This window comes from Ciconia boyciana, chromosome 3, assembly GCF_034638445.1.
Source record: "Ciconia boyciana chromosome 3, ASM3463844v1, whole genome shotgun sequence".
Taxonomy (NCBI): Eukaryota; Metazoa; Chordata; class Aves; order Ciconiiformes; family Ciconiidae; genus Ciconia; species Ciconia boyciana.
The window spans coordinates 21,382,430-21,446,232 of NC_132936.1; the positions used below are offsets into that span (position 1 = coordinate 21,382,430).

Consider the following 63,803-nt stretch of genomic DNA (forward strand, 5'->3'; position numbering starts at 1 on the left):
AAACTTCCGTGAGAGCTGAATGTCAGTGCTGGTGGATGTCTGTATAGTTCAACTTTCAGTCTTAGCTCTTTAAAACCACTTCTGACTCTTTTTTATCAGTTAAGTAGGGCAGAGGAGATGCTTTTAAAATTCTCTTCTTAAAGTTCTAATCCTGAGAATTTTTCTGTTTTTCATCTCCTTCCAGCTAATTGACAATTATTTTGCCAAAGAGCACATGTACACACAGGCAAACACACCCACACGTGCACAGACAAGGACACAGAGATCAGCTTTAACACTTCACAGTCATTTGTCTTTTCAAAGTAATTTTCTGTAAAACAAACAAACAAAAACCCATACAACTGGTAAGCATAGCTTTCCTTATTACTGACATTTAAATAGTTCAGATAGGGCCCTTAAATCAAAATGTCTCCTTCTCAGTAGCTATTTGGAAAAAAAAAGAAAAGAAAAAAGAAAAAAGGAGAGTTTAAATCCTGTTCGCATATCTGTACCTACAGTGGCAGAATAATTATTAAATATAAAAAAGATGGTGGCAGTGGTATTTATCTCCACGCAGTGTGAATTTGGGGCAGGGATTTAACACCATATTATTAGAGAATGCTGACAGGGCAGTGTTAATTCATCACCTGTACCGTTCTCCTGCAGCAGGTTGGCTATTAAACACGCTGCTCACAGAAGTGGGTCAGACATGCAAATTAGCTCCGTACAGGTGCTACATTGTTCCCTTCCTCCAGCTCACCTCATGGGGACATGCTTTGTACTCCATACAGGGCCGTCTAAGGATTTAATCCCATAAAGAGTCCACTTATTACCACCACTTTTTTTTTTTTTTTTTTTTTTTGGAAAGGGAGGATAATGCAACAAACCCGATCAGGCATAGCATGCTTATGGGAAAATGATAAAAAGATACGTTTAAAATAGGTGGCACATAAGCAATTAATTTCATATATTAATCGGAACAGAATTAAAATCATGTACATGATCAAGGCTAAGACACCTTCTTATACTGCTAACTCAGCTGCACTGGGTATCAGCACACCATGGCACAACTGTAACAGCATCAAGCCTGGTCTCCTGATTAGTGCAATCTCCTGGGATGTGCTGGGTATATCTGTGAGTCCTTTCAAAGTCTTGTTTTCTCCAACCTAGGGTAAGGGTCTATTTGCAAAGGAAAAGGCAGGTCCTAGTCATTCATTCAAGAAAACTCACGTCAGGGACAGAATCTAGGTTTTGGGTCTTGGGTGCAAAAATGCATTTGCCTTCAGCCAGGAACTGAAGTTTCAGGGTTGCTTAGACATGCTTCATGCTCGGCATTTCCAAACTGTCTAATTTTAGACAGTTGTCTGTGTGTGTGTGTGTGTGTATTTGGTGAGGAGAGCTGAATGTCTTTCTGATGCAAGTCATTCACTGTAGAGGAAGCCTAGGTGCTCATTTGCTGTACTTGATCTAGCCCTTGGGCTCCTATGTACTTTCATAAACATTGTCTGAAGAAAATAAATCAAAGTGAAAAAAAGTGTTTCTGTAAAAATGATCAATAATAAATATAGGTTCACTATGGGAATAAGCACAGGAAATTCCAAAAGGTTGCAAAAAGTTTTGTTTTGTGTGAAAGGCAAATTAGGAGATCAAACTTTATTCAACAAATGACTTACCCTTGAATGGCCTAGAGCTTTGCAAGAAATCAATTTTAAAACAACTTTTTTTTGCTCTTTTGGACAATACTTGAAAGAATGTTGCAGACAACATACTCGGGAGAATGAGGGCAGAGAGGTGAAACAAAGACACTTGATTCAGGACAGGAGAGGAAAGGTAAATCCAGGCTGTAGCTAGCATTAAATTACTGTTCCAGCACTCTTCCTATTGTGCTTTATTAATACTACTAATGTTTTAGGTATCGTTTCAAAAACTGGAGTTGATGCAGAGCCCAGAAAACTGTTTTGTTTTTTTTTTTTTTTTTAATATATATATATGTGTCTAATTTGTTTTATTTTCCTCATGGATATCAGAATAGCATACTCATGAATATTAGGTGATTTTGTAGACAAGAAGTGGGATGTGTGCAAGAATATAAGAATACAGTTCAGTGTGTGATGGATAGGAGGAATAAAGAGTAGACTAGATATTGCTGGAGGCAGGAAAGCAGTTTGGGTGTCAACAGCAGGGAAACAGAGACAGATTTCCACATGTTCAACAGTCCCATGTACATAGGTGAACTGGATGGTGTTGAAGGATTATATTTCACATATTTAATAAACTTTCAGCTTTGTCATCACAAATTCTTATTAACAATGTAAGTATGTCTCAGTGACACTTTTCAAAGTATTAAGCCCATTGCTGCTCCTAAATTTCTAGTTTGCTGAAAATCTAATTCCTCCCTGCTGTTAAAACTGAAGCTGTATTTTTTCCTATTCTAAAAAACAAAAAAAATCTCATTTGTAGCTTTGCTAGTGAAAAAAGACTGCTGTAATTACTTATAAAAATAGTGATGTAAAAGAGTCCTGCTGCTAGTTCAGACTGGGCTAGCAGTCTCCAAAATGTCTCCAGAGCCTGCAGGAGAAGAAATATTTTGTAGACATATAATTAATCATTATTCATTTTGTTAAATAAATTTCAGTCTTGCCTATTAGGTTTTTGTAGTGACAGGCTAATTAGATAACAAATTCTCTTAAACAAAAATTTCTACCTATTTAAAATGCATCAGAAATTAACTTCAGCTGCAAACAGTTTTCACAGGAGGTGTCTCAGCTGTTAAATGTCATGCAGTCTTTGTTTTAACAGGGAGAAACCTCAGGTTGAAAAGATAAAGAAGATTCCATAAAGTAACCACAAAACCCACATTTGTTCTAGAAAACTAAAATATTAATAGGGCTCTAGCATTTGCATGCATTTTGAAACTGCTTTTGCTTGGGATCTGCTTTTAAGCTGGGACTTCCCTTCTTGTCCCCCTCTTGAGCTCTGCTGCAGATGCTGCACAGCAATACCCATATCAGACCATGTCCTCTGTTGATGGGGAACATGAACCCCAGCCGTGGGCCCATGTCCCAGCCCAGCCTTGTCCCAACCCCAGTCCCCAGGGAGGTGCCCAATGCCGGGGCCTGGGGCTGCCCCTGTGCCCCCTGGCTGCCCTGCTCCTGGCTGGGGTGGTGGGACGGACCCTGGCTGCCAGGCCCTGCTCTGCTGCCCCGGGGAGCCTCCACTGCCCCCTGCAACCGACCTCAAGGAGCCTCCAGGCCCTACAGTGCCCTGGCATAATTCATTAATCTGTGTTTTATATGTCTACATTTGTGATGCTGTGAGTTAACGGAGTATTAACTTCATCCTCATGTAGACAGCTAAAGTAAATCAGAAGTGTATCAGAAGAGCTGTACCCCAAAAGAGCCCATTTTCTCCAGAACCCCATAAAGAGAGCCTAACTTCAGCTACAGGCAGAAATCTAAAATCAAGTGGTGTAGGTCCCATTCTCCACGTTTATCTGGTATGTGGAATAGCAACATGTAGTAAAGTATACCCTAGCATGCAAGATTGTGTTGCCAGAATGCAACACCTGTGAATTAAGCAAGCCGACAGATCAGATTCATAGAAAGGGAACTGTCTAACTAAAATCATTGAAATCTTAAAGGTTACATACATACATGTGTGTATATATATATATGGAAGTTTTGGTTCTAGTATTGTAATACAAATTTGGAAGAAGAGTAGATGTTACACCATTTGTGAAAAACATCATAGCATCTTTTATAAGCATGAGTAATGAAAATCTCAACTTCATGTGTCATCATTTTTCTCATTTGTCTTAAGCCAAATTACTTATGATTTTGGTTGTATGTGCTATGCCTTCAACTTCAAGAAATCAAGGGCCATGTCTGCTCCAGGAAGATTTCTAAAGTTTCTGTGGAGAGAGGGACATACCTTATATGAGTTGCTTAAATTCGTGCTTCCTATTGTTGCCAGCTTTTTTCACTGAAGGTATATATAATCATTTGGGTTTATGTTTAACATAAAGACAATTGACACCAGAATTCACAATAATCCAAGAACAAGTGTAAAAATACCACAAGAGAAAAACACAAGATCACTCTGTATAATATGCTCACTTGAATACTCCCGTGGTACTTACTTCAACTAAACAGACAGGTTCCTTCATTTTAAAAGTGTAATACATACCAGATATCACAAGTTCAGAAACAGGTCAAAGAGAACAGCACTGCTTTACACGGTAACAATCCAAAGGCAGAATTTCTGTCCCATAGAAGAAAATGGCAGAATTTTAGAGTGTGATGACTTGTTCTTGTTCCATGAGAAATAACTTCATTTAATGAGTTTATTTGAATAATATGTCAGAGGGATATAATGAGAAAATTCATTCAAAACCAGTAAAAAATAGGTCAGAGCTGATTATGAATAGCATCATTCTAAAACATAACAATTATTTAAACTCCTTCTGGTAAAATCTTATGTTACTGTCATTGTCACTTTGTCATATTTCTTATATTTTAGTTGAAATGAAGATTGACATTTGAATTTATATGGTAGAAGTAAGCATCAGCAGTTATTCAGAGATATAGTCAGCAGGCTCTTTGTAGCCAGCAACAGCTTGGCTATCTTACCACCAACTCTGCCTCCAAAGCTCACAAATTTTTGGGGTGGTCAACAGCTTACCTACTTGGTATTCAGAGACCATTTGTGGCAGATCAGAATCCCCAATGTAAGTTTTGACATGGCAGAATCAAAAAACTAAGGATATTGCTAGAGCTTTTCTAGCTGGAAAATGACCTAAAGCAGCTGAGAGCTTTGTCTTTTTCCTAAAATTAATAACGGAAGGCAGAAAAATCCTGCAAATTTGCTCACAGAATGGAAAATGGTAAAAGAAAAAAAGTTATGAATGCTGATATTTTGTTTTTGTCAAAGAAGTTAGTGTTCTTTAAACACTTTCCAGCTGACATCTTGGTTATTTGTCATCTTAGTGAAAAATGTCAGCAATTCCCTGAAGCATTGTGGAATACAGAAACTTTGAACCATAGCTCTGAATCTCTCCATTTACACAAAGGATCATGGGATTTTAATGACCCAAGTGGGTCGGTACCTTTGATTTATAGCTCACCTAGTGGGGCACTAACCTCAGCCCATGCTTGTTTACCTTTACTACTATTGGGCTATACAGAGAGTGGTAGTGCCCATTATTCTTCATTTTAGGAGCTCAAAAAGGAAAGGAAATACAAAACTTATTTCAGTCACGTCAACAATTATTGAAGATGTGAAACCCAGCACTTGCAATGTATAGTGCTCAACCAAGCTGAACAACAGATAAATGCTGGGAAGAAATAACTCGGAAAATTTCAGTTCATTTTGGGCATTGGCTGAAGTCTCTCTTGGCACCTTCATGGGACTGATCCAATATTAACATTTCTTGTGTTCTTCAAAAGATAATGTTCATCCTTTCCCTTGTGGCCAAATCTAATTCAGCAATCAAAGCAGTGAAGTGATAATTAATTACAATTAATATAGTAACCCCAAGAAACCATGAGTGGAAATAAAGGATAAGCACTCTACAGTTTTATGATAAAAAGGCAGAGAAAGAGCATGCAGGCCATGTATATGATAAGAAAGTAGGTGCATGAAACACCCAAAAGGAGAATGGGAAGAGCATGATAATCCCGACGGAGCACTGGCTGCCTACCCTTTTTCAAGCACTGCACAGGCAGCTTGACAACATGGCTCTGCAAAGACATGGTGTCTAAAATCATAGCTCTTACTCTGCACCATGCGACAGAGTGCAAACATCACCCTGGGGGAATGGTCAGCACACACACCTTTGGCTTTTCACTGGCCTTTCCGCACGAGTTCAGCTCTGTGATTTGGACTTGTTTCCCTTGAAGTGCTTGCCTCTGAGTTAACCCTGGGTTAACAAGGTCTCCTTGGAGGCTGGCTGTCTATGCTGTATGCAGAGACTTGGGATTCACATTTACATAGGCTCCAGCACGTGGGCTTACAGGTATTCCAGAAGCCCATCACAACAAATTTATTTTACTGTGCCAAATGCCAGAGTATCTTTTGCCTTTTTCACTCTACTGTGTTGTCTATCTGATGCAAACAGAAGTATGATCAAGTACAAAGAGGCACATGGTGATCAAGCAACAAAGCTTTCCTGGAGGGGGGAATTTGTGCCCCTGCAGTGATGGGTATGCAATGCATCTTCAGCTGCCATCTGTATCCTAACAAAATTCGTTTGCTACCTTGGGAGTGGGCAGACATCCATCAGCTCGGCAGATGTGTATGCTTCCAGTGCCATGTAGCACACCATGTAAAATAAAGGTGACCTTCCAACCTGGGAAGTCTGATTGTCAGTTCATCCTGAATTTCAGTATTCAAGGGGTGTAATCATGTGACTGACAGACTTCCGCAGAGAGGCACACCAAGTTCATTTGCAGCTTGTGAGCCAGGATAGGAAGAATAATAGTGAGAATGCTAATTCCTCATTAGCTTTCCACCAAAAGCCCTAAAGAAGATTTTAAAAATTGACAATACTGGTAACTTAGCTTTGTCATTGTCAATGCTCTTAATTTACTATAAATGTACAAAACTTTTCTTACGTATGCTGAAATGCCAAAAGCAATCGCCATGATTACTCATAGAAATCATAGTACAGTTTTAACATTTTTCATTGAAACAATCTAATAGAAAGGGACCTGTCAGAAAATAATATGTTAGATGCTAAACATTGTAAAAAGCATCTCTTATTCTGCTTTAATTCAAGCACTTCATTTTGCTTTACACATCTCAGTCATTAGTGGAATAAAATTGTGGTTTGAGTTTAGTATACAGTTAATTTGAAGAAGTACTGCATTCTTTTGCTTCAATCTACTCTCTTTACCTTCCCCTGAATACAGCTCAGTTAAATACAGTTTCTCAGTTAAATATTTACAAGGACATAAATCCATCCACAGGAAAATAAAAAATTCAGAATGTCAAAAGATTATTTTTTTAAATACTTGCATAGCACACAATCTAGGGCTCCTGTAGCAAATTTTTCCCAAATAAAGGCAGCTTTTTTCTTACAGTTGTGACAAAAGTGTCAGAAGTCATGTTTTTTGTCACCTCAAACCAGCTGATTTTCTCACCCCTGCAGGGTGCAGCGCTGAGAGTACCGAGTGACTTTGCAGCCTAAAGCACCTGCTGTGATGAGTCACTACTTAGAGCATTCTGCATTTTGCAGCACAGCAAAGAAAGTTTGTCCAATATTATAATTCCAGCAAAGTTTAAAGAAGTATCATTTTCAGGATTTATGTTCCTTTGACATAGCACTAAAAGCATGCAAAAAGGTAAGAACATTTATCCAAAGGTTACAATCTGTCACTGTCATAAAATTCAGAACAAAAATTAAAGCCAATTAAAATTAGGAGGCCAATGACAATGTTTGGGGTTGAATGACTGTGAGGAATCCTGAGACTAAATTCTTTTGTGCTGGGTTAAAATGCACTTTAAAAGATAGCTCTTTCTAATAATATTTAAAGACAACTACATACAGAAAAAAGGAATTCATGTAGGTTAAGCTGCATACTCAGTTGAACTGTATTAAATACCAACATTTTCACCAAAATTAAATTCTGGCATACTTTTGTTTTCCTTAACTATGGATACTGGCTTTGAAAATCAGAGCTCACAGTTTCCAAGTTCCCATTGGGAAAATGCACAATAAATTCAAAAGATCTTTGTAAGAGTAGTTAGATAGTGTTGTCCAGAGTTGTACAGATAACTGCTATTTCATGAGAGATGATTCAGTGTCACAAATGTTATTGCCATGGTTATTCCTCCTAATCTGTGACTGGTACCCCCTGCTCCTGACCCCTGGTAATATGGTGCCGTGGTTTAGCCCCAGCCAGCAGCTAAGCCCCACACAGCCGCTCGCTCACTCCCCCCCGGTGGGATGGGGGAGAAAATCGGAAGAGCAAAAGTAAGAAAACTCGAGGGTTGAGATAAAACCAGTTTAATAATTGGAACAAAATAATAGTAATAATAATAATGAATTGTAATGAGAAGGAAAACAACAAGAGAGAGAGAGGGACAAAACCCAAGGCGGGGCGGGGGGGGAAGATACAACCGCTCACCACCCGCCGACCGATGCTCAGCCAGTCCCCGAGCAGCGACCACTACCCCCCGGCCAACTCCCCCAATTTATATACTGGGCATGACATCATATGGTATGGAATAGCCCTTTGGCCAGTTTGGGTCAACTATCCTGGCTGTGCCCCCTCCCATTTCTTGTGCATCTGGCAGAGCATGGGGAGCTGAAAAAGTCCTTGACCAGTGTAAACACGGCTTGGCAACAGCCAAACCATCAGCGTGTTATCAATATTATTCTCACACTAAAATCCAAAACACAGCACTATACCAGCTACTAGGAAAAGAATTAACTCTATCCCAGCCGAAACCAGGACATATGGTTAGCATAAGTAACGCCATTTTATAAGGAAAACGGCCATTCTCTGTGACTGAGCTGGTCATGTATCAGTCCCCTTTCCCCTCCTTATCAGGCCCTGAAGGTCCTGTGCACCAGGCAGGTTTCTTCTCCCCCTCCCTATTGACCTCAAAGTTCTTGGGTGTCAGGCTGGCTTCTTCCCTCCTTACCAGCCTTGAAGGCCCCAGGCACCTGGCCAACCAGGTGGTGATGACCCTGTCACAGAACAGGGAAGCTTAACAGCACACAGAGCACTGTCTATAAAGTTTAGCAGTTACAACTCCTAAGTAGGACTTGGACTGGAACTGCTGCTGGACAGCAAAACCTGTGATCCCCTGCTGGTCAGGGACACTTCCACCATTGTTTCCTCCGAGGACTGAGTGAGCGACTCGTATTCTTTTACCTGTTTTTGAGTCTAGATTAGGATTGTTATATTGATATGGCAAGCCAAGTATTAGGCTTGCCTAATACAGATCTTGCCTAATACAGATACAGATCAGGTCTGCGGAGGGTCCAGGTGATCAGGAACCATAAACTAAGCTGTGCTATAAAATTCTGTGCTACACTACTTATAAAATTGTGCTACACTGATTCTGCTTATAAAAATCCTGTGCTGCCCTGATCATAAAATTCTATGCTATGCTAATCACAACATTCTGTTAAAAAAATAAAGCTTTCACTGTAACTACAACTCAGTGCTGTCATCATTCTGCCGAGGATCCCCAGAAGAATCTGTTTGTCTCTGTAGTGTCAAAGTGACATGATCTTATCTACAAACTTCAATAACTTTATTCTTTTAGATTGGAATGGGTCAGAAAGTAATTGTGAAAGCATGGTCTGAGATGGATACCCAAGGTCTAATCTGTTTAATCCCAAATTTGTATTCTGTCAGCATTACTCAGGTAAAAGTGTAAAACCAGCAACAAGTAGACAGAATCTAATTTAAAAATACATATAAAAAGAAACTTCTTCCCTTCTTTGAACTCAAAAACTTCACTGCATGTTTGCAATGCCATTTCAGTTTAATTCAGTGCATTCAATGAAAATTGAAAATATGTTGAATGTTCTGTGTTGCATTCTACAATAAGCAAATGTAAAACTTTACAAAGTCTAATCATTGTACTCTGAAAAGAAGAAATACCTCAAAAGGTCAAAAGCTGGGAACTTTATGTCCGCTACTAGTTGACTATGCAGAGAAAAAAAATCAAGGGCAGAAATTCTACACTGAAGAAAATAAATGTTTGCATATTCAGACAAATAAGATAAAAAGTCGGTTAAACTCACAACTGGCGTAGTACTTTCCAACTCAATATTGTAAAAAAGATTATCATGATGACCCTTAAAATTATGGAAACTAAAGAGTCTTTAGGAAGTGTTCCAGCATCTGCAACAACAACAAGTATGCCATACATACAACAACACAGTAACTATACTGACTATACAATAATTTCAAATTTGAAAATAAAGGTGCATTGTGTTTCCTTAGAAAGATCAAAGAGCCTGACTACTACAGAAGTAGATCACAATTGTCTCACCATTATTTTGTAATTTTTCCCATCGTATTTGCTATATTCACATCTTTTCTCTTCTCTTCTGTCTAAACTGTAATTGAATGAGGAACTGGTGCAGATCCTGCTCTAATTGGACAGGGGCCTCTTGTCTCTATCCCAGTGCAAATCAGTATTAGATACAGAAAGTACCTCCTCTGAATGAATCATATTTATATAACAATTGAGATAACAGGTTCTGCCTTGGACTCACGCAGGAACCCAGGTAGAAGAATGAGAAAAAAACTCAAAGCACAAATACACAGTGATGCTCAGTAGTGCCCTCAGATTGGGCTAGTGACAAAATCTGCCGCCTCTCTAGATTACTTTTTCACAAGAGCAGCTGTTGGGCTTGCATGCCCCATGTCAGAGAGCATTCTTGCTGAGGGATCTTGAGGTGTGCCCAGGTCTCTGCTGCCTTTGCCCATTTCATCCATGTTTGTGGTAACATCAAAAAACAAGGAAGGAAAAGAGACATTACAGATTCAAGGCAAAGCTTACAGCAAGGTGGTTAAAGCTTATAGGAAGCCTGAACTCAATTTTGCATGGAATATGTAGAAATAAAAGCACACATTCCAGTAGCAGGCTTTGGGAGTGCAACTTCAGGTGGGTTACAGTGCAGCTGTAGCCTGTCAGCTTAGGAGGAACCTTCTGGTGTGCCTGGTGCACCTGGGGAAACAAAAATCACAATGGAACCTGGCCTACTGCTATTGCAAGGAAGGGGGAGAGGTGTCTCAAATACTTATTCAGGTTTTATTCAATGCGGAAAGCAAACTTGTGGTTTCAGGACTTCATTCCTTACAATGAGGTTATAGAGTAGTGAAATGTAATTTTAAAGCTGTTTGGCAGCTGAGTTTCTTATATACTACTTTTCTAACATATATATTTAGAATGAGAGAAACAAAAAGCGAGAGCATGCACACCAACATACTGCCACTTTTGTTGACAATTTTATCTGAGATTTCAACTAGACTAGGTAAATAAACATCAGTTGATGGAAAGTATTTGTGAGCACCTTTTCCCAAAACAGACCATTTGCAACACATATTCACAAGAAAGCATAAAGTCCATACCCAGAACAACAGACTACAGGGTCTTACCATCACTCTTTTTTTTTTTTAACCAAATGAATCAAAATGTCTCATTTTCATTCAGATTTACACTGAAAATATTTTATGTGAAACAACATCCTTATTTCTTGGCAGCTAGATCTTATTTCAGTAGTAGAGAGGGAACTACCTCTTAATTTTCAGTTTGTTTGGTCTGCAGATAAACCTGAAACGTCACTGATGGCTCTCGTCTTCTCTCAAGTTATTTGGTCTTTGGGATTAACAGTTAAGGATAATTCCTTAGTGGGAGTTGTCTTCTGATCAAGCCAATGGGAGCTAAATTGTTTGGGGTTTTTTTCATATATACCATACAAACTCATTAAACTAGCTATGGAAAAAAATTATGGTCAGTTCTCAAGTTGTAATATTAAAATGCCATCAATCAAATTTAAACATCATCTGAAGAGAAAACCAGATACAATATAATCTCAAAGCTAAAAGTTGTCATGAAGGCACAAGAGGAAAGCTACTGAATTAACAACAGTAAATGCAGTATCACCAGTTGACCAATTATTACCAACAGCTGAATTAAACTGCGTGGGAGGAAAAACAAGTTTTTCCAGAGCAAGGTTTCCAGAATACTGAGACTAATGGGCTTCAGAAAAAATAGAGAATTTACAAGTGAAATCACTTCCTAGTGAGTTGGACTTCATATCCTTAAAAAGTAAGAGAGGGACTGAATATATATTAATATTTATGTTGAAACAGACAGGTAATTGTTAACACTGAGGGAAACAGTGTGATTAAAAGAATTTCTTCCCAGTTTGAAATTACATTTGCTGCGGTATGCAGTGTTGGAGGTAATATTAACCTGCTCACCAAGACTACAGAAATTAAGATGAGACTTCTTCATGCTTACTTATACTTATCTTTAATTTTAAACCTATTCACTTGTTCATGTTAATTCCTTTGGACTACATTGTGACAGCTTTAATGATAGAATTAAATCTCTACTCTATTTACTAGGTAAGAGCACAATATTGTTCATTTTTTGCCCACAACATGGATAGGAAGAAGACTGAGGGCACTCACACAATAGGCTCTTATCCCTTTAATGCATAATGTATTCTTATTGTAGTGGCACTCAAAGGTCCCATTAAAGTTTCAGAAATTTAACACACTGCATAGAGATTTCATGGATTTATCTTGTAATTTAAAAAGTAAAGTCCAAACTGTATTACTCATTGAATTAGACAGAAGTTTCCCATGAGCACTTTAAATAATCCTTATCCATCAATCATGTAAACACAGGCTAGTTTGCTGGTTGAAAGTATTTTTAATACAGCTTTTTCAAGTTTTTAATGTATTTTATATATATATATATTTAAATTGTGGCTAAATACTTCTAGATTCCTTTTTAATTTGAGATCACAGCAAAGAAAATAGGATATATAAAAGAAAGCTTATTTCTATTGTCCTGAGGGTAGGAGCATGTAATTATTTAATCATATGACACACTTCAACCTAAAAAGTTTCTGCCCATTGGCTAAGCCTTCATAAATGATTAGTTTTAGCCTACTTCATCTGGGAGGCAAAACATACACATTTAAAATATCTTCACTGTGGGTCAACATGACAGTCTTTTTTTTGTGGTTAGAGTATGCAGAGATGGAAAGTTGGAACTTTTCTGTTCATATTTTTTTTTTAACTCCTAACACTTATACAAACCATGGACCAAAGTGGTAAGGGCTGACCAGCTTTGATTTGAGGCAACTCAACAAATTCACTTCCTGAATAAAGTTACCCTATGCAAGTTTCCAAATCAAAAACATGATCCAACCTTAGAAAAGAAAGCCTTGAGCCTACTGATGAATTCCATCAATAAAAACAGGATTGAAGGTTATATAGATTTGCAGTATTGAATAGTTAGCATTAGTAGAGCTCTTCAAAATTTTAAGAGCACTTTAGTTTTGAAGATTGAAATGCTCATAATAATGTGAAGTGCTCTCATAATTTTAAATCACTCTATACTGCAGATCCCCAAATTCTTATTACTGATAAATTTCAGCTGCTCACTTATTATAATCAACGTGTTGGTTTAGAAAAGTGTTGCACTGCCTTTTTTACCAAAGCTCAAAAACTCACTCTAAATATACAGTGAAATTAGCTGGGCCTTATGAATTATGTCCTTAAAAATGCAAAAACAACAGACCAACAAACGAAGCCACCCAATGACCTTGATAAAAACTTATTATATCAGCTGAAGTAAAAACACAGAAAAGTTGTTTTATATACATTTGTCATGCTTGTTTTTTAATATGGAAATTAAACAAACCAGAACACAGTTGACTGTTGGTAACATTCTCCTTTTACTTGTTAATACAAATATTTTTGGGAGCAACCTATTGTCAAGTAGCTAATTAACTACTTCTTTCTCAATGGAAACAGTATGAGAAATGAGTGAGAAATGCACATGAACATGTCAAAACCCATATTTTACACAGAAACCATGTAAAACATTGCTAGAAACCTGTTCCTTTTCTCCATACTGAATCACAAAATCAAAGAATCATTGAGGTTAGAGGGGACTTTTTGAGATCAACTAGTCAAACCTCCTTGTTTAAGCAGGCTCAGCTACAACAGGTTGCCAAGGACCGTGTCCAGTCAGGTTTTGAATACCTCCAAGAATGGAGACTCCAAAACCTCTCTGGGAAAACCGTTCCAATGGTTGACCACAGTCAAAAAGTATTTTTGGTGTTTCATGTTTTTTAGTTTGTGCCCATTGCCTCTTTTCCTTGTCAGTGGGCACTACTGAGAAGAATCTTTCTCTCTTATCTTAATTCCAGTTCAGCTCAATTGTCTATCCCACCATGTTTCTGTGATCCCAGTGAGGTCATAGCCTTGTAACTGCACACAGACTTCTCATTCCTCCTGGTTGTTCCCCAGGAATGCATATCTGGGTTACAGTTCACATAATGATAACAATGAAATTTGGGCTTAGCTTTAATTCTTCAGTATGTATGCCTAATACACCACTTTTTTAGAAGGTTTCATCTTCAAACATTGCCCCTTGCCCATGGTACTCAGCTTAGGGGTTCCCTGTGGATGAATACTGCGGTAAAGAATAGCTGCAATTCGATCTTTGAATCTAAGAAGAGGGATGATGTCTTTTAAAAGTTTGTCAGTATAAATTATAACTAATATGTAATGGCTGACACTCTGCAGTGGCTTAAAGAGTTGTTGACTGATTAATGCCACAATTTCAAATTGACCAATCAGTTTAAAATGCAGTTATGGCAGAGATACTCTAAAGCAAGTCTCATTATTTCTATAAGAGAATACAAGGGAGACCCAGGTAATCACTTGCCAAATTTTGCCAGTCATTTATCAATGGACATTTTCTTCCATAGCTTTAAGCTGTAAGAGGAATCAATGTGTGTCACATAGCAGAAACTGTTAATGACTGACTCCAGAGATCCAACAAACCAAACCTTAGCATAACACGCAAGGATGGGTCCATGGAGATGACAAACTCCTTAGCCACTGAGGTCTAAAAGAAGGTGCTAACCTTATATGCTAGACATTCAGCAGTGGCCTGGGTGGCTGTACCTGCACCCATTTTCTTGAGTGGTCAGAAAGCCAATGAAGCTCTAAAAAACACATTTGACTTGGTCTGGGGAAACGATCACTTGGCACAGTAGCACTGACTGTAAGCACTTTCTGTTTCCTCCCTTGAAATATAAAACTTACTTTATACTTGGAACTGCCTTACATTCATGCCAGTGCAGTGTCCTCATGTAGTCTGTCTTTGTTGTGCTCAGCTAGATTCTTTAAGCTAATCTGAAGGCAGGTTTTTGTCTCTGGATTTAGAGTGGTAAATAAATGTGACCATGGTTGAATGGGTAAAGGAATACACTAAATAAAGATAAGAAACACCTACAAATAAGGGTTTTTTTTCTATTTTTCTGATATTTTACAAGATGAAACTCTGAATGACTAGCACCATTCCTTTTCAGTTTTATGCCAGAAAGAGTTAACCCTGAGGATTTTCATTTGCATTTGCTACACTGAGGGAGAGGTAGGTCATTCTGGCAACATTCGTTGTCGAGAAGGTACTTCTGCTGGTGTGCCTGCCCAGAGGGATGCCAAGTGCTGCTGTGTTAGTGCAGTCTCCCACTGTCCTTCACTCCTGCGCCTTTGGTGATCTCACATGGCCTCACTTAAGCTTTCATTTGAGGGATGAGGTCTCACTTGAGGAATATGCTCACGTGGTCCTGAAAAACAGCTGGAAAACTGACTGGATATACATCATATCATTGAAGACGTGTTTGTTTGCAAGAAGGTAACTTTATTGCTGGGGAATCATCATCCTGTGTTTTCTTTGTGTAATGTGATTCTGTGTGTAATTAATAATAAGGGACAGTGTAATCCCACATGTCATAACCAAGGTATTTGCTGAAACAGGAAACAAGAAACATGCCATCAGTGAGATTCAGTCTACTTATGATTGCGTGGCATATGGCACTGAATATGCAAGATTTGAGAACTCTAAACTTTCTGTGTTTCCCTTGGGCACTTTGGTAAAGTAGATATCCATCCACTTGAGTTTCGATTGCAGGTTTTCATGGACCTTTTGACAGATCTGGGCACTCTTTCCCCAGAATAGGTATTGCTCAGCATCAGTGGGCAACTACATTCATACTCTCCACCTAAACCTTAAGACCCAATGCAGTTTCCATGCATGCTGAAAAGCTGAAAAACAAGAAAATGCATAATTTATGCTAGCCCTAAAAGGGTTAACACTTTTGGAATGTAATAGGTGGAACTTAGTTAAGATTCAGATGCTGAATTTAGATACTAACTAGGAGAAACTGAGACAGATTTGATCCCCCCTTCATATGCACTGTCAGGAAATACTTAGTGGTTCATATATGGTAGGAATGGAAAAAGAAAAACTTACTTCTGTGTCTGTATTATTTATTCGATACCTTCATTTACTTTACAGAATCTGACTGTATCTTGATGCCCATGACTGTGTAGAGGTTTTTTACGTATTTTAACAGCTCTTCAATAAATCTCAGTTTTATGATTTTTACAGCATTGTAAAACAGAACAGAGAAATTTTTAATGGACAGTAGGTTCACAAGCATTACCAATGCACGTTCTTCCATCTTCTGCCAGCTTGTAAGGATAGGTACAGAGACATTTGTAGCTGCCTTTAGTGTTAATGCATTTAGCAGAAGGAGAGCACGGTGGATTAATTTCATTTTCACATTCATTGATGTCTGCAAAATGAATACACACTGATCAATAATCATTACAAATTACAGAGAGGGATTACTACCTTCTCATATACACCTTCTACAAGTATTCATAAATGAAATGTATTGTACACTTTCAATGACACATAGATACTGCCAAATATCCTCATTGTTACTCTTTAAAGCACAAAGTTGGGTTTGTGTTGTTTTGTTTTATTTTGATTTTTGTTTTTTTGTTTGTTTGTTTTTAAGCTGGAAATGACGAAATAAGAAAATGTTCTTTTCGTAATCCACCAACAGCTACAAATAGCAATTGGCCGAATTTTCAAAAATGCAGACTGTAAACTTGAGAGCTCTTCTTGCATGTGCTTATGTCCTAAGACTTTGAGTTCCTCTATAAACTTTTTTCATAATGAGTTCTATAGAGGTAGTGAAAATAATAACACTGACACAGTTCTATACACTTCTAGGCATGATTTTGAGGAGCCAAGGATTCAGGTTAACTTTGGATACAAAATTTGTAACAGTGATCTGTGATATCACTGCAAAGATGGTTGTTTCTAGATGCTGTACAAATTCTGTAAAATGACAATGTCCTGACACAATGATGAGCAGATGAACAATTATCCATTGGAAAATGTACATAAACATATTATTCCTAAGACCATTCAAGACCTTTCACTCACATTCTGATTATGTGATGAAATGGGAGTCAGTGTGGCATGCAAGAAAGAAAGTACTCAATGAGGGAAAGAATGGAGTCTTTTCCATATTTCTGCATCTTTCTTCTTTCTGTATAATATTTACTTGCAGGACTTGATTCAGTTACCTGAAGATAGTTTCCCATTAGTCCTGTATAATATTTGCCAGCTTGTTCAATGTCTCTGATCCATGGTCCTGGGAAGCACTGCAAGCCCATATGTGGGCAACTAGCTGAGCCTTCAGTATCTTCTCTTTTTGCTTATATTCCTTTCCTTCCCTACCACAATGTTGGATTTGCTACTTCAGGCTAAGTAGCTCTTTTTGATCAGTATTAGAAACTGACCCTGCAGGAATTAGCTTAGCATTCTTGCTCAGATCACTTAAGGAATTTTGTCATTGGAAATAGGATCAAGCCTGATTCTCTCTTAAATTTTAATACAAAGCAGTAGCTGTGTCCAAAGCTAGCCACCGAGACAGTCAAAAGACTAATCATGCAAGGAATAACCTTAAACTTCAGAACCCTTAAGAAACACTAACTCTCATAACACCTCTCTGAAGCAGGAAAATAATCTGCTGTTCAGGATGAAGATTCCTGAATAAACATTACTCCCTTCAGGACTACATTTTGGGTTAACTCCCACTGGCTTCATCATCATCTGAGAAGGAAAACCTGCACAGGCTTTGCCTGCACTGTAATTCAAATGTGCTATTTCAGCTTTTGTAGATCTATAGTCATGCTATCTGTTAACTAGCTAACTCTTTTTTCCATCACTAAATAGTGCATGTCAGATCTTACCAGCCCACCCTACTACTCAAAGAGAGCAATACTTTATTAAAGCAAAGTAACCAGAATTATCTATCAAGAGTAAGATAACACTTAATATAAAGGAAGGTAGCATAGTCTAGCACTAAATGACTTCCTCAATCAATAGAAATTATTTCTGTCAAAGCCAAAGTTAGTAAGCAGGAATTAACAGCTCTCAGATTCCTATGCTTTTGCCAGCAGGCCACTCTGTCTTTTCCAGAGCAGCATATAATTTTGAAACCATCTGCAGAAATGCTAAGCTCTATCGTCCTCATTATATTGCTTGACTTATTCCTAATTTGCTGAACATTTAAAAGAATGAGAACACATTGCACAGACATGCATGGAACAAAGTGCTTTCTACTGTAAAACTCAAGTAGCATCTGCATAAGTGGGTTTTGATGGTTTTCTTTTAATAAAGGCATTGCTTATTTAATATATGCAGCAGCTTGTTTTCCTATAGCAGATATACAGTCTTTTGTTTACATTACTGAACACATTAAAAGAAACTAGGACAAGGAATGATTCATTCATATAACTTATTTATTCAGTTTGCTGCCAGAACATTAATCTATTGAAAAGATTTTATTATAATTCATTTAACAGCTTTATTTCTTTATATGGTATTTATGTGGGTGGAATTCAGTGGATAAATAGGATTTGAATAAAGGAAAGAGCTGCAAATTTCATTTGACTTTTTCCATACCAGGTATACAATTAGAATGAATAGCTTTCTACTCTGCTGTCACAGAAATACTGATAAGCAGACTTCATTGCAGATCAGCTGCAGCACTTGCATTCAAATTAATTTACCACCATCCATAACATATTCCTAAATATGGCCTCTTCAGGTTTCATTTTCTCTCATGTTCTTATAAAGCTGAGCAGTCTCAAGAAATATATATATAAATAAATATATAAAAATAAATATATATATACACACACACCATTATAAGCACACACATTTGAAATGTGAACAGAGAGAATTCATCCTTCCTAGCTATGTAAAGTGAAGGTCTTGTAATTAAATATTTGCCACATTCTCTTTCTTCCTATCCTGTTCTATTCTATTCAACAGTAAAAATAAGACAGAAGGAAGAGAGGAGATAAAAGAATAATTAAAATAACAGAAAAGTATTCCCCTGAAAATGTGTGTGAAATGTTGAAAGACAGTATCTTTTTACTGATTTTTCACCTGCTCTACTTTTGGACCTGCAGAAGTAATTCACTTCTGGCAAATCTTTTCACAGCTATTTGGGGGAGGGAGGTTGGAACTGAAGTGATAATTAATTTGCTTAATTTCACTTATTGACTTCACAGTATTTTTTTCTTTGTCTCTTTTGCTTAACTTATTAGGATGATACATGAACTACTGGTGCTGAGATGATTTTGTATCTAGAGCATCTATTGAAACAATGCTAGGAAAATGATAACTGTCTGTCTTGCTGTTGCATTGAATGTCGGAAGAAGCAATGTATAATTTTGATTTGCTGCTTTTTTCCTACTGGTTGTTAATTGACTCGTTTTTGGTTAATTAGGTAATTTTTAGTGACATTTTCCTATAATCAGCCTGAGTGCTGAATCAGGATGGGTAGAGATTGAGATAGCAATTCTGGAGCAAGGAGAGTTTCGCATTATCATGTTATAGTACCTTCAAACCCAGAAGGCTGACTACAAGAGATCATAGGAGACAGTGCACTTCTGATGAGCTGTGCTAGACTTTAGCTTTTAGAAAATTCAGAAACAAGAAAAAAAATAGATACCTGTACAAACGGGAGCCTCAAAGTTCCATCCTTTACTTGTGCAGGTTAATTGCTCTTCGCCTTCTAATTGAAATCCATATTGACATGAATAAGTCACTGTAGATTTTCCAGATTCTGAACAGTATACAAAATCACCATTTGCCACACTCTTTGGTGTTCCACATATTTCCTCTACAAATAAAAAGACTGTATTACAAGCTCTTAAAAAATTACCATCTTAACCTTGAAAATGGGCATTATTCTCCATTACTGCTATAAACTAACTTCAGTGAAATTACTCACATGTTTTAAGGTGATCAAGAATTTAACTTTCATTTCTGGACAAGAATTTATATGGAATATCTCAGGTTTGACTTATAATCCTTGTAAAATTAGTGTTATCTTCTAATAGTATGTTCTGCAGAGTTCTTAGTTAATATTTTCTATCTGTCTAAGAACTCCTGCCCCAACTGCCATAATGTCTGAACGTATCACAAGCCATTCATGTTATCAGAGTGAAGTTGGCAAATGCTCTTTTTTACAGAGGAAGTTGAGAAAGAAGGAGAGAAAGACCTAGATCCCATTTCTAAGTGGTAGAAATACTAAAGATCTGCATCAGACCAGTAACTCAAGACCTGGCACAACCAAGGTCAGTGCTCTAACTGCTGATTATTCTCCCCTCCTGTCAGAAAAGACTGGTAATTACCAGATTACCTTCCTGATAGAATTCTTGCCAAGCTTCTAAATTCATTCCAGGTATATTGGCACAATGCTTAAAATCCTGTGGAAACTTTCCAAGTTGAAAGGCATCTGCTGGCACTTCAGAAATCCCTGTATTGTCACAAATCACGCGGGACAATGAGTGTTTTTTTAGTTCATGCTTTTGAGCTTCTGTGAAAACATTATCATTTTCCCACCAAAATCTGGAAAGATTGATAGAAACATTTTGAAAAGATCAAATTCAGAGAGCTGCTTATTCTTAATTTCACAGTATCCTATGTAAAAGACCAAAAATAAGAATTACAGCAAAATGTAGGTGGATACAACAATAATAAAAGTAAACACCATGATCTGCCAACTTACATACCCAGCTTGAAAGTCACAAAAAGGTAGTGTAAGTCTGACATACTGGTCAACTCAGATGATGTGCTAAAGTCAGCTGGTTAAAACTATTAATTATTCACCTTTGCAGAATTGCTTTTCATTCATGATACAGGGCCACAAAAAAAGTTACAATCCTAAGAGAAAAACTTGGAACTAATTCGTTTGAACTGGATGCTTAATCTTATGCACACCAGCATTCACTGTGCACTCAAAAATTGTTTTAAGCATAAATTACAGGAGAATTACAGGAGTAGCAATAATAGATTTTCCCATATCATAGCTTTTGAACTCTGCTTGCCATTACTGAATGGTTGCTATGAAAACAGGTATTGCTGAACACTCCTGTCTTTAATATGGATTTCTTAATTTGCTAAGAAAGCTGTAGATATGCAGATTAATTATAGTAGGAAATTGTGACAGTAATTGTGCTTTTGACCATACAAAAAGGTAAGCTAAGAGGACTGGCTGGAACAGAGAGGAGCTGCTTTTTCCATTTTGGCAGATCAGGAGTGCGGTGTCAGAACAGAAGAAACAGTTGGTGCTACAAAGTTGTATGTATTAAATTATATATATATTATATATAATATATATGTGTGCATACACACATACATATGTGTTTAAAGATAAAAAGGAAGGGAAAGAAAACACTGGGGGAAAAAAAAGATAAAAGTTTTGTACATAAAGACATGTAATGAATGGCAAAAAAATATTTCTGGAGAGTTTCATAGCACATCTGCATTAGTACATTAAACAGTGTTAAGCACTGCTAAACTGCTAAGGTAGTTCCCTGTGGTACTCAGGCCAATTAGGATTTTCCCAAATGCTAGGCAGGATTTCTGGTAAAGTGTCCTAGGACCATTAGCAGCAGAGTATGGATGTGATCACACTGTACAAATTAACCTCGGGTTTAACACAGGACTTGGGCATCTGTAATACTGGGGGAACAAGGCTGGGGTTTCTAGAAAAGTCTGTGGTTTTGGTGTTTACATTTTTCTGATCGGAAGGGAACAGCAATGTTGGCTGTGGATCCTGTGCAAACCTGGCATGTGTGCAGCACGTTATGTTTTTTATGAACCCCCTGAAAAGGTACCAGGCAAATGAGAAGTCTGATAGTCCTGTTTGTGTTCTGGGGAACATGAGGGCTGCTAGTGTGCCCTGGGGGGCTTTTCAGGGCAAATTGGACCCTGCCGCCAACAGAAGTGTACTGGTTAAGTAAGGTAAGTGCATGTGAAATTTTGGAAAACTGGCTTTATAGGCAAATAGTTACCTACTGCAGGACAATTTGGGGAGAAGCCTGTCCCACTTTGCCTGTCTTGGAGGGTGAGGCAATCTACAGGACCAGGGATGGAGTGAATGTCCCACACCTCAGCTGCACTGTGTCAAGAAGTGCAGGAGAGATGGAGGGGCTGGAGAAAGAAAAAAAGAAATATACCTTCCTCCTACCCTTCACCTGCACACTGTCCCCAGACTTCTGAGCATCCTGAAACCTCACTGACCATTCCCAGGCCCCTTCCTATAACCAAAGCCATCAGAAACTTTGCTCCGCTCAGCTCTCCTACACCTGTCATTTCCCCTTTCATGTACATTAAAAACTATTCTACTTCCATCACAAAATTCAGTTTTATCTACACTGCTGAGATGGCTTGAACAGAAAATTATTTTTTAATCTACCCAGCAGATAGATAGGTGTTTACTCTAACAAAGGATGCTCCAACAGATCTGTATCAGGTGACCAAAACTTTACAGGTGAATTTTACAGGGTTAGAGTAAAAAAAGAAAGAAAGAAAAGGAAAAAAAAAAAAAAAAAAAGAGGCACAAGCTCTCCTATGCAAAGAATTACAAAGTCAGCTTCAGAATTTTTGCCCAACTATTGCAAATCCTGAGATCACAAAAAGATTCAGAGTAGGAAGAGACAGAAAAAGAAAGTCAAGGCTGATGGAACAGAAACAATTTGTTCCAGGTGATTTGGCTGAGGTTAAGACAGTGCCTGAGTTTAGTACATTGGAAAAAGAAATCCCTTCATGTTTTGTCAGATTACTGACAAAAGATTTTAAGGCTATCAGGATGAAGTTCAATCAGTCAAAAATTCCACTTAGTCCTGATTTCCAAACTTAAACAAGTATGTTAGAAGAGATGTTTTGAAATCCCTACTTACTGACATGTCAATTAGGGTACCTAGTAAGCTTGTAGTGTTACTAGTGCAGATACCCGTTACTCTATCTGACAAGGCACTGCAATGAATGTTAGATTTTTCCATTCTTATACTTACTGTATGACAACTATAACATGTTTTTACTTACTTCTAACTTCTCTTAGATAGTTCCTTATCATAGTATTAATGACAATACCATTTCACATTTAAGTTAGCTGACACAAACTTTGTGGCAGAAACTTGAGGAATTCTTTTATTATTAGAACTCTCTTTTTCTCAGTTTGAAGTTAATGTTAAATTATGCTTAAGTTTAATTAATGCTAGTAGTATCATGAGACATTGAATAATAAGAAGTATCATAAGGCACTGAGTAATGGAAACAAGGCTGGAAGGGCCTCCATAGATTATTCTTCCCCAGATAGGGTCAAGTATGCCTATATGATTCAGAAGACTTTCAACCATGTTTTTAACATAGCTGAGTGGAATGTTTGTTGTCTATACAGTTTATGCTAATAAGATACCACCTTTATGATTAACATCGCTTTTTCCTGTGAGCTAATTAATTAACATTTCTTAAAGTTCAGATTTAAATTCTGCCTTGGATGCTTATTTACATAATGGTTTCTTTCCACAACAGTGACTTATGAGAGGAGCTTAAAGGTGAGCGTAAGGACCAGATGTACGTAAAACACCACTGCTAGCATGGTGTGAGCAGTTTAAAATTAGTCTTCTCATGAGATTCAAAATTATTGCCACAAGTTCATGGCAGAAATTAAAAAAAGGGTGGTTTTATAATTGCTTCAGGAGCAGAAGCAAGCTATAAACTGCATCTGGCACCCCTTTGTGACCTGAAGCTGCATTTCTCCTGTCTTCCTGGTGTGGAGCGTTGAACTGGCACAAGATCCTGGTGGTGGCTGTGCAGGGTTGGGGAAGGGTCATACTATGCTGTGTCCGATGAGGCAATTCTGGGAGCACTCTGCAGTCCCAGTTCACATAAGGCTAGGTACATGGTGTTTTTATTATCCCCTCTAGGAAGCCTGAATTACAGCTTTCTGCCCATCCCTTCTGACTTTGCTGTGGTTGCCATGGAAGATGCTGAGGTTCTTCCAGTTAAGGACCCTGAGCCTAGTGCAGCCCTCAGGGACCAGATAGCTAAAGCCTGCACACTACTACATCCATCCACACAGAAGTTAGCTGCCCCTGGCACAATTAACTTCTGGTGGCAGCTAGCATTTCCACCAGGAGTGCAAAGTTGGGCATCTCAATACCACAGAAACAATCTTTATGTCATCTGGAATTGAAACTATATACAGATCAAAGAAGAATAAACAAAAGCTCACCCAACGAAACTGAAGGACCAAAGTTAAAAACATGGAAGTGGCAGGGACTAATTTGTTTAAAGCCTGTTTAAGTATCATGATGTCTTATGTTCTGGCAAGTATCCTCACATACCTGTAAAATCTCCATTGCTTCTGTATATTACACAAATGATTCAACAGCATGAATAAACTCACCGGTCACCATCCCTTAGTGCTTTCATTTGCTTTCCAATTATACACGCAAACAGGGGACCGGTTCTAGCACCTGGAAGAAAGTCTTCTACCAGACCACCAAGCCAAACATCAATATTGCTAGGATTATGGTACAATTCCATGATTTTTTCAGTGACACTGTGATTGGTTATTACTGTATACAGGTCAGTTTGAGTTTCCAGTTTTGGTAAGCCACAGAATTCTCGCCAGTCATTATAACCTGTAAATATTATGTTAAAAGGAAGATTAGACTTGGCTGTTAGGCATGATATATGAAATTAATAAATTTATAAGCACTGGATTCTGACAATCTTAATCATAGTCATAGACAGTTATGTCTTGAAATAGGCCTATTATTATTGGTTAAATTGATCAGGGAAATGATGGCAGGATCTGAAACTATCACATATGTGATTGCTACATAATTTTCATGAAGGAAAACAAAGGTTCAAAACAATTCTCCCATATTTAAGCAACGGAAACATGATAATAGATAATAGGATCATGCACTGTGTCTTGAGATTTCCAGACTAGAAATACAGGAGTTAGGTGAAGAGTGGGCAAGAAGTAACCCGAATGAAGTTAGTAACTAAAGCACTTTACTAAGGAGAGTGTTCTAGGGCACATGTCTGGCTCTCTGGAAAATATATTTCTTTTACATTCTATTACGTCACTGGAATTACCTCCGCCCCCCTTACCCCCCACATCTCCCAAAAAACTTTAATTTCTGGTCTGGAAGATCAAACTTCCATTTCTACCCTTGTGTAGCCAAGAGTTTTAAACTCCGGGCAGGAGTCAGACTTAATTTCTACTGTCCAGGGCCAACAACTTGTGTATTCCTAGCTGTAGAGTTGCACAGGAGAAATGGAGAGGATTGTCACCCACAGACGTAATGCCCTTTGACAATCAGGCAGTCCTACCTCCATGGGTGGGACATGGGCTCAGAGCATAGAAGGGCAGCCAGGTTTGTTCCTTATTCATGCAGACGAGTGGTCTGATCAGGCAGGGGGTCAGGACACAGTTTTAGAAACGAAAGAGGCTCTGTCTACCATGCTGAGGGTTGCTGCCTTTGCTCTCAGAAGCGGTGGCATGCTTGTAAGAGGTTTTTATACAGGCCTGGGAACCTACTGTATATTTTAACAACTGATGCAATCAAATTGAACTAAGCTTCAGACGTTTTTCTCTAAGCTGGTACACCCATGGCCTGATGGGATAAGGCTCCTTGACTGTTAGTTCAGTCTTACCCTTGGCTGACTGGAGTAAGAAACCTAGTGCAAAAACCAGGCACAAACATAATATTTCTCAAAATGAGGTGTACACCTAAATAAGCCATCTACACCACTCCTGGAGACATCTCAACACTTTCTATGGTCAGTAGAGCCGATGAAGTTGTGTTTAAGTCGACCTGTCCCACAGGCTGGGGGCAGCCTGCCGATGGCAAGTAGCTGCTGCAGGCAGAAACCCCACTCCTCTAGAGCTGGTTCCAGCAAGAACAAGCCTCAGGTACCTACATCAAGCACACCCAGATCCACTCACTAGTACTGTCCTTCCAGATTCCAGACTTAACAGGTTATTTTAATTTCAAATGCTGGGGAATATTTTGTTTCCATCAAAGTTAAAAATATTAGCCACTTACATTTTAAAAGAGACTTAAGTTATTCTTCTGATTACTAAAGCTATTATTTAAAAGCTTATGATTACATCCCAAATATAAACAGTTATAGTTCAGTTACCAGTTGGGAGAAAATTCAAGAAAAATCAATAGACCTGGAAGTCCGTGATCACGGCCACGCTGTAAATTTAACGACGCTAAATCAAGTGAACCATTATTGGACAACACAAACAGTTTTTCTGTTAATTCCTCATTCAGTAGTTGATCTTGCACCTGCAGTTTTGCTGAATGTGCTAGAAGACCCCTTAGTAAAGGATCCAAGCCTCCTTTAAACACAAAAATAATATAACGTTACAGTGTATATATAAACCATTATAACTTTCTTAACAAATGTGAATGCATGTATGCTTCTATGTTTCTAAACATTGGCCACAGGCTTTTACATTCAAACATATGTAAAAATGTGCTGCAGGTTGAAATAGAAGTAATAGGGCTATGAAAAGGCTCCATCTGCTTCTTCAGGTGTAAGGAAATTTGCAACCTGATAATACATTCATCCACAAAAAACCAGATATGAAATATCTTCATCATCAGTCATCAATCATCAAGCTATTGTCAATCTGCCAGACTGGTTTAATCTGGAGAATAACTTTTGTCTGATTCAGAAAACTATTTAACTCAGAAGAATTGTTCCAGTTCATGTTAATGCTCTGGAACCAGTTTAACAACTTAAATCAGTGATGCAATTAAATAAGTGTTCCTTTTCCTAATTCAAGATAAGTGACTTTGAAAAAGGATACAATATTCTGGAAAAAAAACCCCAAATGGTTTAAATAAAAACATACCTTCTTTAATGAGCCTCCAGGGACTAAAGAAAACTTCATGCAAATGAAGATTTGGGAGTTCTGGATCATCTAAATACTGTGCATTCAATCGCCTTACTATTGGTTGGATTGTTGCATGACCAAAACGAAAAGCAGCTGTTGAAAATATGTTAGAAACCGTAGGATTCATTGTGGGATCATAACCTGTATAAAGGCCAATATACAGATTAAAAGCATCTGGACCAATGATTTTGGGAATGTAATCTCTTAAAGTAATAATCTGAAAGAAAAGAAAAAGAAACATTTATCATTCAATGTTTTTATAGATGAATAGTAATGATTTCCACATGCTAAATGCCTTTTTCTTCACTTATCTATCCCAAGCATTTGGCATGGCTAAGAGCATTATTAGCTGGTAAACAATATCGTTCTTATTCTTGAAGTAAGGAGACAAATGACTGGAGAGAATCAGTGGCATGGCTCAGTACAGTATGACAGCCAGGCCCCTGTTAGCTCCTACCCTAAATGCTAGACCAAAGCCTCCTGAGTAGAGATTACCACTGTTGCTCACTTCCAATCCATGGGGGTAATCCAGCTCACAAGAAGTGTGGCTGAGATTTAAAGCTCTGTGATGGTGTAAATGATAATGTCCTTAAAAATGGCAATGAAAGCGTGAATTACTATAAAATCTGTCAAGAATGGTTGTTGATATGAATAGATTCTATTTTCAGACATATATTTGTGGCACAAATCCTCTTTACTGAGTATTTGAAATGACCAGGCTTTAAAATAGTGATGCTCAGAATGCCTTGGTAGACATTTTATGCGAAACTCAAGCCAATTTATAGACTCCTAAAAAACACACTTCAAAATGAAAATGCTGATAAACACCTTCTGTCAAATGCTTTTATAATGTAATAGCATTACAGTCACATGAAAAAAGCATATGAGTAATCCTGACCAAAAAAAAAGGGGAAAACGATCCAATGTACCAAATAAAATGAAAGTGCATTATAGGTTAAGGATTATGCTGAACTCAATAAAGCATAATAGGATGAATATGAAGCATAATGAACTAAATATAATACCTTATAGATTCAATATAGTGTGTAATAAAATATACAGACAAATGTACTTTGAGCTTGATATAGTGCATATTGAAAAGCTAGTTTGAATAAAATGACATTACAAAAAACTTGTATTTTTATTTTAGGCACGGCACAGAGACAAGCAACCCCTCCAGAATTCACTCACTTTTCTAAGAAGGCAGAGGTAACAACCTCTATGTTTTCAGGTTAGGTCATGCAGTGAACAAAATATTTGAAAGACAATATGTTAGAGTTCCTTTTACAGCTCCTTTAATACAACATATGAAGAAAATAAAATAATTGCTAGAAATTAATACTGACACTGTCATTTGAGAAGTTAACCTTTTGCTACATTCACAAAGGTTTTGCAAGACAACTTTCTAATTTTAGAGTTAGTTTTTACAAGCAAAGACTTCAAATAGGACTAGGGTAGCCATGGACACAAACATCCTGATATGACTGTCATTTGTTGGTTCATTGTAAACGAAATCCCAAACTAAGCTGCTCATAAAGGCCAGATTCCCCAAAGAAAAGGGCAATTCAGATTTTTCATTTGCTCCAGGGGTAAAGATCTGTTCTTGTTTCCTTGGTGGGGGAAGAGGGGTTGCTGTTTCAAGACATGGAAATTAAAAGGCTAAGGTAAAAAGGGGTCTCATGCCTAGGAGCTAGGAGAGGCATGTGTTTGATGGAAACTTCCAATGGCTAATAAGGCTCCATCAAGTGGAGGTGATTTTTGGACAATACAGACTAAGAAGATGTTACTAATACAGCAGAAGATGATACTGCCAGAAAGAATCTGCAGTCCGACAGAGGGCCATATCTAAAGTACATCAGCACGTAGCATCCAGTCTTCGTGTAGTCTCTGAACATACCTTGCCTGAATTTATCTGCATGAAGTCAAGGAGAGGCTTGCTACAAGTTCTTATAACTGACAGATATATAAGTTTTAAAGCAGGTGTAAACAGCTGACAAACATCAAATTTATTTCTGTTAAAATTCTTTTGCATGCACTCCCTGCTCTGAGAGAATGATTTGAAAGATTCATTTCCTTTCATATTTGGCATAAATAAGCATAATACTTTATTTCAATACAGTGTTCCTTCAACAACTGAGATTGTCCTGTGGAAACAAAGGAATATTCTTGTCTAAAAGTTTGTCAATAAAACCAGAGCCAGAAAGGGTCTATATGGAAAAGAAATTGCAAACAAGTACAATGAACTGCTCTACCATTTATTACTTATTTTGAGTCTATTTATGAATAATAAGTTAACTTTCAGGTGTTTGCAGCAGCATAACGGATTTATGTGGATATAATGAGTCGGAACCTGCAAGGTACTGGGTGGTCTCAACTCCTTGTGACATTTATGAGATACGTGGTAATCCAAGCTCCTCTTAGGAGACATTCAGCACCTCATAGCATCAACTCCAAGCTCCATAGAAGTCTCATGAAGAAATCAATTTTAATCAATAATGTCAATATTTCTACTGTCTCATGGCAGTCTTTGTTTCAATGGTATAATTCAGTGAAAAATGATGACAAATGGGCACTCTCTTTTAAACAGGTGCCCATATGCTGAGTATTTAAATGACTTTAGTAGTCTATATCACCAGAGGGATTGAGAGTATTTAAATGTTATTCATTTAGTCATATTAGAGAAAATAAAATTCTGATTTTCTAGCAATTCAACCAATCATGTGGTAAGTATTCAGTCAGAACCAGAATCTGAGTGATTACAAGACTGTCAGAAAAGGCTTTGTACAGATTTTACATCATATCATGAATCACATATGCACTGTTTATAGAAAACTAACTGAATCCTGACCTACAAACACAATAATACTCCAGGTTAAACAGGCTGTTAGTATGAAAGGCAGCATCCTTCTCATTCAGAAGGCAGAATTACAACAGGGGTTCCCAAGTGTCCTTATGAGCTCAGCAAGCATCCTGGCTGGGTTTGCCTCCAGTCTGGGCCACCTCCAGCAGAAGTCAGCCATACAATAAATATTTGGAAACAGGTTACATAATTTCAGATTATTTCTGAGAATTTTTTGTTGATGTTAAAAGTTATTTCAAATTAGGCGCAAAAGATACAGAAATTCATGTTGCTTCTCATAAGGTTCAACAGACTTTCCTTGCTAAAACCTCTCCAGCATTTTCCAAAGTAGGTGTGAATGGGGCACAATGGGTGGAAAAGGAAAATTAAAAGGCTGGAAGAGAGAATATAAAAATATGTGAACTATCATAAGTAAGGCCAAAAATGCAACTCATCTTTACCATTGGCCAGAGGTAACCGCAAAGGAATAGTATCTCACTGAGACAGTGAAGAGCCAATTAAATGAAGCTCCTGCACTTGGGAAAGATTGCGGAAATAATAGAGAACAACCATACTTAGCAATGATGGTTTGTTACATACTTAGCACAGTTGGTTTGAAGTTCTCACTGTAGATATTAAAGGATTTACAGATGATGTTGAAGTCCTAAACTTTTCTGTAAAAGGTGATTGTATGACAGTTCAATTTTCAATAAATAATGGACACATTATTATAGTTCCATTAATAGTCTGAACTATACTCTTTACAAACATGAGTTATGACAGTATGCAACACATACTCTTTTATAATATCTATTATTTATCTATGTTTTATAATTTCATAGAGTTTAAGCTCTGAGAGGAGTTATCTAATCATCTAATTTCACAAACAAGTTTCATCCAAGTTAGCCATGTTGAACCCAATAATTGTAGTTAAGTTAAACTATGTCAGTCTCAGAAGACACCCACTTTCAACCCCCTTTCAGATCATGGCAGAGAAGTGGGGACGCAAGATGTTCAGAGAACACAAGCAGATGTAGAAGGAAGTGAAAAAACCGCCTATATACACATTGAAAACTAAAGGCAGTTGTCAACTACAATTGGGATCAACTGGCAGTAACACCATTAATTCAGAGATGGTTCCCTGATACTGTAATAAATCAAAGACAATTTGATTCAGATTGATCTGCAAAACTCCTGCTTCACTCTGACTAGTGCCACATCATCCGGCTTGCAATCCAAATGGCACATCAGGGGAAACGGTCTCTGGGAGGACCAGCACATGTGCATGCAATTGCCTCCGGTAAGCCACATATGTACGAAACAGCAATGTTAAGACTGTAGCAGTTGCATAATTGAGCATTTTTTCCTGTTTTTTCTACACTTTTTGTTTAAAGAGAAACAAATTTAAACTATTTTATTACGAATAGCTTAAAAGGAGGAATCCTAATTCTCCTTATTCTGTTTTCTCAGGTCAAAACAGAAATAAGCAAAACAAGCAGATAGTCCCCTCTGCTGCTGATAGTAGGGTCCCCTCTACTCTCTGCTGACATGGTTAAGGTAACCAAAATATACATTAAAAAACCCCCCAAACTTTTCAAAAGGACTGACTAAATACAATTAAATAAAGTATGTTACTTTTCTGAAGTTATCTGGCTTTAAGTGCAAATAACAACATGCCAGAGAATGTAGGTGGTTTCTTAAAGGACACATTCTGCATATTCTGGTGACTAAAAATTGTGGCAGAAGAAAGGAAAAGTGTTTTATCAGAAAGTTTCTTCCCTCATTACCCAATTAATCTTCCAAAAAGTCTCTTTTTGGTACTAAAAAACCTGTTTGTAAGAATCAGAAAGTGTATGAAAGTCCCCTAGCCTTCAGATTATTCTGGTCCTGATATTGCTCATCCAGTATTATGGATTATAACAGACAGGCTGAATCACTGTGTCTTAGGTTGTCTGGTTAAAGGTGAATCTCCACAAACACAAAGGCCCTGATGAGGCTCAGAGGAGCAACGTCAGGTGGAGTAACCTGAGTAACCAAACCATTGAAAATGGACTCGCAGGATCGTCCATTCCCTGAGGCCACCAGAGAGAGTGGCCAGACCCCAAGCCCAGGTGTGAAACTCACCAAGATGAGCCAATGAAAGAAAGTGTCCCCCAGATGCCATGCAAGCTAAAGGGGCAGCTGCCTGCAGGGGCAGGAGCTGTTGTGAGGTGCAGGGAGGAGAGGACTTGGGAGGACTGTGTAAGAACGTCGGTTGCGATGTTTTAAGGGGATTGTGGGAATGTGTGAAACCCTATGGGGTACTCGGGGAAAGGACTAAAGGTGGGGAAAGGGAGGGGTCAAGGTGGACTCGGTCAAGGTGGACTGGGGAAAGCATGGGGAAATAGAGAGAAAAGGGGATAAGAGGGTCTGTCTGAGTGTGAAGAGTTAGCTGATCAGTGTGCTCATCTGACTGAGCCCTGTGCTTGATCTCTGCAGTTTAAGCTATATTCTTCTGAAATCCTATTTCTCACTACCCTCTTTGTGGCTGTACTCTCTACTCTGTGTGTGTTTGTGATCACTAGTGAGTTTCCAGCCAGACCAGAGATGATGAGCAGCATAAGAAACTTGAGGACCTGCAGAGTGAGTGGGACCCTGAGCCTCGGGGGCTTGCGGGTCCGGGCATCGGAAGCTGAACCAGCTCTGGGGCCAGCCACTGTGCAGGCTGTCCAGGATAGCTCCGTGTTGCCTGTGTGCGTACTTCACTAATGGGCTTCAATCCTGAGCAGCCACAGAGAACGGGGTCAGGCCATCCATGCCGTTCACATTCATGTGAGTGCCAGCAAAGGTGCTGCTTTTGGTGTGTGCTGGTTGGTGTGACCTGCCATGTGCACATGTGTGTGTGTGTGCACCCACGTGCATGCCTACTGGGCATAAGTGCTTGGCCTTGTACTGGCTGGACCTGAGGACAGGGAGCCACAACATCCTCCCATCTATCAGGCTAGCACTGGAGGAATCCATCTGGGTCCCGATGCTATCCAGATTTGAATGCCTCTAACACTATGAGCAAGCAGATTATGCAAAGGAAATCCTGTTGAATGTTTTCATTTTGTGTCATTTCTGATAGGGTCATGTGAAGGTCTGCAAGACCAGAAGCTGTTCACACAGAATACCAGAACTGTGAAGAAAAAGTTAAAGCCTGCGTAGCTACTTCAGGGGTAGGGCGAGGGGGGAGAAAAAGGTAAAATACTGAGTAGAGATAGGTTTTCCTGTTCTTAGGTCTAATATAAACATTCTTAGGGACACTTTTCTTCCGTGTTTTCCCATATTCATTTCTCCTGCTATCTCCTATCAAGAGTAGCCTTTGAAGTTTATGCATTAATGCATCATTGAGAACTTCACAGGCATTTTTACACAGGAAAGTTATTAATTTATATAATTCCTATGAGAAAGTATGCATTTTGAACACTATATAAATATAGAGACATTACTTTTTAATTGTTTCCTTTACCAAAAAAACCCTACAAAGACATGTATCTGGAAAGGCCTCTTCAATAGACAAAATAGACACTGGAGAAGCCTGCAGAAAGATGAAGCAGAGTGGAAACTGCCATGAAAATCAGAGCACTAAGGGGTCTGGACAAACTAAGGACAAGGACATTGTATTCAGGAAAGTGGGAAACAGAACAAACTTTGAACATGCCAAATTTGAAGCGCAGAAATAGGTGGCGAAGAAAAGGTAACATCACCTCCAAAGCCATTCACAGAAAAATATTTGAAGTTTTGTGATCGATTCTGTTCTAAGATATTCACTGCAATGTGTAGATAAGCAAATAAGCAGCCAACCTGATGCAGAGCACCGACAATTTTTCGTGCTTCTTGGTAGACTGTCTCAGCGGTCCAGTGGCTGTTGATGTTTTTGAGGGCTCTGGCCAGGCGGTTGTGCTCTCTCAGCCATAGCGTGTGCATAGCTGCCAGAGATGTGACCTCGCTGGATCGGCTGTCCCCGGCCATAAAGCATTCAATCCTCTCACCTTCACTCGCATTTGAGTCCTGTGAACAAGGTGATGGGATCCGGTCTGTAAAAGGCAGGTATTCCCGATGGTTATCATAATATTTAACGTTTACTCTAAGAAGGCCTTCTTTGCTTGTTAAATTCCTCAGTTTGTTTTCAGTGGCAGGGTTACTGCCATAGACAGTAGAAGCATCAAGGAAAGAAGTTAAGGCATTGATCTGTTGTCTTGGATTTAGCGCTGATAGATTTCCAAAGAGAATACCATGATCACCAGTGCCGCACGCCGGAGATGAGCGGTAGAAGGGCAGGCAATCCATCCCTGCAGTTAATGTATCATTGGCGGTCACCTGCATAAAAAATATCCCATGTATTTTCTGAGGTGAAGTTAGCAGCTGTGGATGTTGAATTAAGACTTGTGTAAATATTTCTGTCTCCTGTCTAAGTTTTCAGTTGTTCAGATCTCATCTACTGGAGTGACATATTCTAAACCTGTAGAGATTGTTTTCCTTTAGATTTACACAAAAAGATGATTTAACCTTTTTTAAGCAAAGACAGAAACAAACCCCCAAACCTTTACTCTGTCATAAGAGCAAGCTACTGATGTAACCCCTTTTGCATAGACCTACACCTAAATTAGCCCGGCTTCACAATCAAAATTCATCATGAAATGTATCACAGTGAAGACAAGAACATTATGTCAAATTATGTTCTACTGAACACCAAGTGAAACAGCAGTTTTACATGTGTACATAAAAATGTAATGAAGAGTTTCAATGTCTGCAGCAGCACTCTGTATAAGCTTTGTTTCGATACCTAATTTTAATCCAGTTTCCTAACTAAAAAAGGCATATGTAATTATTCATTCTGCTTTCTGCCAGTCCCCCACAATCCTTCCCCCACATTATTTTACAGTGACAGCTGTCTTACAAGTATTAAATTCTGACTGCCTTTATAAAAAGCAAAGGCTGAACACAGCCCTTGCCAAATGAAAGACTTCCCAGTCCTTTATCAGTTTGACCCACACACAGCTGGGAGACTGAGGTCAAATGGTGATCCAGCATTTGTGATCCAGCATTGGGTGCTGGACAGTCAGCATTCATATAGTCTGAATCAACCTGTCGCACAGTCAGCTACTCCAAATATAGGTAAAGGGTATGGGAGAAACGTGGGAATTATCAAATTGGATCCTGGGGCATAGGTAAGGGTCTTAGGGGAAAATACAGCCCAAACAAGACAGCTAGAAGTTTTGCCACAGGAGAGCACTGAAAATGGTATGTGAATAACTTAACAGATGTGGGGAGGGCAGCAGAGATATTGGAGGAGGATAGAAAGGGAGAAAGGTTTTATTTGCGTTGTAGGATATCCAAAAGGAAAGCTCAGAACATCAATTCTATTTCAACGAATAGAGTTCATCACTATGCCAAAACCTGCCAGGTTTCAAAATAACTAAAATCTATCTTTGTTGTCTAATGCACATTTGGCTTTATGAACTCTGTTTTTCTGAAAAGCACATTATTCCAAGTTCTAACAGCACTGCATTGTGCACCATCGACTAGCCATAACATTGTGTCAGTTCCAAGAGTTTAAAAAAGATTAACCCCAATTAAAAATGTTATAAAAATCATGGAATGTGAGTTTCAGGGAATATAATGCTGGGGTTTTCTTATCAATTGATCAACATGAAATAGGAACAGACAACACTTACTAAAGCTGATGAAATATCCCAGAAAAAAAAAATCTTCAAACATTTGACTAAGAGAAAATAAATGTTCTGTACAGACACTTGAGCTAACCTTCTTTATTTGTATTCTATCTCCTTGCTTTTCATTTTTGAAAACTCTTTGGCAGAAGACAGTGAATACTGCAGGTGTTATATAAAATGCAATTTCTTCTTCATGCTTCTAATAATACAGAGACCAGTCTATGAGGATAAAATAGTTATTAAATTGGGGGTAAAAGTAACAAGGCAACTTTGGAAAGGAATTCAAGAGCTTCATATAACATCATTACCTCATTTATTGTATCAAGTAAAATTTCCTTACTACTGAGAACTGATGGCAGTAGGAATTGATAGCAATAAAGCATTTAAGTTAAGAAAGGGTTTCATTTGGTTTTCAAGTTTTGTTTTGTAAAGAAATTCTACCAATATTTCTTTACTAGTTAGCTTTTAGCAAAACGAAGTAGGTAATTTTTGAAGGAAGTATGTAATTTCTTTTTCTTTTTCTTTCTTTCACTGATCGCTGAAATCAGTAATTTCTCTGCCTTCGGATTTCTATTTAGTATTTGTCTCTATTATTAAGTCTCTTGCTGTTAGTGTGGCTTCTTTTTGCCTTCAGCTGGTAATGTAAGCAAGAAGCTCATTTCATACTACAAATACCTGCCACAGCATTATATGTGTTTGAGTGCCTCCTGCTTCTAGTTATCAGGAAAGCCTGGAAGAATTCAGGTATCACTGGGAAAAAATGTATGAACCACCTTTAAGTTGTTAAACAGCGAGGCTCACAACAAAACATACCAACAGTCAATGAAGTTCATACTGAATAATCTTTAGTTAACTGCCTCTGCCATTTCAATTCAAACCATTCTGTGCCCCAGTGGAGAAAAACAGCAGTAATGAACATTAAGGGGCTGGCAGAACTGCATAATGCAGTCCTTTCCCTTTTCACGGGATAAGCAGTGTACAGCCAGCAGCTGAATGTGGAAATGAGAGATTCCTTACGTTATTATTCAAAAGACATAAAAAATAGTATGAGAAAAGAAACACAAAATACATAAAAAATAATATGAGAAAAGAAAAAGACCCTTTTCTGCTGAAATGGGTACAGAATCACGTTTTTCTCCAAGACTAATGAATAATATCCACATCAGTTTTTTCTCTGCCTTGCATAATTCTGGAGGAAAAAAACTCACAACAAAACCCTCTCTGGCCACAGTAGTTTTCTGAGTATAGCTGCACATTGATTTAAACTGTCATTATACATGCATGGTCAAACCTGTTTATGGTGAAATTCTTTTATGTGTAGGAAAATGAAAGGTACTAATTGTTTCCATGTACTACAATGTCTAAACTGTTATTTCAGTTAAAGAAAAGTCTTTCTTGTGAATTTGTTCTGTGGGAAATGACCTTGTAAAAGTATTTTTGCTGTAGACTTAAAAGAAAACCTAGCTTATGGTCTATGAAACTTTGCCGATAAGGAAAACATGAATGTTTATTTGTGGGCATGAAACTCGGAGGAGAGTCAATGACCCCTTCTGACAGTGAGCTGCTAGCTCTGAAACACAGAAGAAAAAGGCAGGGGCTCACTTTGCTGGTTGTTGAGCGCACACAGACTGATCCATTTGTAGCTGAGACAGTAACCTGTCATGTTACGTGTCACCTTTTGCAAATCACCTCACTTTTCTGGGGCTCCGTTTCTTTTCCACCTTTTTGTATCTGAACTGACTGAGAGCTTTTCAGGATTGTATCCTACTATGTGTATGTGCCATGTCTAACTTATTGTCAGCAATGTAATTAATACTGAATAAAGTCAGTAGCTGTCCTATGAAAGTCTTTCTAATGCCTCATTATGTCTCAGCCCTAACCTGAAATAATCATCTGAGGAATGACAGGTTATCTCTGCAACCCTGTTCCATGTGTCAGGCTGTTGTAAAAGAAGTATAAACTAAAGCTAGTGATTTTTTCTTTTTTTTTTTCTCATATTATGGGATTCTGAAAAGATACAGAAAAAGGATGTTCAGGCTCTACCAGAAGCTACAGGCTCAATGTGAGAATCACTGGGTGAAATTCTATAGCCTTTATTATGAAAACGTCCAGAATAGAAAATCATAATGGTTCCTGCTAACCTATGAATCATTTACCTACACTTGTTATTAATATTAATGCAGTACCGCAGCTTTCAGTCCTTCATTGAATTGCACTGACTCAGAACATTTTCCAGACAGCTTCCCTAACCTGCACAGTCAGGAGCTCCTGTTCCCCAGTGAAACCCCTAGAGAGGGCGCGGAGCTCTAACCACAGTTGTCCTTTTCCCTGGGTGGATTCTCCCTTGGGTGCTGCTGTTCTAGGAACACAGCAAGAGTGCAAACTGCAGCCTCTATGTTTACCTTGTCGGATAATATGCTATTGATTTCACTGTGTTTGGAAACCAGCCACAGTTTCTTCATACACAAAACGAACATATAAAACTAACCGTGGCTGTTTTCAAAATATTTAATAGGTGGAGATTAGCTTTACTTAAGATTTCTGGAAGAAAATCAGTTCTAGGGGGAAATAGCATTTTGTTTCAGTGTTCAAAAAATAGTTCCTCTGGTTACACTAATAACTACAAGCCCCCTCCTTTATTTACTTTTTTTTAACATACAGTGTCTATTCTTTGCCTTTGACAAAAACAGTCACAAAGTACTAGACATAGCATAGCAAAAGAACAACAATCTCCATATCTGTTCCTCTTTAAGCTGTGAATAACAGAAAAATAACAAAATGGAGCTGAAAGATTCATGGAACTGTGATCAAGTAATGAATCCACAAGTTGGGAAACTTACCTAATACTTACAGGTTTGTGTCTGAATTTCTTTATATGTCCCCCCCATGGCCATTCTGCATATCAGAAACTAATTCCCAAAGGTAGCCATGGGTTTGCCTTGATCCCTTTCCCCTGCTAGGCTATACTGCTGGGTAGAAGCAGCTCCTAGGCTACATTCAGTGCCAGATTTAGTACAAGTAACTTGCTTTCAAGAGCATCCTTGAAACATGCTCTGTGATGAATCTCTTCACAGCTTCAAGATAGAAATCCAAAATATGTCCCTTGTTTAGAGCACTGAAGGATGCACTTGTGGCTGTATGCCATGGTAATCCATGCAGCTTCTTTCTCTCTGCACCGTAATGCCGCTGCCACATGAATAATGTTAGCCTTGGCATCCTTTTTAGAAGATCCCTTAAATTGCCTCCTTTTTAAGCAGATGGAATTTCTAGGCTTGAACTAGTCAGGGTTCAGTGATTAGACTTCTATGGTCCCTGTGATCTACATTTGATTCAAGTTATGGGCAAGAGTATGAGTCTGTTCTCAATTTAAAAATCTATTTAGTAACAAAAAAATGTGGTGGTTTTGCACTTAAAGATCAATACTAATTGCACTGCTTCAAAGAATATGTCATAAACAGTAAACATAAGCTTTAGAAGACTTTTGCAGTTTTATATCTACAGCAAACTGACTTTTTAAATATGGGTGTCAATACATAGCGTCCTTGCGTCATATGGTGGAGACACACTCCACCTCCTTCACACATCATGTGAAGCACTGCTGGTCAGGGACTGGACTTCTGCCCTAGTGTGCTGGTTTTGGCTGGGAAGGGGTTGATTTTCTTTATAGTAGCTAGTATGGGGCTATGTTTTGGATTTGCGCTGAAAACAGTGTTGATAACACACTGATGTTTTAGTTGTTGCTGCACTAGTCAAGGACTTTTCAGCTTCCCATGCTCTGCCAGGTGCAGAAGAAGTTGGGAAGGGACACAGCCAAAATAGTTGATCCAAACTGGCCAAAGGGCTATTCCATACCATATGACGTCATGCTCAGTATATAAAGCTGGGGAAGAAGAAGGAAGGGGGGGACGTTTGGAGTGATGGTGTTTGTCTTCCCAGGTAACCGTTATGCCTGATGCAGCCCTGCTTTCCTGGAGATGGCTGAACACCTGCCTGCCCGTGGGAAGTAGTGAAGGAATTCCTTGCTTTGCTTTGCTTGTATGTGTGGCTTTTGCTTTCCCTATTAAACTGTCTTTATCTCAACCCACGAGTTTTCTCACTTCTACTCTTCTGATTCTCTCCCCCATCCCACCGGGGGGAGTGAGCAAGCGGCTCTGTGGTGCTTAGTTGCCAGCTGGAGCTAAACCACGACACAGTGCATAGAGAAACTGGCCAGTAATCAAGCTCCAACCCTAAGGAAAGTAATTTAGGTTGCTCTGGATAGAGATGGGGGTATCAGTCCAAGGGCTGTCATGGGCATGGGGCTCTCCTGTAGCATGCGATGGACAGGCTGCACTTTGAGAAACAAGAAAGTGGTTTGACTTTACTACTTAACTTTTTGAGTGAAAGGATGACTATACTTTTAAATTAATCAGAGAAGAATACAAGATCCTACATTTATATCAATTTATGTTTCTTCTAACCCTCTAAAAAGCTTTGAATTCATGTTTTCTGTCTACTCAAAGCAAAGAGGTGATGTACGTAAGTTTCAGCAACTCCCTGAAGATCATTTTATACATACGTTGAAAAGATAGCTCTCTTCAAAAGTTTGCATTAGCTGCTGGAAATATCTTTGCTTGCACTGAGTAAAGTTAAGATCCTTTCACTTTATCTGGCTGGCAATTTAAAAACAGAATTATTTATGACCACTTCCCTATTTTCCCCAATGGAACTCAAAACCTTGAAGCATGAGAACAATAACACTGGGGGGGACTAGTAAGGTTTCTCTGCAACATAAACGTGAGAAGTAGAAAAACTTGGTACTTGTACTAAGTACCTTAGCTATAGTTTGTTATCTCTACAAAACAATTTACATATCCACCTGTTTCATTTAATAGTTGCATTGGGTTTCAATTTTTCTATCACTGTCTGCTCTAATATTTCTGGATGGTCTATCAATTTGCTTTATAATTATTTCAGTGTATGTATATCACTACTGTGCTTTACTTCATTCACCTGTTTAGAGCCTGGAATTTCTCTTGAAGAAATTAATTTAGAATCTTACCTTTATTGGAAAACATGGATTTTGTTTTTCACATGTCATCTGGCACTCCATTCCACTTAGGAAGGTGGCTCTGCTTGTGCTCTGGGGTGTGAATGCAATGTCATGGTCTATGTATTGTCCCCACACCATAATAATATCAGAATATAGGTTGTCTTCAGTAACAGCCTCATTAGACGCGTGAATAATTTTTTTGGTCACTTCACGAACCTGGGAAGAGAACTAATTTACCTGGAGTGCCAAGTAGTATTTACTTCTCACAAAATGATAAAACACTAAAAAGCAGGGGGAACAGTGATAAAAGCTACCTTTTTTTCCCCTTAGAATACATTACGTTGTAGAATACTTTTAATGGTTTGCTTAAAAACAAAACCAAAAAATACCCAACAACAACAACAAACCCAACCTCTGACAGAGTCTTAGGTTCAGGAGCTGAGATACCGGTGCCACAAGCAGATTCAAAGATGTTTCAGCTGAGTTTTTATATATAATTGCCAAATGAGCAGTGTATCTTTGATCTGTTCCTTTCCAGAGAATTTTGAAAACCATATGTTTCTTTTAGACTGTCTAAAAGTTTTCTATTTATTCTGTTTTCTGCTCCCTTAACAAATGGATTCTGTTTGCTGGGCAACCTCAAATCACTGTAGATACAGAGGCGCTGGGCTGCTCCGTACATAAATGGAGCAGTTTATGCAGCAGAGGAGACAAGCTAGGTTGCAAATACATAGTAGCTGAAAACTCTGCTTCATTTTCACAGGCAGGGAGAACCCAAAAACATATTTCTGAGGCACTTCTGTGAAAGCTGCATAGAGATATAGATGCTCTGAGGGGGAACACATGGAGACATCTATGCTACATGTCCAGCCTATACTAATAACCAAGCAAAACCATCAGAGCAAAATCAGCAGTCAGTTTGTGATGATTAGGGTATCATTATTATTCACAGATTCCTCCTTCATGCTGCAAAATATTCCCTCACATACAATAGCTGCCTTAGAAGTCAAGCAATTGAAAGGGCAGCACATTAAACAGAGTCATAGAGTCTGTAATAAATATAAGGGCTATATAATGAATGTATAAGGCAGGTGCAGTCAAATAGAATTGGTAAGGACAAGAGGCAACATAGGACTTGTTAAGAACATCAGGCTTTATATTGAAATAGTCAAGAGCAGAGATACATAGAGCTCATCAGGAATATAAGTCCTTATATCAGTATTTTAATAGCTTTGGTGGCCACAAAGCACAAACTTTTTTTCTTGCAGTTAGTAAGATTTTCTTATCACTGTTAACTTGCACAGCTACGCTGTTTTCCAATATTGCTTTATAGTAATCCTCACACTTATCTCTCACCTTCACATTATTTGCATGTTGCTTGTTAAAGTATACAGTTGGATAGCTAAAAGTACAAAAGAAGACAATTATGTAAATGAGGAAAAGCATCTATGGCATTAGTTTTCTCCTATCTTACTTCAGAATAAAGCAGAGAACCTTGCTGATGGTCAGATATGATCAGATTCAGTGTAGTCATGTAGTTTTGTTTTAGCGTGTTTTACTTCACCAGCATGTACCCTAATGAATCTAGAAAAAGGCAGTTTGTACCATCTACTGGAAATTTACCTATGCAAATGTCAGGTTTTCATCTTTAAGTGCTAAATTGTGCAGCTTAGAGACAATGTTATTTAATTAATAACATGAGTTGCAGGTGACATTAACACTAAATTCTCTTGCTCATCCTTATTAAACATACGGTGGTTAAAATAACAAGACTTTGAGTCCATTAAAAGTCAGGTTTCAAAGCAATGATGGCAGACTAGAAGTAGTAAATCCAGCCCAAATCATTGCACACTCCACTGGGGAATTTTTCACCCAGTCCTCTAGGCAAATATTTTTTGTTCAAACTTTCTTCTATAGCAGCTCTGCTATTTTTTAAGTATATGAGCTGCTAAAATCTATAAATATTGCAATGCCTTCTTAGTTCAGTAACTTGATCTATCTAAAAAATGAAGTTATGATTTGACAGTAATACTTGTTCAGTTAAGGTACGCTAACCTAGGAGAAACGGTATACATGTGTACACACGTACACATGCTAGTACATCTATGTGCTTTATATTTACTTAGTTAACACCCAATCCTGTTTTCCCCCTTCTCCTTCCATGAATTCCATGATTCTGTGATTCTGTGAATAAAGGCACCATTATTGACACAAAGAATCGTAAAATCACTGGAAAGTCTAGGCTAGAAGGAAACTCTGGAGACTACATGATGTAGTTTCCTATTGAAAGCAGGGATTAGGTTATTCAGAACCCCATCAAGCCAGGTCTTGTGTATTTCCCATGAGGGATAGTCCAGCAGTTGTCTAGGCAGCCTATTCTGACATGTAATTGTTCTCACAACATGTTTATTTTCTTGTATCAAGACAAAATTTCCCCTGAAGCAATTTCTGACCATTGCCTCCTGCCGTGTCAGTGTGCATCCTTGTGAAGGCCTCCCTCTTCTCTATAACAGCCTTTTCAACCCGAGAAGGCTGTGATTAGATCCACCCTGACTGCCTTTTCTCTAGGCTGAGCGATCGTCACCCCTGGTCTGCTGGCTGCCCTGTGCCTGGTGCAAGCCAGGCCAGGCACGCGGCTGACTCGTGCCCTGCCTGCTCTCCACCACAGCCGTGTTACTTCCTGCAGCCCAGGGGCAGAGGACCTGTCACTGTTTGGCTGACTGAACTTATGCTTTAGCAAAGCTAGCGGCTTCTTAACGGAGCTCAACAGCTTCTTTTGCTATTTGATTTACTGATGCAAATGGAGGTCTGGGGTGGTGGGTATGGTTGTAGCCCAGTGTAAGCATTTCAAGTGATCTCACGGTGCACTTTCTAACCAAGGGTAGCTGGGCTCCGTTGTATCGGACACTGGGATCCCATCCTCGAGGTTGGCTGAGTCCATCTTCATAGGCTGGTGGAAGCCACCTAGCCAAGGCTGTGTTGGATGCTCCCCATCTAGGGTGTTCCCTGGGAAAAGAAAAAAAAACCAAACAAAAAACCAACAGCCACAATAGCAAACCCCACAAAAATCCTGCACCTCTGAATATATTCTGATTATAAAATATTTATATATTTCATAATATATTTATATTCTGAATGTAAATAATCTGAATATAAAATAATATAAATATAAAATAATATAAAATAATAATCAGCCCCAGAGCAATATTCCATATCAATAAGATGTTCATGTAATGGTCTTTGAAAAGGCATCAAACACTGGTCTTCATGTATGCCAGCATCAGTTTGACTCAAAAGGAAAATAAAGAAAAATTAAATTACTAATGAAATATTACTATCTTACTTATGTTTATAATGTAAGTTGGTTACCTTTTGACATCTTTGAAATACGTGCCCCAGTGGTGATTTCCTAATAGCATCCTCATTCCCCATAAAGTTAGATATACTCTTAAGTGCCTTTGTTGGCATCTTTTAAAAGAAGTTTGTTTAGATCAATAGCTAGGAAATCAAGATTTAGGAAAATATAAAGAATCCCTAGAATAAAGGTGAAGAAAGCTTAAAAGAAAAATGCATACTAGTCATACAGAAGTAATCATTTAGCAAGACCCAAGGAGAAAGGACTGAGGAAAGGGGAGTGATGGCTGAAGTTGCTGAATTCAGTGGCAATGCTCCTTCTGGTTGCATCTATACTAATTAGTTGGGTAGAGCTTTGGGAGGGCCTATACACAAGCCCAAGCACTGGTATGCATTTAACTATGCTTTTAAGGTGCTAACACTAACTGCAGTGTGGTTTTGGCTCAGGCCAACTAGCATTTCTCTGAATGACACCTGGCTGGGCACACCTTGGGATTAGTGCATGCCCTTTTGCCATCCTGCAGGCAGCCTGCTTGGAAGAGGGAAGGGGAGTAAAAAAGTTTAGACAAAAGTCTAAGAGTAAAAGGGTGGCAAGAATCAGGTCATACTTGATTTGAGGGCCAGGAAATGATTCCTGGTGATTTTTATTTATTAGTATAGTCAGTGAGTCTTGGGCTTGACCCAATTAATTTTCCTTCTATCATGAACATTTCTAATGCATTTTTCCTAAGATAATATCTTATGGTTTTTTGTTGTTGTTGTTTGGTTGGTTTTTTAACATGGCCTGTTCGATATATTTAATAATCATTAAATATATATACACATTAAAAAGAAGAAATAAAATCTTTGCAGTGTACCCCGTTGAGCAAAATTATAAAGTAAGCCACAAAGAACCAAAAATATTCCCAGACAGTTAGTAGAACTACACGGTGTTAAAACATATTATATGTCTATTGGGACGCTAAAGAGGGAACAATTATTTTATTAATATTTCACTGAACTCTGGCACACTGAAGTGGCTCAATTTGCCAAGCTATATGGTACAGTAATACACTTAATTATCCACAATAATTCACACTTGAAGGTTGAAGTATACTTTAATAAAGCATTCAAATTAGTTACAGTTGATTTGCTTCTATTGAAATTGCATAAAATACTGCACATAGTGTAGTGCTATTTTACTCAATTAAAAATAATGAAATGTTAATTTAACTGCTTAACCAGTGATTTTTCTCTGGATTGCTTTTCTATTTTAGCAGATTACTGGAATGCTACTTTAGTAAAACCCTTCTCACATGCCTTTTTATTATTACATTAAACATGTTAATGTCTTGGAATCTTGCTTGAGTTAAAAAGGTTTTTATCCAGGGCAGCTGAAATAATGAGATTTTGGTACCATACAGCTTTATAGAGTAGTCAAATTTGATTACTATACATACTGTTTATGGGAAGTGTGACTTTTCATTCACTTGTGAAAAAATGAAATTGCACAGTTTGGATTTTGTTTTGGCTCCCTCAGAAGGAACCTGGAGTTTTAAGACGCAGTTCACTATCCAGATTTCTGTCTTCTGAATGTTATTTTAATGTTCTGCCTTGTTTCAGGTAGAAGGAATGAATGCCATATGGCAATTTAGTAATTGGATTTTGTCATGTTTTACGTCGCTATGAGCTACCATGGACATAACTTCTGGCAAACATGGAAAACTGAAAAATAAGCCTGCCACTAAACTGAACACTTAGCTTGTATTGAAGTGAAGCAGCTATCCTAAAAGAAACATCTCAATTCCTTCTTAAAGTCAATGGATTCAGTCAAGACTGGTCATTCTTTCTACTAGGTGAGCCATATTCATACCCCTAACTCTGACAGTATTAGATCTTCAGACTAAGCATGAGGTCCTTACCTGATGAAATGGTTAATGACACAGCAATGAAATAGAAATGTTGCAGAAAAAATTCCTCCTAGACGCCCAAATATTAGGCATACAAAATGTAATCTAGTTATCTAAGCACCTGTCCATCAAGCCAGAGAGACAGACAACTCCTGGGTGCCATCCTGTCATCCCATCCTATCTCCCACTATTAGGACAGCCAAAGCTGCAGCCTTGCAGGAGACATATAACTACCTCAGAAAGCTAAGATTAGGTGAGGTTAATTGCACTGTGAGATTCCATTCTTTTAGTACCTGTAATTCCTTCACCTTTGAATCCCTCTCATTGCACTAAACACTGAAAACTACACAGATCAATGCTAGTTAGTTGGGATTAAAAAATGGGGAAAAAAAAAGCTATTTGGACTCACCTTGTCTCCCTTATTCTTCATTAAAAAATAATGTTGTAAATTTATTTTGCTCATTATCCACACATATGCCTTCAGGCAGAAAGGAAAGTAAAATCTGTTGATATCTGTTACTAGTAAATGTGGATAATGATACTGCTGGGGATTTCTGATGTTATGTTGATATTCTCCATAGAAGGACATGTTTATGCTATTCCATTATGCCTTTGTTCTAGGAAGTGCACACTAAAACAAAGTAATCTCAGTGCTGTGGAATAAATGCTTTGTAATCTATCTGATTTGTCCCAAATATGTGAACTGATTAAGTACAACATCTGTAAAGAAATTCCATGCTCACTTTTAAATAGATTTAAATAGATTTTTGTTATAGGTAAACAATTAATTGTTTAATGAACTGAATTAAACAATTTTGAATAAATGAATGAATAAAACTGTGAATTTTGTTTTTAAATTTCACCTTTGAAATGCAGCATTTACTGACCTACAGCACAGCTGCACATTCCTAATGGGTGCCTAAAATTACAAATACAACATAGCCTTGATATATTTTCTGCCTGAAAGTGGCAGCTGTAAAGCAAGGAAAAGTACAGACTGGTAGTTCATTTAATGTTTGAAGTCTTTGAAGCTGGCTTATATCATAGAATATGTTGTTTACATTATAGTTTAATGGGCCTTTTAAGTTGATGTATTTCAGTAAAGCTTGAGGTATTTCAAGGGGCTCACAAAGTTTTAGACTAAGTTAAGATCTGACTCACTGGTTTCAAAGTCTTTGTTTTTATTTTTTTTTTGCTGCCTTGCACCTTTTACAGATGTTTAGAGCAAAGAGTCTAAAATACCACCAAATATGAGTGATAGGTTGAAACACTGATTTGGTGCAAGCATAAAACTATACAAGGTAGAACACAGTGACTACAGACTAACCAGACTCAATGGATCATATTTACCCTAGCCAGCTTTAGAAACCAGACCGAAATGCCTGTACACATCCTAGTATTACCAGAGTCACTGAAGAGAAAAAGATGTTTTACCTTACCCACAGCAGAGTGTGTTTCTCTCCGTCTCTGGAGAGAAAGACTACAGCAGCCATGCCTGCAAATTAAGAGCTTCAGCCATGTGCCTATGTTCAGCTGCATGAATCTTGGCCAATGTGTTCAAGCCCTGATGGAGTTGTCAGTGCAAATATTATACTAGCTGTCAGTTCAGATTCCAAGAAACTCTGCAAGTGCCTGGGGGAAATTATGGATATCCAGATAGTTAGATTTATAACATCGATGCATATTGGGTTGTGTCCTTTCAACAAAGAGCCTATCAGGCATGTTCCTTGCAAATGACTCATGATGTAGCAAAACAGATTCATCTCATAAAACCAGACTGATTGAATAATAAAACTGCAGAATTTTACTGCTGTTCATTCACCAATTTGCAGAGTGCCTTAACCTGTGCAACGTTAATGGCCTTCCATTTACAGTTCTGTAGCCCTTCACTTGTAACATTACAGTCTGCCTTTCAGTTTGTGACCTTACACCTAGGTATCCAAAGGCTGCTAAGTATAAATATTGTTTACCCTCGTACTCAAAAGGGCTCTCATTCTCAGTTTTACACCCTCATTGCATTGGAGAATTTTAAAAATACAGTTACATCTGTTAATGTTGTGTTTTGCAGGAAAAAATTGCCACATATGTTAGGTAACAGATAGATAATAGTAGCAAATAATAGTTGTTCAGACAGCCAGTAAGTACATATTTATATAAATAGATATAGAAAAATAAATGTATCATCCAGAATTTTTAGATGCATGCTTGCTAAATGTTAAAGTTGTGGAAAATACAAAAATGAGAATCTACTTGATTTTCTTTTTGCTCCTCGTGAAGTAGTTATATTTTCCTGCTCAATATAATTTTATCCAATTCGATAAAAAATGAATGCTGGGTTAGAATTCAGTCTGTTTAATTTGTATAAAAAAGGCATCTACTGAATCAGTCCTCCCTAAATTTAAAGTTCCTTATATAATCTTAGAAGCCTTCATAGGGAGACACTGTCTGCAAAAATTAGTGTACCAAAGTTTAGATGAAGAAGTTCTTCCCCGGGAGCTTTCAGAGGCACCTCATTTAGAGACACGTTGATGCCAAAGTTAGCTGATTAAGGTCATCCTCCCCAATTTTGCTAGGAAAAAGTAAACATAGCTTCTTGAGTTTAAAGAATAAGAAAGAAGGATTTTTCAGGGCACGATTCTTATCATACATACCTGTTATTGCACGCACCAGTGATGAGTCGATATTTATTAACTAAGCAATTGTTTGGACATTTTGGAGGCAACATATAAGGCAGACATCCAGAAAGGTTAGCAATCATAGTGAGCAGATCAGCTGATAAAAGATCTGAAAGGAAGAACCCAAACAAGCAATTTGCTCTATTGCTATATAGCTGCTACAGGAGAAAAGGCATTATTGTCAGCTACAACTACAGCATCCCCTCTCTTCTTCCTAGGAAAGAGCACTTAGTGACAAGTGCTGCAGGAGGCAGTCTCAGGGACTTAGAGGAGATAGAGGGTGAAAGGGAAGAGCTGGTTTTATTATCTGATGCGTAGAGAATGAGAAGGAAGTAGTCCAGCCATAGCTGAGAACTGAGGTTGACCTGCTCCTTTTTCTCCTTCTTTAATCTGCTCTCTGCTTCCTTCTTTCCCTGTATTGTAGTCACATTGCTTGTCTGGCCCCTGTGTTTGTGACAAAGGTGTAAAAAATGCCATTCAAGACCAGAAGTATATACCAAAGAGGAAAAATGCGGGGCTGGAAAGATGCAGAAATTTAAAGACACTACAGCTGACTATATAATTCTGGAGTGGAAGAGGCTCAGAATTATTAGCTGGAATTTGGAAGCTAGATAAAATCAGGGAGCTATATACCAGTAGACAGCATATTATTAATATCTTTGCAACATGATCCCAGATGGGTCTCCCAGCGAGCATCCCACCTGACAAGGGACAAAGTCACATTGTTGTGTAAGCTCCAGAGAGCTGGCACCCTCTCTCAGCCACGCATGTGTGTAAATACACGTATGGCTGGTTGGAGGTAGAAGTACACATGAAAGAGGAGCAATATCCTTCCTGAACACAGAGAACTCTTGCCATTCAAACTGACTAACCATCACGTGCTGAAAGAAAATGGTAGAGGCAGCATCTAACTCTTGCCCTTGTCTCCCCACTGGCTACTGCAGGTCACCCAGTCCCATCACCTCTCAGGTCTGCCCATCCAACTCTCAACTAAGCTGCTTTAGTCCATTGATCGAGCCAAAAAAGTAAGCCACAAAAACAAACATGTCCTGGTTTCAGCTGGGATAGAGTTAATTTTCTTCCTAGCAGCTGGTATAGTGCTGTGTTTTGGATTTAGGATGAGAATAATGTTGATAACACACTGATATTTTAGTTGTTGCTAAGTAATGTTTACACTGGTCAAGGACTTTTCAGCTTCCCATGCTCTGCCAGGTGCATGAGAAGCTGGGAGGGGGCACAGCCAGGACAGCTGACCCAAACTGGCCAAAGGGCTATTCCATACCATATGACGTCATGCTCAGTATAGAAACTGGGGGGGAGTTGGCCATGGGGCAGCAATTGCTGCTCGGGGACTGGCTGGGCATTGGTCAGTGGGTGGTGAGTGGTTGCATCGCTTTTTTTTCCCCTGGGTTTTATTCTTCTCTCTCTCTTTCTCTCTCTCTCTCTCTCGTTGTTTTCATTTTCAATTCATTTATTATTATGATTTTATTTTATTTTATTTTATTTTATTTTATTTTATTTTATTTTATTTCTGTTATTAAACTGTTCTTATCTCAACCCACGAGTTTTCTTACTTTTACCCTTCCAATTCTCTCTCTCATCCCAGTGGGGGGGGAGTGAATGGGTGGCTGTGTGGTGCTTAGCTGCTGGCTGGGGTTAAACCACAACAAAACAAAAAAAGTTCAAGAGCCAAATCAGCTCAAAAAATGTTCTGCTCAGCAGCTAGAACCTGTGCAAGGTAGGGGTGAGAACAGAGAGAGAATGGGCTGTTAGACTGGCTATGTAACCTTGTCATTATGTACTAGCTACTCATGCCAAATTTGTGGATATGGCTGTATTTCCATGTTAGTTCAGGTTCAAAGTTATGCTCAGAGCCCAGTTCCCCGTTATCTGTGCTGCCTAGGTATTGACTCACATGTTTTCTTTAAAGTCAATTTAGTTCTTTAATTCACGTAAAACTACTCTTTGTCATGCACATAGACTGTATAGCGTCCATTCACCTTCCATCAAAGTTGTTTCAGTTTTGAAAATTAACAAGAATTTTGTGCACTTGTTCTACGGTTTAGAAATTCGATTTCTTTTGAAACTGCACCAGCAGAAAAATAATTGTATCTCTGTGTGTGAGCGTCTGTGTATATATAAACACATGCACACATACACACGTTTAGCTATAGAAGTATTTTTAGTTCTACAAATGTCCCATTAATTTAGTAAGCCAGCAAGGGAAAAAAATACTAATAAAATAACTGTGGACCTTTATGTTTGTCTACAGCACTCTAATGCTTCCATATCTTGAAAAATAATGTCATGTTATAATACTAAGACAGAGAATACAAATTATAATTCTCCAGTTCATGGTGCTCTAAGTGACAGGATTAAATTACAGAAAAAAAGTCAATGCTTCTGAATTTTTGAGCCTTCCACACACCAGACAGACATCTTGAAATTAATCTCTAATTAACGGCAACAAGAATTTTACTTTACTTAGACAATTATACATCATCGAACTTTCTGGACTATCTCTCTTTCTTTCTCCATCTAACATAAAAAAACAGTTGAAATAGAAACAAAGTGGAAATAAATGTGTAACAGCAATGCATTATAAAATTAGGTTTGGAAATAAGAAAGTATTTTCTTGAAAGGGGGATATTAATAAGGCCATCAATGTCCAGAGGAAGTGTATTTGAAAATGCCAGTGCCATAGAGTGACAGAAATTGTATTACTTTATCTGTAGACTCTAGGCCCCAGAAGCACTAAACCCAAAGTGCTAGGGAAGATAGATATTTCACTGCAAACAAGAAGCTTGCAAGACTGCAAGATATGCAAGCTGATTTATAGGCAATACAAATACACAGTCATGAGTTCACAGGATGCCAATAGTAAAGTGCTGCTCTCCTCAACTATAGGAACACAGCCCACACTCCAGCAAAGAAAAATGTAAAACAGTGACTATGTGAGGTGTTTTTAAGAACAAAAGAGAGGGCATCCTGGCCCCAGGGTACGGACAAGATATGTACTCCCGCTGAAGGTAAAACAAAAGTGAAGCTAACCCAACTTTAATCTAAAAGACAACATTCAAGAAATCAACAGGGTGTTTTGCCAATGTCAATATACTATATTTACCAGTTGGATGCAATGAACGTTTGTGCTTCTGGCAAACTTTTTGTTTCAGCACTTGAATTGACAGTTCCATTCGTTCAGCTGCTTGGGAAATATCTTGACTCTCTTGCTCAGGAAATTTTGAGAAAGCCAGCAGCAAGGTAGGAGTTGCTATTCCCCTTCCTTGGATATTTCTACAATTGAGATAAAATACAGAAGGGTTTTTAACATATAACCTTTTAGAACTTAGTCATAGCTGTATTTGTCTATGTTGGATATGTTCCAAGTTTAAGGTATATTTTGATTGAAGGGTATGCTGGGAAAGCAGAAGGGAAGACTACTTTGTGATTTTGTTCTGCAAGGAAAATTCTGGAAAGAAAGAGAAAGTGCCCTTCCATGGGACACACACAATAGGGTTAAGCTTGTGAGAATCCTTCAGGATGAGACAGAAACTGTTGGGATGGACAGGACCTGCAGCACAAAGTGGCTGGGAAGACCTTGTGCAGGATAGTCACAATATAGTACTCCCACTATAGACACACCTAAGTGAGTAGGCTTTGCTTTCGTGTAACATCAAAGACCACCTGAATCATTGCAGGTGGATTCACAAATGCCTTACCACCTAGGAGTCAAGCAACTGGCCCACAGTCGTCTAGATGCCATCTGCAATTGATGATAGAGACATGTCTCCTCTCAGAAAGTGTCCAAGCACCTGCCTTGCACTGACTAGTTATACATGGAGTTTCAACAATTAGTTTAGTAGGGCTTCATTAGACAGTTATATGGCTATATATGTTAGTTTACAGCCTGGCCTTACCTCTAACTTTAAGGAACTCAGGTTTGATGAGATAACTTCTGTAACACAAAGTTAAACACTTAAATATAAGAAAAATCCTTTTTACTGTGAGGGTAGTCAGACACTGCAACAAGCTGCCCAGAAAGGTTGTGGGGTCTCCATCTTTGGAGATATCCAAAGTCCAGATGGACAGTGCAGACAACCTTCTCCAGCTGACCCTGCTCTGAGCAGAGCACTGGCCTAGATAGTGTCCAGATCTCTCTCAACTGTTCTGTGATTCACTGCAAGATTTATTTTTTACTCAGTATGGGCTGTCTTACCACTGTCTTTTTATTTGCAGAGCAACCTTGAGAAAAGTACGTCAGGGAGAACTTCCTTTTTAGCTGGAAGTCCCAAGTCCTAAACTGACTCCTACAGCTTAGAAAAAAACACGCCAGTCTATTCCATTTCCAGACATGGTCATAGGTTGCAGACATCCCTGAGGGATTCTCTGCAGCACAGATTTATTTGGATACGCAATTTTCATGAAAATGTTGTGCTGTCATATTCACTTAGGTTTGTTTAAAGCACGAGACAAGTTTAAAATGGAAACAACAGTTTTGATTTGGGCAAAGCAAACAGTTAAATTTCTGTTTGCAAAATTAGAATCATGCTTACATAAAAAGCATTAAGTAAGAAAATACAACTCCAAGGGTTTTTCTAGATGCTAAATTTGTCCTTAACTGATCCAAAAGAGCCTTAGCCTGCTCATATATTCTTTATACAGAAACTATTCCTTCCCTTTCAAGAGCAGAGCTCAAGAACTCTTGCAACTGTGAAAAAGAGCTATCTTGCTCCTCAGCACCACGTTTTTCAGGTTTTCCACAGACAATTAGGAATTTGGTGGGGAATCTGGAGTATTAAAAGAAGTCCTGAACTGTGTCCCAGTTAAAAATAAAAGAAAGATGTTCTGACTAAATGCAAGAAATCAGGTTTAATATTTTAATATTTACATAAGGATAATATTGGTCATGCCTCATTTTAAAAAAATCTCATAGGAACAGGCAAATATGTCTGTACAAATTAGTTAAATAAGAACATTTGTACAAATTAGCTAGGAGCTAAGAATCAAAAATAACCCACAACTCAAAAAAAACCCCAAAACCAAAGCACCATCACCCTTAAGGGCAAGACATGTTCCATTTTGAGATATTTTCTATCTTTTGTGTAATCTCACAGATACTGTAAGATTATCACAGCAGTTATTAGTTTGCCACATTTCCTGTCCGTTCTACCCCCTGCCCTTATTCAATGTATGCATGCTAGTCCCTTCTAGGTCTTACCCACACTCCTGAAGCTGAACACTGTGTAAGTTACAAACTGTCTCAATATTTTTGAATGCAGAAATAGCCTTATAAAGCTAATAGAATGACCCGTGATAGCATCATTATTAGGAACATGAAATCAGACATGAAGTGTCTTTCATACATATTTAAGAATATAAGGCCTAGTGCAGACCATGGTGTTTGGACAGACGGTTCTTTATGCTTGACAGACTCTCAGTTACTGAGTCTCATTACAGATCATAATTAAAAATATATGTACATAAAAAACCCACCAAGAACTAAAATAAATTGTCCAGAGTATGAGCCACACTTTCTCTTTCAGCTTCAGATATTCTGAGTCAGATTTCTTTCTGTCTTAAATTAATACATTTATAGAATACCTTGTTTAGAGATTTCTAGCCCAAGATATTTGTCACCATTCAGGAGATCTCTCAAAACAGTGACATTGTGTAGAATATAAAGTGATAAAGTTATGAAATTATAAATAATATAATTTCTTCTTTCCTGTAATGTGTATGTACATGGCCAGTCTGCCTTAAGACCAGACTGGCACTGACTAACTGATCATGCTTAGTGAGTTTCTGCAACTATAACTTCTTATCTGGAACACTGAAAATTATTTTCCACTTCCCTGTGCATATAGATGATACCATGATGGTCCCTTCTGTAGACGGTCCTTTTGAGTTGGCATAGATAGGGGTCAACAGAAAAAGCATCTTAAATTGTGGGTTTTACAATTTAGATTCTTTAAAAACATGAAACAAACTAGTTCAAATGTAGTATACACTAAATAAAAGTAATTTTACCAGAATGAAGATGGTGAGAAATATCTTTAATCTGCTGTTAAGGCTTGAATTTTTTTTAGGGTTGTTATCTATACTTTTTAATCTGTTAAGAACACTGTGCCTTCAGCTAAAATGTGTGTTAAAATATGCTCAGAAATTTCAATAATTTCTTTCTTTAAATAGGCTGAGAAAAACTCTTGTGTTTGGATTAGAATTGTACTTACCTTCAATCTATTAGGGTAAGTTCAAACAGGAGTCTAAAAATATGTTGTACCTAAAGCTCACTCAAACCAAATATCTAGCACCACCTGACCTGCCAACATAATTCACATCTCTTATACATAACTAGTTCATCTTTGAGTTAATTACCAAGTTCTAACAGGAGAAATATATGACCATTTGCAGATGTGTGCAACACAGGCCTAAGAGACTATCACTTTGCACAGCTTGCCCATTCTGGAGTTATCTTTAGTTTCTTCTACACCTTAAGACCCAGAAAAAGCAGACTCAGCAGAATATAAAAAGAATGTACAGTCGGAATCAGGAGCCCTCCCAGCAGTGCTGAGATTCACTACTTAAAGCTAGTACAAGTCTCATAATTTGTACTGGTTGTTATTATAACATGATTTACTGTAACTACAGTTTACTCTTGCAAGCCAACTACTACTTTCAAAATGTATTTTATAATGCACCTGGTGGTAAATTAACAATGTATGTGCACATACCACTGGGTAACATGGCTCTGAGACATGGCTCTGAGAGAGACCCCTATCCAAACTGCCTAGATTCCCATTGGCATTGCCACTGTAATACAAATAATACATTTTAATGATGATGCCATTGTGTTCCATCTAGTGTATGTTAATAATATTATGACTGTTTATATTACAATGACAAACACGAGCACCTAGCCTTAAAGACTAACAAACCCAGAAGCTAATTGGAATAGCAGGCGGGTACTAGCAATGAGTTATGAGAAGCACTTGGCAAGGGGAGACAATCATGAACAGCACAGCAGACTATGAGGACCATACTGGGACCTATTTGACCTTAAAACCTGGGAAGTAATTTCTAACACAACTAGTAATTTCTAACACAACTAAATTTCTGAACCACAAACATCAATTCAAGAATTTAAGTGATGATATTAAACAGCTGAGGTGAAGAAATATACTTGTCCATTTTAATCACAATTGAAGGTCAAACTGAGGTCTCAGGAGAAATCCAGTTATATTGACTCAGTTTGCAGTTCAGACACCTAGATCTTGAATTCAGCAAACATCTGATTGGACTATTGTACATGGAACAACTGAGAGTTTTCCTATTCTAACCTGAAAAAGGAGCTGCCTTTTCATCTCAGAACTGGCTTTTCAGTCTCAAAGACAGCACTGAGTTCATCTATATTGCACTGTAGCTTCCTTCAATTACTTGTAAGCCAAAGTGAAGTGAGTTTTCACAGTACTGTGACCTCTATAACTTCCAGAAGCTCAAATATGTAGTCATACGCATTCCTTTCTTGTTTTTAGCCTATGTGCTGACCAAAGCTTTAATTCAAGTATACAGTATTCTTAAACTTACAAAGGAAAGAAGCCTTAGTAGCTTTAAACTGACATGAAAATGCAAAAGTATTTAACTAAACACATACACTCCTCAATATAATGATCAGATTAGACAATAGTTCAGTCCTCTGTACTTTGCAAATGGCCAGGACTAACGTCTAAGAGGCAGGTGTAGAGTGCATTTACAAGCCTGTATTAAAACAGGAAGAAGTCTCCTAATGACATTTATAATTCTCACTGCCCCACTTCACTGGGCCACAATGAATTGAATTATATAAAAGCGCACAACAGAAATACAATTTTCACTTCTGGTAATGATCATTTGTAAATCGAAAGACCAAGTATTTTATATGAGTTAACATTAGAACAAGTGATAGTCTTATGAGACTTAAACTCCTAATGCAGGTGTCGGACACTTGTGGCTCTAATTCCACAAAACAGGAAAGCATGGGCCTCAGTGTTGATGCTAATGCACATCTTTTGATGCTCTGCCGAAAGTGCAAGCCTTTGGCTGCTTACAGGATTAACCCCAAACAGGCAAAAGACTAACCAGTTCCCAGAGTGCTGTTACTAGCAATGTTCTGCCTACGAAAAATTCAAAGGTTAACAACAATGTCTATCAGATCAAGTACTTAATTTAACACTTTTAAATCACTGATCTAATTTTCATCTGCTGCTGTTAAAAGAGGAAAGAAAAGGGGAAGGGAAAGAAAGGCAAGTAAAGAGAAGGGAGGGGATAGCAGGGGAAGGGATGGACGAGAGGGGCGTAGAAGAGAAAAAGTCCTATTTGTTTGACTTTTCTGTAATATTTATATGTCAATATATCTATAATTATTAGTGGATCACCTCACATATGAGGAAAGACTGAGAGAGCTGTTCAGCCTGGAGAAGAGAAGGCTCAGGGAGGGATCTAATCAATGTATATAAACACCTGAAGGGAGGGTACAAAAAGGGTGAAGCCAGGCTCCTTTCAGCAGTGCCGAGTGACAGGACCAGAGGTAATGGGCACAAACAGAAACACAGAAGGTGCTGTCTGAACATCAGGAAACACTTTTTTACTGGGAGGGTGACGGAACACTGGCACAGGTTGCCCAGAGATGTTGTGGAGTCTCCCTCTTTGGAGATACTCAAAAGCTGTGTGGACATGGCCATGGGCAACCAGCTCTGGGTGGCCCTGCTTGAGCAGGGGGGTTGGACTAGGTGACCTTCAGAGATCCCTTCCAACCTCAGCCATGCTGTGAATCTGCAATTCTTATAAAGGTTTTTAAAGGAAACCCAATAATAAGACTTCTGAGTAAGAATGTTCTTTAGAGTCTACATATATATCCACGTACACAATATTTTGAAGGAAGCTTAATGGTCTGGTGATTCATCTGGGGTAAGCAAGTGGTCTCAGTTTTATTCCTAATAGAACTGAAAAAATCATCTTTAAGCATTTACCTTTTAGCATCTTTTAGCATTTATCATGTTTAATATATTGGGCAAATATTGACTAAATAATTGCCACAATATCCTGTGTGAGAGTTAAACATCAGTATGTTCATTTGGTACATGAGGCAGCTGAGCCACTGAAAGGTTGAGACCTATGTTTTTAAATTTGAGTGCCTCAGGATTGTCACCGAAGTACTAACACTACAAAATGAAAGTGACCTCAGTTTCTACATACTGAGCAGCCACAGTTCTTGACAGGTTCTGTCCATATAAACAGTCATCTCTCCCAGAGCTCTGCAAATTGTGACTCATTTTCAAAACACAGAAATAAGTCCTTTAGGAAAGTCTAAGCAAAAATATGGTGACTGCGCCCTGTAAAACTTAGCTGATGAGTTCCAGATATTGGAGAGAAATTAATTTTGTATAGCACAGAAATATAGTCAGAGCCACACAGAAAATGGTTGAATTTTTTAGACTCATGGCTAGTCATCCTGAGGCACTTTCATCATTCCTAGAAAGAGACCACCCTCATAGCATAACTCAAACACAAAGCAGCTTTCCCTAAGTTGTTCACTACCCACAGTTCAAGATAATATTTTTATTTCCTTTCCCTTATCCTTTCATTACATCTATTTCAGATGGAAGGGGAAATCTGAAATTCACTTCAACAGTCCCATTTAAGGCAATAGGGTTTTGACACTGATGCCATAGGAGTTGTTCCCATCTCACCCTGCACTGGAAAAAACATAACTAAAGTTCAAAAATACATAATGTCCATAAAATTACAATTTTTTGAGCCACATGTTAATGGAATGTGGTGTGCTACTTAGCTCGGAAAAACATTCCTATTTATTTTCATATTTCTTATTTTTCTCACATTTTAAGAGAGCAACCTATGCGGTGGTAATGCACAAGGTTATATTGGTTCAGATGATCATAAACTTAATCTATCATTACATGTTTTCGCAAAGAAACAGATTGATCTCAAACTTCTCTGTTATGAAAGCTTTTTGCTGAATAGATACTTCCCTAATTTTTTTTACCTTTTCAGCGTATAATGTGCAGCGTAATCCACCAGACTAGAGCCCTTCTGGATAGCCTCAGTAATGCAGTTATCTTCAGTTTCTTCTCAACAGGGGAAAAAATAAAAAGAAAGAAAGATGAATATGTTATTCAATAACATATTTATTAAAATATTTACATTTCCAAAATATACAGGTTTGTAATATTAAGGTATGTGTAATTTTTTCCCATTAAAATGATCTCCATATTTTAGTGTTCCTGAAACTAATGCTGTGGCTTCCAACCTTTCTGAAAGATAAGGTAGGGGTAGTAAATCAATTATTCCCTAATTTATAAGGCTTGAAGAGTTAGACTTTCCTTCTGTTTCTTCCAGTATAAATCCAGCTGCACACGTTATGTAGTACCAAACGTAACAGGTCCAGCTGAAACGTGTTGTGTTCTGTGTATGCAATAATGCTCCTTAGGCTTCATATGTATTTTGCATTAAACTGTCCTTTGCATTAAACTGATCTAAAAGAGAAGATCCACCTGCTATACTTGAATTCCATTGTCTCTCTTCCTTTTCTACTGAGAAGTATGTTTTTGGTACCAATGTAGTGTTTTCAAAAATGTTATTCTTGCAGTAATAAACATTATTTTGTATTGTACCCATCAGACCAAAGGAGACTTACTATAAAAAAGAACCATATGCAGTCCATCTATTCCATTTATTTACAGTCCATATATATTCATTTTGTATTAACTAACATACAATATAACCTCATTTTAGACTATGTCTTTCCAAACAATTAATATGGAAGCTCCAAGTAGAGAATCCACTATGGAAAATAAATCTGATCCCCTGTTTCACAGTGATGGTCAAAAAAAGATTTCCCATTGGAAGTAACAGCTTGGGGATTGTTTTTTTGTTTAATTTATTTTGGATATAATTTTATTTTATTTGTGATTCTACACTAACTTCAGGTGAAAACTTTCTTAAGGAATCATATCACCATCCCTTATGAATCATGTCTACAGCTATATAATTTAAGAGAATGTAAAGTTTTAAATCCTGTTTCTTCATCATCTTTGCTATACTTTAATGTAAAATTGGTCTCTGCAGAACTCTCTTAAAATTCAATCTAGTAGCTGCTATATTACTAGTCTACTAGACCTAACTGCTTTAGATAGAACAGATGCAAATAAAATAGCTCTGATGTTTAAAATGGCAAGATTATAATGTTTGAACAGAGACACCACTGCAATCTGAGATGCTCTAAAATCTCCCCAGTATCCACAGGGTGCTAGCAGAGAATGGACCCACAGGAGACGGGCACCCTCATGGGCCAGCAGCAGGGTGCCAGGTGGGACATGCTATGGCAACTGACTCCAGCCCAGGATGACTAAACATAGTGACTGGCAGTCTGGGAAAGAAACCCAGCAATCATGCTTGTAAACATGTCATCTGACATATGAATGTCACTAAGAAAGTAAAATCACTCCTAGGCAAAGAATACACAATTGAGATACATTACACATACAGAGTTTTCCTTTGTGAATTTATGAAGCTGCATTTTAAAAGAAAACACCCATGGAATAATTCTCACAGAAGTCAGATAGTGTATTTTGCACATAAAAAGAGATTAAGCTAAACTGCCATTGCTAAACTGTCTGCAGTGCCAGTGTATTTTCAGCTTAACAGTAATCGCCAACAAAAGAACATGCATTTTTTCGGTTACTTACCAAAGAGGATATCTTTGCCTATCTGAAGGAAAGAAAAGAAAACAGCTGTGAAGGCTATAGCTGCTGAAATTCCCAAAATAATGAACACTTTCATCTACAAGAAAGAAGAGATAATTGTTGACAAAATACATACCTTCATCTTTTAATTATAAACCATACTAGAAATAATTTCCTGCATATGGTAAAATTTACCTGCTTATGGTAAAATTTAAATTAGATTTGTAGCCACATGTTTGACTATGTTTTTGAAGTTCAAAATGTTAATATTTAGAAATAACTGTAATTCACTTTCTCTTTTTTCCTTCCTTCTTTATTACTTTTTTCCATTTTGAGAAACTTCTAGCACAAGGAGATACACCATTTTATTTTATAACATAATATGTTCTGACAATATTAGTACACTTAGCCTACATATTAGAAATTCAGCAATATTTTACCATTCATTTTGAACTTCTCTGTGCACTAACATGACTTGACTGTAAATTAGTCATTGCACATAAGATAGTGAAACTGGCCAAGCTAATAATAACATCGCTCTCCATACTCCTCCATAAATCCCTCCATACTCCTATCCGAGTATAACCGCGGTATCAAAGCAGCACAATGAATATGCTCACATGGCAAATGTGATCTACATTCTCCATTTCAGTGCACTGGTTTTCTGATAGTTATTACAGCAGTACAAATATATAAACTGTCCAAGAAGTAGCATTTTTCACATGCACTATGCTGACTGGAGATTGAAAGATTTAAAATATTTTTAGTTCTATAGTCTATCAACATTAAAAAATTAATAATTAAGAAATCAACTCTGAAAATTCAAGGAAGCAATATTATCCATAGAAACTCAATGAGAAAACACCCCTTCTTTTTACATTTCATGAGTCAATATGATGAATTTCTTCTGGAAAATGGCAAGCAAAAGTTTTATAGTCTGACCTTTTGTCTGCTGAGGAGATTATCTTCCACAGTTCTGTACTTTATCGATGGCAGTAACTGTTCTGAAATATGAAAGTGAAGTACTTTGCAGGGCCCCAGCTTACGCTATCAGCCTTATGCACTGGTACTCACTCAAGCTTTAAAAGCGCACATGATTTCAAAATCTTTTTGGCCACAGTATGTTCCCACAAAGCAGAAACTGACGTTAATGCTTGACTTGGTTTTTTTTGTCTTGCTAGGAACCAAGAGCTACCTGTGTAGTCAGTTCTGAAATCAGAGTTGTTTTAATGGAAATGCAAAGACAACTGTTCAGACTAAAAAAAAAAAAAATTGCCATGTTATGCAGTAAATTAAATTCTGGGTACACTTTTCACTAGTTCTCTTTGTCAATGTATTTGACAAAGAAGGCAACTTTTTGTCCTATTTTATGCGTTCTAGCATCGGTGCTTTACCAAAATGACCTTTTTAAGCTCAGCTGGTAACTCCTAGATTGCCCACCAACTTCCCTGCAGCACTTTTTATTTTGTTTTGTTCTCTTGGGTAATTTATTTCACATTTCTGAGCCTACTTATTTTTATTTAGTTACACTTTTCAACCGTATTGCTTCTTCTAAAGTCGGTATTATGACCTAAAGAATCTAACTGGCTGTTTTTTTTCCATTTCCTATATAGGCAGAGAGATCAAAACCAGAGCTGGAATCGGGATTGAGGATTCCCTCATTTCATCTTTGCTGGTCTCGACAGGGAGATCACAAGGTGGAGCCAAAGATCAGTGTTTTGATCTCTGCCATAGGTGATAAGTAAAGTAGGGGTTGGGTAGCAGGGAGCATCCTGGAGCTTGTGGCTGTGGTGTATGGTGGTCAAAGAAAACCTACGAGAGTGTGAACTGACTGGAGGAAAAACTCAAGGTTGTTATTACAGCAAACTTCAGTTCAGGAATATCATCCATAACCTGTTCACCGCAAAGGTGAGTGGACATGGGTGAAAAGTAAGCACAGAGTAAAGGGAAACAGACCTTTATTGGAAAAGTAGGTTTATGCTCCTTGGTTGGAGGCTTTAAGGTTGCAACAAGAAGTCAAACTTGCAGTACCTCTTTAAGCCCATTCCAAATTGTAAATCTTTTAAGGTTGTTTCCTTACATAAGAAAAACATAAAGAAGACTGACTTCTTCCATGGCACAGCAGATCTGTTCCAAACACCTAACAGAATAAGGAGCTTTCACCTATATCCTTTCATATACTTCCCAAGTATCACAGGTTTCATTTCTGAGAGTTGAGGGGCGTTCTTAAAGTGAAAAACAGGTCTGACTTTCTTTGCAGTTTCACAGTCAAAAATCAAAGCTTCCCCATTTAGTTCAAAAAGAGCTTACTACATCAAGGTTTGTTAAAATGAGGATCTCAACCTTTGCTCATTGGTTGCAGTTGAAGTAGTTGTCAACAGTGGGCTTTAAATCATTACATGCAGTAAATTGATCTGTGATGAAAAATTTGAATGGCAGTATCTATTTTGTGTTTTCCTGACTTTAATTTAAGAGTATAAATGTTTAACTCCCCACTGAGCCTCAAACACAGTTGTAGTTAGAAGGTGTGGGAAGTCTTAATTACCCTGGACTGATACAGACAGATGCAACTGTATTCCCATTCTTACCGGAGCTCATTCAGAATCCTGTTACTGAAATCTGCTGAAAGAGAATTAAGAGGGCTATGTTTAGTGGCTCAAGAACAACCTTAAATTTTCAAATCCAAGATTCATATGTTGCCTACATGCCAGGGCAGATAATTTGGATGGATATGTTGGTGAATGTATCCCCTTTGTTCTGGATTTTCAGTTAGTTGCCTGTCTTCAGCCATTCTTTCTGCAGAAAGGGTGTCAGACCTTTCTGTCCAGCAGTGAAACTGCACGGATCAATGACTGTCTAAACATGGAGTACAAGGCAAATGTAAAACAGTCCTTATGCTGAACAGCACTCTTAAGAAAAGCAGCAGTGAACCTTAACTGTTAACCACGTTAATATTATTAAGTTTTAAATTGACTCATTTCATGTTATATTCCCAAGATTTGAATCTGCATATGAAGAACAGTACTGTATCTGTGTTCTTAAAAGTTAAAGACCTATAAAGTAAATCTTTGAGTTGTTGATAAAAAGATAAATTCTGTTCAAGGAAATACCCCAAAGCAATAGAATTTCAGATTATTCACACATATGAATTTCTGCAGACCTACTATGATATTCAGAAAAAATAGCCCATACTTAAAATATTATGCAATTTCAACTGATGTTTGATACAGGGAAAAGACACATTTCTGTAACCTCAGTACAACTCTTACATTTGCACTGTAAGAGCTTGCAGCCCTACCAGGCTCTCTGAGGCATCATCAGTTCCTACAAGCATCGGATTAGAATGAGACACCTCCAAGATAAACCTGTGCAGCTGCAGGAGCTATTTTTGATAGCAGATTACACTGTTTTGTAGTATTTAGTGGCAATCCTGGGCTCTAGCATGGCGTGAAGGACACTCTGTTAATATGGATGTCTAATCTATAATAGAAAAATTAGTCTCTGATCTCTTCTGGCTATTAAAATTCCAACAACACTCTTTTGCAAGAGGAGAGGCAAAAAGTGCATATAACTGTACAATAATCCAACAGAAGCAATTTCGCTGAAGTTCCAGCTTAACGTCATACAAACAACAGTAATTAACCTCATTCTAGTTAGTTCAGCAAAAAGTCACCAAGTCAAAAAACACAAGAAAAAGAACAGCAGTTTACGAAGAGAGATCAATTTAGCTGG

At 38.0% G+C, this 63,803-nt stretch overlaps 1 protein-coding gene across 1 annotated transcript; it reads right to left on the minus strand.

Moving 5' to 3' along the window:
• Window positions 1-16,175: 16,175 nt before the first annotated feature.
• Window positions 16,176-60,168, minus strand: TPO (thyroid peroxidase). Its single transcript, XM_072857794.1, is given in 14 exon segments — window positions 16,176-16,336; window positions 19,583-19,753; window positions 20,276-20,484; window positions 24,332-24,569; window positions 26,117-26,287; window positions 26,807-27,065; window positions 33,513-34,028; window positions 40,425-40,631; window positions 43,292-43,421; window positions 48,310-48,442; window positions 51,458-51,627; window positions 58,373-58,454; window positions 59,849-59,899; window positions 60,075-60,168. Coding segments are annotated over 14 exon segments (2,592 nt in total).
• Window positions 60,169-63,803: the final 3,635 nt, after the last annotated feature.